We start from the raw sequence: 72,089 nt of genomic DNA on the forward strand, positions 1-72,089 counted from the left end.
AGGGTTTTTCGTCCATTTCAGAAAGAGGTAATTGATGAGTCATTGCTGTTATCCAGGGGCGGGTTGACATTTATTCAATATGTGCCATCCAAGGGTCACAACTGTGGGCTGAAATTCTTTGTCCTCTGCGACTGCAAAACTGGACATTGCTTGATATGATAGTTCATTCGGCAACAGATGTTGATATACCTAGTGACAATCCTCACAGTTTCTCGGCATCAGTCGTGAGAGTGATGATGGAAAGGTATTTCAACAGGCACCAAATTCAGTACACCGATAATTATTTCACTGACCCTCTGTCTACCAAGTACTTGCTTGAACATGGTACTGGGTCCCGTCGAACTGTTCGGGTAAACAGAAAGAATTTCCCTTTATTCCCAGCAAATGCTGAGAAAGGAGCCCTTCATACCTAGAAATGTGGCAACATATTAGCCCTTCTCTGGCATGACAAGAGTCTGATTAACATGTTGTCAACAGTACATAAGGATGTGTTTGAGGAAACGGGAAAAACAAACTACAGGACCAGGGAACTCTTGTTGAAGCCAGATGCTGTCAGTAATTATAATATCAACATGCTGCTTGTTGATAAACCGGACATGCAAATTGGTGAGGTTGATTGCTTATGTAAGTCCTCTAGGTGGTACAAGAAGGCGTTTTAACACGTTCTTGATATTGCCATCCTGAACAGATTCATACTGTTCAAGGAGCTCATCAGGAAACCTCTCTCTCTGCGAGAGGTTTAGAGAGAGCTTGACCACGAACTCCTTGAAGACTATTCAAAAGCACAGGTGCCAGGTGCTAGGCGGGGAACAACGGCTACAGAAGACAGGCTAAGCTGTGGTCGAGTATTTCCGGCAGCACAGGCTGGTAGAGATTGGCTGTACCACAGCAGATCGTCAGGCATACTGGCGGTGCCACGTCTGTAACATGACCAAACGCCATCCCTCAGCACGAAAAGAGACAGCCTATGAATGTGCAGAGCGCAAGGTCCCCCTGTGCCCTAAATGTTTTTTCGAGTATTATTCCGAGCGTGATTACTGAGCAGGTGTGTGGGAATGTGTAAATAGTATACAGGCATGCACAAGTGTGAGTGTGTTTTTTTTTTTAAATAAGTGAAATACTGCATATTGTAAGTGATTTCTAGAAACTGCTATGATATAAGTGTTTTATAATAAGTTCTACAAGTGCAGTGCAATAAGTGTGACTGTTTATTGGTTATTGGTGAAAAAGTTATTGGAAATATCTTGAGTTAGCCTACTTGTTACGTGAGAGAAAATCACTTGTAAGCGGGCCAGAAAGAAAATTACCTCGTTGGCTATAACTAAATTTTTTTCACTCGATGCTCAGGAAAATAGTGCTAAACATGTGAGTATAAGCACATTTGTGATGTGAAGTACAAATAATGTAAGTTGTGTATAACATTTGTAAGATTTTCACAGTGCCCCTGAATAGTACAAATCAGTCTGAATTATGGTACAAGAAATTACCTCGTACTCAACCAAGCTGCAAACAGCCACAACATTTACTTGTCAAAGTGCGGTTACCCATAATCGTGATGTCAAGTACAATTATAAGCATCATAGTAAAGGGAAATTATTATAACTGATGCAAGAAGTGAGTACAGAAAAACAAAGAGTTGTTTTCTTTTCCACACACCAATGGGGCATAGTGGGACTATGAAACGGGCAGAAAACCTTTTGGGGAGCCACATGGACAGGGTGATGACTCATCCTTACGACGGTGAGTATGGAAAAGTCGAGGATCGAATGGAATTTACCACATTCCTTCCAAGGATGCCCGGGCAGTGTTACAATCACCACTCCAGTCAGTGTTGCCAATGCTAGCCAGCAAGTCCAAAGTCTCTGCCAGTGGTGCATGCTCTGAACCAGCCTGCCAAACGTGTAAAACAAGTCATCTTCAACTTAAATTGCTCATCGACAGAACCACCTGGAGACCTCGGGATAGCTTCATTTGGAAGAAAAAGAGTTGGTGAGTCTTATGCATTTTTATTTTTTTCTCTAGCTTCTATAGGCTGGCAGATATCAGGGTTTGAAGTAAGGACATTTTTCCTCAAATCTTGGAAATCCCCCGTAAGGAGGGGTGGGCGGCGGCAGGAAACCCCCGGCTGATAAGGGTTAATGGATAACAGTACTTTTTAAGTCAACCAGACCTAATTCAATGGAACTTCCCTGACAGTCGAGCAATATTCCTTGGGGAAGACCATAGCCGCAACTGCTTGCCTTGACACCACACATGCACTGAAATCTAACTGGAGGGCACTGAAACATGAGTGGAGGAGCTTTATCCTCCCAAATCCTTCGACATTAATTATCAATCACACATTCTAACTGGGGCCACAAAAATTTAACTGAAAGTGTTTCTCCCCTAGATCTCTCCAAAATTTATAGCTCACATCACACCATGCACATCCAGTCATGACTGGAGAAACTGAGTTTGAAATTCAAACCGTTTCAAAGTGTAGCTGGTGACACATTTCCAGTACAGAGGTCAGACTGTTATTCGCTTTCATATTATTTATGTGTATAGTACCAACATTGTTTGTCTCAGTGACTTAAAAAGGAAGAAAACGAAGGGGCATTCAGAGGATGCAACAGCGCCGCGACCACCAGCTGATCTAAGAGGTGAACACAAGACTGTGCCCTGAGTTTGACTTTCGATGGATTACTCTCAGAATCGAATTATTTCATTCTTGTCCAACACCATGGAGGATTCATATAAAAACAGAATGTTTTGAGCTGAATTTGCCTAGTGACCTTGACCTTTGAACTTTCCATGTGACTTTGACCTTTGCCTGATTGTTGATTGTTCTCAAAATCGGATATCTTTATCCTTGTTTTAACCTAAACATATCCTCAAAGGTTGATCAAAATCAGACAAAAACGTTTAAGTTGACTTTGCTATGTAACCTTGGCCTTTGACTTACTGTTCTCAAAAGGCAGTAGACCATCCTCTTGGGCGATGTCCACCGAGTTTGATCCAGAGCACATCAAAACAGTTTTTGTTATTTTGTTAAGTAGCACACATACGGGCTGAACTTTAGCTTTAACCTATGAAATTGACCATTGACTGTCCTCAAAATTGAAGCCTTCCATTCTTGCCTGACCTTTAACATTTCCATGAAATTGGTTCATATTAAATCGAAGTTGTGTGAGTTGACCTTCCCATGTGATATTGGCCTTTAATCTTTTCCTGTGACCTTAACCTTTGACTGATTGTTCTCAAAATTGAAACCTTTTATTTTTGCTTTATTCTCAGCGTTTCTGTAAAGGTTGGTCTGAACCAGATAAGTACTTCAGTTGATCATGCCATGTGACCTTCACCCATAATATATGCTTTGAAAAACAATAAGCTTACTCCTTGTCTGATCCTCAGCCCTTCTGACAATTTTGGTTATAACTGGATCAAAAATAGTTATTTTGTTAGGAAGCACACCCACGGGTGGAACTTTGTCCTTCACCTTTGAATTATTGTTCTCAAAATTGAAACACTACATTCTTGCCTTACCCTCAACCGTTTCTCCAAGTATAGTATATAATGCAATAAAACTGTATAAGTTGATTTTGCTGGATTAACGTTTGCTCTAGCCCTAGGACCTTGACCCTTATCTACTATTTTCATATAATATGTTTCCTTACTGAATTAGCTTCTACCCTTCCTCCAAGTCTGGTTAAAATTGGATTAAGACTGTTTCAGTTATTTTGGTCACATCTACAAACACACACACACACACACACACACACACACACACACACACACAAGGGTGTGCGCAAGCTTTGCTCGAAGCATAACACCCTCTCTTCTTCCACACCCGTGAGCGTGGTAAGAAAAAAAAATGGAAATTGCTTAGGAAGACATGCTTCGAAGTCTCCTGTGAGCCAAGTAGCCACCAATTACATTACTAATGTAATCTCAGAAACCGTTTATCCTGTAAGATTCTTTGATGGATGTGGAATCAGATGCCAGCGTGACGACACGGGACGACCCTCAAAACAGGCATGTTGCCTATTACGGGTGAAAGAGAAAAATAAACACAATTGGATCATACTGAAAGTATGAGTCTCGTATATAGGTAAGAGTTTTTATTTATGGTTAATTCATATCTTCATATTCAAACACAGCCTTGGTATTCCTGTGTATAACAATGAGAGGATGGGAAAATGTCATTTTGCATTCTAACAATTTGCCCACGTTGATGTCTTGTCGAATGCATTGGAACTCGGTTAAATAGATCTAGTCTGGAAGTGCTTTGAAGCGCACCATACAGGAGATTAACGAGTATACTAAGTGGTAAAATCTGGCCACGGGTTGGTGGTGGATGAATCGTTAGAGAGGTGGCTTGCAGTCCTAACAGACCCAAGTCTGAATCCCAGCTGGGGCTGGGAACAGTTTCAGGATCTGAATTTAAAAAAGCAGACGTTACTGATCTACCAGAAGACCCACCGACTTTTTATAAAAATACCCACGCTAATACCAGTGCCGTACACCACCTCTGTATGAAATAGTCCTAGCATGTATTTAATATGGACGGTGGGTGTTAGCCCCGAAGTGGTGACATGTGGATGTGTATGGTATGTAGGAGAACCTTGTATGTAGGGCCGTGGGAACAGGCTCTGAAACCTATGCCCAAAGTCACACACACACACACACACACACACACACACACACACACACACACACACACACACACACACACACACACACACGTTCTCGCTTGCCATCTGGTAGACGGGAGTTCCCGCCTCGCTCAGGTTGCGAAAAGTTTCACTGACGAAGTGGGTGGTTACTGTCCCCCTTGAGCAAGGGAACGGGTGTGTGGGTGTGTGAAGGTCACAGCCTTGCCCTTAGATCGGACTATATGAGCTCTCAGCTCCCTTCCGGGAGGGTAAAAGCTGACGATCACGACTATCAAGTGATCCTGACCGACCCAGTGAATTACATGCTTTAAGAATTACACGTATTGTTCTGCAAAGCTAGCCATTCGTTACACTATTGTTAATTTAATAAGAGGGAGGGGATCCTCGAATGGTACATTATTGACATGTGTCGTCTTGTTGAGGGACTTTCAGTGGTGGACAGTACTTAACTGTTGTGGACCCATTGCCTAATGAAGGCCACTGTTGTCATCCATCACTTCCATTGAGCATAGCATGAAGGAGCTTGGTTCCTGAGGGAGTTCTGCCACAACCTGGTGTTGCCGCATTTCTTTGTAACAGTCAATTAGTGTGAGACAGAAATAAGTACGTCTCTTCCAGGCAAAACAGAGGCCGAGGCATCTGTTTGTACGCATAAAGAGGTTATGTGGAACAGCATGCCTACTGATCAGTTTGGAGTGAGGACCTACAGTAGACTCGCTATGGGAAGTCATCCTGTGGCCTAGTTCGACTGACTTTTCACGAAGCAGATGGCTTGATTAGTCTAACCCAAGTAAGTTTATTTGACTAATGGTTCTTTCACGAAGGAAAGCATGTCTAGACGTAACTGAATGTATTTAAAAATTCTGCTGGGTCTTTTTCTCACAATGTCCTATAGCAGTATGATGCAGCCCTATCGCGTGGTGACAAGTTTTCATGGCAAATGAAATTTTGTAGACTACTGGGAATTACCATTACTCATGCAATACTCATAACCTCTTCACATTTGAGGAATGAACTGGAAAAGTGTGCTCTGTTATGTGAACTACAATACCCTCTGATTTAATACTCGAGGGGTTGAATCTGTGTACAGTTCTTCTAATAAAAACGTCACCCGTGGCTACAATCCAGCATCTCTCCTGCAGTTCTTATGTTCTGGTAACAGTGCAATATTCTGGTACACACGCTTATGAACACGTACTGTACGCTGACGTATCTGACGAATTAAAGTTCGACAAACATCCATGAATTTAAGCAGTCCAATTATATGAGTAATCTCCGTGTATATGCATTACTCAATGGAATATATCATTAATTAGGTAATAGTGTATGTTGCTAGATGATTGGAAGTCAGGTATAATTATTCCCATGTTCAAAGGAAAAGGGGGAAAAGAAGTATGTGGAAATCATAGGGGCATTTGTCTTCTTAGTGTAATAGGAAAAGTATAGGGTAGGATACTTATTGACAGAGTTAGGGAAATAACAGAGGAATTAGTTGGAGAAGAACAGGGAGGTTTTAGGAAGGGAAGAGATTGTGTAGATCAGATATTCATTCTTAGATCTTTAGTGGAAAAGTTTCTAGAGAAGGGAAAGAAGTTATATGAGGCCTTCATGGATTTGGAGAAAGCATATGACAGGGTGGATAGACAAGGATTGTGGAAAGTATTAGGAATATATGAAGTACATGGGAAGTTGCTGAATGCCGTGAAGAGTATGTACGAGGGTGCTGAGGCTGCAGTGGGTGTGGATAGTGAAATGAATGACTTTTTCTTTTTGGAGGTTGGATTGAAACAAGGATGTGTCATGTCTCGTCCATCTGTATATGGATGGGGTTATAAAAGAGATACAAGGTAGGGCAGTGGATGTTGGAGCAGCCCTAATAAGAGAGGGCAGTGTTTAGAAACTCCTGTACTTTTGTTTGCAGATGATACTGTGTTGTTAAGTGAAGACAAAGGGGTTTGTGAATGAGTATGGAAGAGTATGGAAGAAACGGAAACTAAACGTGAGTGTGAGGAAGAGTAAAGTTATGGTCTTCAATAGAGGTGAAGTCAGCGAGTGTACAGTGAAGCTGGATGAGGAGGAAATGGAAAATGTGAGTGCATTTAAATACTTGAGTAGTGTGATGAGTAAAGGGGGTATCACACAGTACCTTCTATCAGGAACGGCTGAGGAAGATTTAAGTGGAACAAAACTTGGACGCTGTCACACACGTTCCTCGTATCCTCGGCATAGGACATGCTTCTCACACTGTTGCCAGAGCCCCGTCTCGTGACTGTGGAAAGTGATTGCTGTCGCTGACTCGGTAGGGCGAATTCAGCTGCCCTAGTCCAGGAAATTTGTGATGAAACCATTTTAGTCTACTGCTTAAGCAGTGAGTTGTTGTTGTTGTGATGTTTTCAGATGGCGACTGGTAGCAGTACGTCTGGCAGCAGTACATCTAGCTGCAGTGGAGTCCTCAGTTGTAAACATGTGATTATTTTATCGACATTACAGTTTCCTTGGTAGAGGAAATATTTAATCTTTATAAGGGTTTCAAAACGATTGATAATTATTCTAGAATATTAATAAGTATTCAGTGTTAGGCCAAATGTTCAGTGCTGTAGTATGATATATTCTCTGTCGAGTCGCCTGGGTTTTGGTCACGCTGTTTTGCCCGTCGTATCCTCGGCAGGAATCCATCCAGATGAATTCGAAATGCCCGTGGTATCGTCGGCAATTTTACCACGTTACCGTTCCGATTTATCATCGCATCCTCGGCAAACCTCGTATTAAGTGCCGTGTGATAGCCCCTTAACCCTAGAATGCTTACGTTATTATCCTCACAGTACTGCTTTCGCCTGGAGAATTTTTTTTTTCTACATTTTCTTTCAGTTTAGTCCATTTTAGTCTCTGTACACTTTAGTCTCTTTGATATAATCATATACTAATTATACACCTGAAAAAAAAAAGAAAAAAAAAATTAAAAAAATGTAACACAAATGCTTTTGTCAAGTAAAGAACACTTAATCCACATTATACCTGTGAAACACCCTTTTTTTTTTTTTTTAATCAATTTAGACTCTTTTAGATTGTTTTCACCCTTTAGTCTCTTTGATTTAATCAGAAACTAATTATACACCTGGAAAAAAAGGAAAACACAAAAATAAAAAAAATGTAACACAAACGCTTTTGTTGGGTAAAAAACACTTTAAACCCAAATATCATGGTGATAAATGCGAGATGAAACCACATCACTACCTATGTAGGTAGGGGGTAGGGTGAATTGAAGGTATAGGGAAGGACAGCTCCAGAGCTCTTATCATAACAAAATAGCAAATAAATAAATCGCCGAACAGGGAAATCAACCCGACGTAAGCATTCTAGGGTTATGGATGGAAGTTTAGAGGGTAAAGTGTTTGAAAGGGTACAGCAAGGAAGAAAGGTTGCTCGTTCCTTGAAAGCAGTGATAAGAAACAGGGAAGTGAGCATGGAAGTGAAAAAGTTACTACATAACAGTATTGTGATACCAACTCTAACGAATGGAAGTGAAGCTTGGACCTTCTTGGAGGGACAGAAGTCAAGAGTGAGAGCTGTGGATGTGAGTTATTTGAAAGGAGGATGTGGTCACATGGAGAGAAAGACTGACAAATGAGGAAGTGAAGGATCATTGTGGTGTGGATGTGGATGTGATAGGAAGCGTTAGGAGAAACACACTGAGGTGGTTTGGCGATGTGGAGAGGATGGAGAGTGAGAGACTAACAAGCAGAGTGTATGTGAGTGAGTTGGAGGGGGGGGAGAGGAGGGATAGGCCAAAGATGAGATGGAGGGATTGAGTGGAGAGGTATATGAGAGAGGGGGATGTGACCTGGAAGCAGGGCAGTGAAATGGCGGGGGACAGGGCGACATGGAGGCGATTTGTTTGTGCCCACCCCTTACGGTATTAACCCAACCCGTCCTGACCGATATTCCACCACTGACCTCCCAATCCCAACCAATTTTGGGAAAAAAAAAAAAAAATTGGCTGAAACCTCTGCTTTTGGTGAGAAACATCGAAAATTAATAGAGAAATGGCTCACCTGAGGTTTAAAATTATCGATACACGTAGAAGTACCCCTTAAATTATTGGATTTTCTATCAGGCTGGCTCCAAAGAAAACGAGTTCTATGGGAGGGTAACTATTCCACACCACTCATAAACGGTATTTATTTAATTATTTGGTACAAATTTATATGCTGTACGAGAGTCTATTGGTTTTCACACAGTAATATAGGCAATATAAGCATTGTTTCACTCACCAAACACATCAACATACCTGACCTTTTTTGGCGACATTACCTGATCATCATTTCTGACTGTTTCTTCCTCTAATGCTACGTTAACTTTGTCCTCCACATGGTCATCGATTGGGGAATCACTCTGGCCCTGAATTTCGTACCATGGCACGACATGTCTTTACTGGCCAGGTCACTGGTAACAGGTGAATTGCCGAGACAATGGCGTGCTTATCCCTGCCTGGCATCTTGTAGAGGAAGGTGTCCCCTGTATACGTACCAAAAATCACATGCAAATATTGAAAATTGTGCAAATTTGGGACCTTGCAATTGATGCATGTTTATATACATCAACGGGACTGACAGTGACAAAACGTGTGGATGTATATATACGTCAATGGGACGTGGCGGGTTACGGCGTCTGGCAATAGATAGATAGATAGTATTTTGCTAGTCTGTTTCTTCCTTCAGGCGCTAGTGCTTTACGTAATCCCATAATGATTCCTTTTTCAGGAGTTGGAGCAAGGAGATGGACGTTCACCATTGGCTTTCCTCTCACTTGTAATAGCTATTTTAACATAATTTGTTTTATTCCTGCCACAGTTGTCAAGGAAACTCATGCTTTTCGTGCTTAATAGTTGCAGTCATTGCGGACATCCTTTACTATACATATATGTTCTTAAACTTCAGTCATTCAATTGAATTTTTATCTCTAGCTGTCTATTACCAGATGTCTTAATCCCATAAAGGGTGGCCACACAAATTGCCTCCACGTCTCCCTATCCTCTGCTATTTTATTGGCTTCCCTCCAACTCACGCACACTCGTCTCTCATGTATCTCTCCACTCCTACTTTCCATATCATCTTTGGTCTCTCTCTTCTCCTCCTCTTCCTCTCCACCTCACTCACCTACACTTCTAGTCAGTCTCTCATTCTCCAACCTCTCCATGGCAAAGACGCTGAGGTCGACCGCACCCTACTCTTCATGTGGGTCACATGTGTGATAAAGAACCAATCAGATATGGAGAATCACCTTAAACATGAGTTTAGCAAACAACAACCAGCACTATTTGACAAGGGTACTGTACAATGCGCAGACACAACAAAAGTCATCTTGCCAAGGTGCTGAAGGCTACAGTAGTCCCAATATCCGCTGATGGTCTTGAGAACCCATAGTATTTGGTGGATGGAGATATTAATTTTGCTGCAAAATGTGACATGGCCTGTGAGCTGGACGTATGGTGATGTATGTGAAAGTTATGTGAATCGCGTTATCAATAACTGTGGCAAAGAATGCACTGTCTGCTTTGATGGCTAAGCAAATCTTACCCTGTCAATCAAGGTAGCTGAACAGAACCAACGCACTCACCTAAATGTCTCTGCAGACACAGTGTTTAATTTTAAGACATCAGTCACGGGCAATCAATGCTCCATTTTAGCAAATTGTAGCAACAGGACCAGTAGGCTGAAGGACCAGCATACATCTGAAGGCGCTGCCCGCTGTCAAAGTCAGGGTGATGCTGACTACTTAATAAGTAGCACAGCATTGGCATTTGCTGGGAATATCGCACGACCTGTTTTACTTGTGGCCATGGAGGTACAATAAGGGAGGAGTCGGCATTAGGTCACGTGACCTGAAGCCAGCGCACTGCAGCCCCCTGCCCCCCTTTGACTCAGACATCACCTGAGAGTGGAACTCTTCATTATTTTTTGTGTAACTACTCAACATGCCTACTTGTTCTGCTTTTGGGTGTACACAGAGGGATCGATGGGACTAGCTCCCTCTGCGTACACTACTAGGTTAAATAAGGTAATGGTTTCTTAGAAATAGGCTTAAAACTGTGTCCCATTGGGTTCTATTCCACGCATATTCTTTGATCATTTATGGTCTAGTGATTCGATACTGATGTTTTTTAAGACTTTAGCAACCTCCAATAATCTACATTCAGTTTAGATACCGGTGCTGATACTAAATATTCTAAATTTTGGGGAGGGGGGGGGGAGTAAAGAACACCGGCAAAGTGCTTCCGTGTTGTGGCCAGTCGGCCAGTAAGTAGGCTAGGCCTAGGATATACTGCTGTCTCAGACACTTAACCTATCCCACATAGTCTATCCCAAGCTGGCCTTTATAACCTAAGCAACCCAGCTTAACCTGACCTAATCACCTAACCCAGCTTAACATAACTTAACCTAACCCACCTAGCCCAGCCTAGCCCAGCTTATCTTAACTAGGCACTAAATTATCACATCTAACTTTACTTACCCCAAGCCAGCTTAACCCAGCTCATCCTAACGTAACCTTACCTAACCCAGCTCACCTAATCTAATCTAATCTTGGCCTAGGCTATTTAACTTCAGCTTATCCACTTGATTTAAAAGATATGTAATGTCTAATAATGACTAACGTTTCCATACTGTAAGAGTTGTTACGTCAGTCGTTGTTGTAATACAAAAATTCCAACAGGTAGCTACAGGTATCATAAACTAGACATACCATGTGTTCCTTTAATATTTATTAAAAGGTATGTAATGTCTAACAACGACCAACTTTTTCATATTATAAGAGTTATTTTATATCAGTCATTGGTTTAATATAGACAAAAAAAAAAAAAAACTAACAAGGGTTTTTGTCTTGGCTACCCTTTATCATTGGTATGCCGGGGGTAAGGAGGATTACAACCTTGAGTGACTTTCATTGAGGTGGAATAGATAAATATATGTAACCTAGGTATCTTGAAATTTAAACTATGGTGAATTTAACTGAACTGGAATCAATAAATTTTCTCTTGCAAATGAATTAGAACTGCTAACTTAATTTCCTTCTGGAATTGGATTTGACTTGGAGCAAAGAAATTTGAATTGACCCCATTTTTGGTACTCTCCTGACGAAAAGCTTATTTGCTTGTATTTTATCTTGTAGGTTCCCAAGAGATGAAATTTTTTGCAGGAAGTGTATAGAGGCAACACGTAGGAAGGACTTTAATCGTCCTAAATCAGCAGTTCTTTGTTCTCAGGATTTTAAGAAAGAAGTTTTTGACAGGACCACACCGAACTATGTTAAGGGAAGGTGTGATACCAAGTGTGTCTGGTGGTTATCCATCATTTTCACAGAAGAAAACTAAATTGCCCAGGAAAAGCCCGGTGTCGTATGCACGGAGTGACTTATGCGTGCATATGACACCGGGCCACTAAGCCCCGCCCACCGGCTTCACTTGCGCGGATAGAGGAAGACCGGCATGCCGCCTCCTCCATATTATACCTCCGTGCTAGTGGCAGAGGATACAGATCTGCTTGTCCTGTTGGTTGGTAAGGCCACAAAAAACAATATCTACATGCAGTATGCATCCAGCAGGCAATGCATCCACAAACCTGACAACACAATTTGAAAGCAAAAGCTCTCACCGGATGTGACACAGTCTCTGCCTTATATGATATTAGCAAAAAGAAGGCCATGATAGTCTTGGAGTGCGAGTATTAGAGGACGTTGGATGTGTTTAAGAAGAGCGATGCCAGCCATGAAGAAGTAGCCAGAGTGGGGGAAATATTCTTACTGCATTTATATAATGTCAATCCGACATATACAACACATAATAAGCTGAGATTTGTGCAGTACATGCACAGGATAAGATAAGCATCCAGCAGCTTCCAGCTTCAGAGCCTCCCATATCCTCATCTGCGAAGTACCACTCATATCGAGCCTACTTCTCAGTTTATTGGGCAATGTTGAGGATCTAAATCCTACTGACTGGGGTAAGGAGCTTCAAGGAGGAATGCTCAATCCCATTTTGACTGACAGATCAGTAGCAAGAGAGCATGTTCTTCTCATTGTTTCATATGGGTGTAAACAAATGTAATGTGTGGCAAGAGATGTAGATGTCGGAAAGCAGGACTCTATTGTACACCTATGTGTTCCTCATGTATTGGCCAATCTTGTGGTAATTCATGCACACATAATGGAGAAGATACTGAGTCCTCATACTATAGTTGTGACCATAACTAGTTATGATACTAAAAAAATGTTTTATTTTGAAGTAGTTCAGTAACTGCTGCTGGCAAAAGTTTGAAGTAGTTCAGCAACTGCTGCTGGCAAAAATTTTAAGTAGTTCAGTAACTGCTTCTGGCAAAAGTTAGTGCTGGTTGTTGACTTTAAATGTGTTGAATTTACCATTTAGTTTAAAATAGTACATTACCTTGATCATATCTTGAACATACGTCAATAACACATTGAAACAGTGGTAAAAATGGTTTTCTTGTGCCCAAGGTCCCTTAAAAAGAGATATTACATGACCAGCTGTGACTTCTGGTTCCAAAGCTATATAAGCGTCCCATGCCATCGGGCCATCTAGGATTATTGTCCCACACGGCTAGCTCACGTGGAATTTTTAGAATATTTGTGGATTTCGACTTAGCATGCTTCCAAGTAGTTTTCCTTAAAAAGAAAAAAAAAATGCTTTCTCGAATTTTTTTCCAGGTTCCCCTCGAATTTGTGCTAACGCTCCTGGCCTAATATCCGACAGTGGCGTGTATTTCACGACAATGATGTGTTAAAATAATGTGTGAGACAGAGACGTGCATATATTTTTCGACAGTGACGTGTGTATATAGTAACTGTAGATAGCTATCTTGAGAAAAAAAGGCTTAGATATAAGCGCCTTCGTTTCGTTGTAAAATAATTGCTCGTACATACGTTATTTTCATAGAGTATGAAATAAGCGAGTTATAGAAAATAAGTTTAGCACAGTAACTGATAAGCACATTCAGTTATAATGCTGAAATAAAGTGAAAAATTGATTTGGAAAAGGTGTGATTCTCATTCAAGGATTGTTTATTTATATGTAAGCTTTATTATCCCCTGCGCACCGTAGTGCAGTATCACTCTGGAATGACTGGAAAACGGGCGGGCGAGCATCACACGTAGCCTACAGGTTGATGAAAGCTCTTCACGGGTAAGGCAGTGGGAGGGGGGAGGGGGGGGCAGGGAGGCTGAGCAAGTGCTGAGTGCGGGCCATCCTAGCACGCAAGCTGTTACCACTATGTGCACCTTAACCAAGCCTCTCCGTCCGCTCAAAATTACCTCCATTTGCCACCTCTGTGCTCCACAATAATTCCCCCTAGCGGCTTGAGGGTGCTTGCCTTGGAAAGATGGAAGATTGGCGAGTATTTCATAGTTTACGGAATGTCGTAGGGTGGTGTAGTTGCTGGGATATGTGTTTTGAGGAGAGATGGCAAGATTATTAAACCAACTAAATGTGTTCTCTCCATCTGCTCATTTTTTCTCCCTTCTCCACCAGCAGTCTGCAATTTTTATCTTTCTCTCCCCTATTGCTTCCCTTATCACCCTGTCATACTTTCTTAACTTCCTTCCCAAAGTTTCTTACATTCCATCCACTTGCGCTCAGATTTTTTTCCAAACTCCACATCCACTTTTTTTTTTACTTTCACTTAATAGTCTCTTCATCTCTCTCCTCTTCTCTGCATGTAACTCTCTTTTCAATCTCTCGGCATCCTCCATTTCTGTACTTCCCGTCCAATCACTGTATGTTTTCTACTCTGCCACAGCTAGTTTCTCCTCCTCATTCCACCATGCTATTCCTTGCATTCCCATACATCTCTTCACCTACACACACTACTTTACGTACTGCAGATTTCTTCTGTGAGTGTCTTACACATGCTTTCCACTTCCCTCAGCTCCAAATCATATCTACCTGGTCACTACCCCATTAATTTTCTCTCTGATGTTTTGCTTTTCTTTTTAATTCTATTACAGTCTTTCTACTCTCTGCAGCAGAGGTATCAAACTGGTGGCCCTCGAAGAGGAAAAGAGTGGCCCATGATGACTTAGAAAGTGAGAAATAACAAGCGATAAATCCCATAAAACTTGTCATATGATCAAGTGAACAAATATTACAGCGCTGCTAGGAAATATTTATTGATAATTTGACTGATAAAAATACCATTTGAATAATGTATTGGTGAACAAATGTTTGACGAAAGTCTTATCAATTGCTTGAAGCAGAAGCCAATGCCACCGCAAGGGTTAGAAGGCGTACTGAACTTCTCCGAACGTTTGAATAGGCTGCGGTTTTACTGAATTGAAATATTTATTGTTGTAAAAGGTACAGAGTGCTAATACAACAAAAGAAGGTGGTGGGTCTTGCCACACACCTTCTTCAGCCAATACATTTACATACAGTTAGTAATTGAACATGTTTTTTGGGTGTAGCCACATACCCTTTGATAAATAAAAAAAAGTTACACTCTATGGTATGAAATACAAAGACATTTGTATGATTATTACATACAGGAGATATATATACTGTACTAGTATTATTTTCATTCAACAAGTTTTCAATTTTATATTGCAAATTTAAATTTTCTATGCACTTAAAAGTACTAACGTATGCTGCAGTTTGCAAATATAGTTCACTAATATGATGGAAATCTGGAAACAGTATTTCCTAGTTTGATAAATTCAGCCTAAGTGCAAAACGTAAACGCGCTGGGGTAGTCTCCCAGGGACACACATAGCACAATTTTGGGTGAGTTGATGCTTGCCTAACCGGCACTATCCTATTGTTTCTACATTTATTTGAGGTAAATGGTTATTGTAGCATATAGTGAATGGGAATAAAAGTTGTTAGAGAGAGTAGCCACCAGCTGAAATTGATAATAAAGGATGTTGACAGTCTGTCACAAAATTGCATGTAATAAAACCGTTAGGAATACTTGGCCCTCAGACGATCAATAGAACTGAAGTGTGGCCCTTGGGAAGGATTGAGTTTAACACTGCTCCACAAGAACTGCCTGTTTTCCTCTACCTCTGTTCACCCATCACCTTTGCGCCTATACCTTGGATACTGCTTTGTATCAGTCAAGTAGTTCTCTGCCCCAGCCTCTATACACTCTCATACCCAACACAGATTTTCTTATTCGCTCATCTTCACACACACACACACACACACACACACACACACACACACACACACACACACACACACACACACACACACACACACACACACACACACACACACACACACACACATCATCATCATCATCATCATCATCATCATCATCATCATTGCCTTCCTTTCATCCAACACACCACCCATCCTTAACACTCGCCATGTATACCAGTGCATCATTTTGTGCCGAAAGATGTTACTGGCTATTGCTAAGCCGTTCATCACATACACGTCCACCAGATCACTATCATTCCCATCCATTTGAATGAGTACACCTCACTCACCAACCACCTCACCTGCCTTGACATTCCCCACTTTTCCATTCATATCTCATTTCAAAGACACTCGCACTCTTCTCAAACTTTTCTCTACACGTTTCCACATTCGCCAAAAATTCATTTCTTACTAGGAACGGGTGGGAGGAAAAAACAGGAAAGAGCGTTACTTTTTTATTTCTCTAAACGTTTCAGACTATGCAGAGTCCATCCTCAAAGAGTGAGTGAGTGAGTGAAATCCAAGTGCCAGATTGCAAAGATTATATGGCACTATGTTATGATCTGAATGTATAGTACGAAATAGGGAGATAATTAGAAACTAAAGGGGAGACTTTAGATTAGGTGAAGGATATGGTACGTCAATGGAAGTAAGCTATTCATGCCATGAAACCATATCTCTAACCTGATAGGTGTAGATGATAAATAAAGGCCGGAAGAAACACAGAGATATCAAGAAGAGAGGTAGAACAATGTAGACGAGGACAGTAAGGAGAGAAAGATGGGAGACAAGAAGGGATACAAGGGAAGTATTCTTCCCCCCCCCCCCTCTGCAGGGGATCATCCTCAGGGAGACTGTACAGTGAGGCAAGCAGATATATTTATACACAAGGGTAAAGATCATCAGGGGTAAAGATTAGCCTACAAAGAAAGGATGAAGGTGAGAGTAAAGCCAATGAGAACAGTGCTATTTATAGCATACTTTTAACGGTTTCATAAAAGTATATATGGGTGAGACCAGGAGAGGTTTTGCCAAAAGACTAAGAACATAGGCAGTTATACGTAGGCCTAACATTTCAGCTTTCCTAGTCCTGCACATAGATCAGTTCCGACATCTACCAGATGGAAAATTTTACGATTTTAAGGAAGTGGTTAGACTAAAAGATGAGAAAAACCTTAGAGGGAGCACATATATGTAGAAAAGAAGTCACTAATCATAGAGATGGCTGCATGTGCTGGTCAACCACTGCAGCAGGTGTAGTTCTGACCTCACCAAATGGGAGCAATGAGGCATAGGGAGGGGCGGGGTCAGGTCATGGTAAGACCACCAGGTCAGGTCAACACAATAGAGGAGGGCAGTCGATCAGCAACAGACACAGCAACGGTCCCAGATACGTCCAGTGTACAAATACCCCCGATATTCTCACTTTGTACAGCCTCGCTGAGGATGGACTCTGTGTAGTCCAATACGATGGAGAAATAAAGACCTTAAGCTCTTTCCTGTCTTTCTCTCCCAACTATTCCTGTCCACTTGTCAGTATGAACTAAGCATATCATCTTTCGCAGTAATTGCTCGGTCCTCCATTGGGGCATAAACACAAGCATCCACCCAAGCTTATAATTCCACTTTCATTCTTACCCATACAATCCAAGATCGAACTAATCCGTACTCTCTTCATATCTCCTTACATCTCTTTCATACAGCAATACTTACATCCACTTTTGCCCTCTCATTATCAACTCCAGTATATAATCCCATTCTCACACACTCGTCTTTTCATTTGGTCTTGGCCAGCCTGCACCCTCAAGGACCCTAAACAATCTCATTCTTTCACCTCACCATTTGCACCTTATTCCATGTCGTCATCCTTATCGTGTCCCTTATCTAGTCATTGGTCATCAACTATAGGTCCTCTCAGGTCCAAGGTTTCTTTGTTGTTTTTTAGTTTGCCGTTTTACAGGGCTGGACATTGGCCCTCCGCCAACCCACTTTGTCAAAACACAAGGAAATCATGTGTAGTGTAAAGTCACCAAAAGGGTAGTCCTACCTCGAGTGAGTGGTTGATGGGCCATTCAAGCGACCACAACTTTACTGAAATACTTTACTAAGGTACTTTAATCATGCACTTTACTGAAATACTTTACTAAGGTACTTTAATCATGCAATATATGAAAATGATGCTGAAATACATATATATATATATATATATATATATATATATATATATATATATATATATATATATATATATATATATATATATTCATTCATTGCCAGACGCCATGTATCCCAAATGGGGTGGCCAAGGGCTTAGAGTTAACTGTTTTACAGGGAGGGGCACTAATCCTCCACCAACCCCACTTGTCACGTAGGGATGCCAACAGCATCTGGTGTTCCCAGGCGGTCACCCATCCAAGTACTAACCAGACTCAACGTTGCTTAACTTCACGATCATGATCGGACGGGAAGCGGTGTACTCAACGTGGTATGGCCGTTGGCATGCGAGGATTCGAGAGAGAGAGAGAGAGAGAGAGAGAGAGAGAGAGAGAGCCTGAGATGAATCCTGAAACTCTTCTTTATATGTAAAAAAGATATCAGGCCTGTGACCCTGAAGAATTGCGTGTCTTCTGTAATAGTGTATGGCAGTGCCTCTTGCCCTGTATAAGTGGGCAAGATTATCTCCCTGCATCTCTTAACATGAGAAGGTGAACATGGGTTATCCCCAGCCATGCACAATTGTTGATGGACAAGGGAGTCTCTTTACATCTCCTGATGCACGAATATCTTTAGCTGTTGCCTAAAGTCTTTGTGAACGACACTTGTTGACCTGTCTCTTCATAAAGGGATAGTATTCTCATGGTACCTGCAGCCCAATGTAAGCTGCAACGACGATGAACAAGGCTATATCTGTGCACATCATAATGTAGAAGTGCTTTCCACTGGTACCTCAAGTCCTCCCTGTGGGCTATAAAAAAAAAAAAAAAAAAAAAAAAAGCCCTGCCATGCCACGTGCCTAATGCCCACTCCACCAATGTGCCGGTGGTCAGGTAACGACCAGATCGGGCATGTTTCAAGACCATCCAAGCTGTACATGTCAAAGCTATGTTTGTGAAGGATGCGCCTGTTCATATCCTGAATTCCTTTCTTGTGTGTGAGAATGCAGTGCCCTCGGCATGTGTAAGAAGTCGTTAGTGATGGTAACTATATGATTAGTAGTAGTACTAGTAGTATAGTTGACGTAGTAGTAGTAGACGTATTAGACGTAGACGTAGACGTAGACGTAGTAGTAGTAGTTATTGTTGTTGCTGGTGCTGGTGTTGCTTCAGATTCATTTGAAACGTAAACTTGGTAGACTGGAGCCTTAAATTGCCCCCCTCCTGCAATCCACCATACTTTTTTTCGGAATACTGGGAGGAAGTTAAGGGACACTTGTATAACTTGACCGTAAAGCCGCCTAGTTATATCATTGTCACTGCACGAGAGCATCCCTCTCTTTTCCCAAGAAGTCATTATATCTCGGGAAACATTGACTAATGTAGTTCATTCCAGGAAACCTAACAGTTTTCCTTTTTGAATCTGTGCAAAGAACAAGCATCACTAAAAAATTTTCATTGAAATGACAGTAGCAAGCCATGACAAAAAAAGAGTACTTCCCACTGGGGGTTCTGACATGTTGGGATGGTTTTGACCCTCCCTAGGTTAAGATGGTTTGCTGGAAAGGACGTAATATTAGCCAGGTAGGAGACCTCTGGTTTTACCAATACTCTCTTAAATGGTATCAGTCTTGCACTGTATGTGAGAGGTGGTCGCATAATTGCCTGTTTGGTTCGAGGTGAGTGGAAGCATAAATCATTGCAGCGCCTAGAATGTCTGGCCACTTTCCAGATTAAGGCCTGCTAAAACAGACCATAAACCACTGCTCACTGGGCCTCTGATAATATCAAAGAGAAAGAGATTAAAACAAAATACTTCATGCACTGACTTGCCTGGTGGCAAATGCTGCAATCACTTTGAGCACGAAGCCACTAAAGAAGATCTAAGCCAAGACATTCGTCATGCTTGATTGCCTCGTATGCAAAATATATACATGATTCCATGTAGGAGCCATGGTATTCATCTTAGGAAAATGCTAAAACTCTGCGGCATTCTGGGTCAGTGATCACGCACTTCATTACAATGATTGTCTAATGTTATGAGGCTTGTATGTCTTGTCCAGTATCACGAGTCGTTTTTTTTTTTTTTTTTTTTTTTTTTAATGTGTAAGGTCCCAGAAGAATTGACTGTCCTCGTAGGGCCAGAAGGAATGGGCATGGATGCTTCACTTTTGCAGTTTCAATCACCATAATTCATAATTAAGTTTACAATATACTGAGTTCACCTGCGTATGTGTTGATTAAATAACTGCACTCTGTGCAAAACATACTGTGTGACCTTTGAACAGTTTCCTTCAACATGGTGTCTACATGTGCCCTCTGTATGAGAGGTATTCTTGTCAGCTCAGAAGACTTTCTAGCGCCTCTTCCTTAACGATTTGCTTTGCAAATGAACCTTACAATTTTCTTTCATGTTTTCCTTAGCTGTTTCCCACTCCAAAGCATGCGCAAAGGCGCTCCTTTATTTAGATGGAAGGAATAGGAGGATAGAGGAGATATCAAGAGAAAGCACTGCTTACTATAGTCTCCTATTTTATAAAGGCAGTTTGGGTGGGGCGATCTGGGACCTCATACTGTTAGCTCTGTTGCCACATCGCCGCCGACACACGTATAATTATTTGTGCTCACATCTCTCTCTGTCTCACTCTCCTATTTTAAGCTAGTAACTACTTATAAATGAATTTTAAACACTCTGTATAGATGTAATTCAATAAAAAAGCTATAGTATAGTATAAATCTCATAAGACTTGTCAGAGGTGCTTTTGCGACATTGTCAGGTGGTGACACGAGGGATAGCCCTGCGTGAGCGGCTCATACTCGGTCAGTCTCCCGCCATGGAAGCTATATAAAAAAACCGCACCTATAGACTTTTACCTCAGGAATGGTGTGGAAAAAAGTCGAAAACAAGAGAGAAAATAAAGAAAATAAAATCAGTAGTAGTTAATATAAATATGAGAGAGAGAGAGAGAGAGAGAGAGAGAGAGAACGTGTGTGGCGACGATGTGGCAACAGAGCTAACAGAGTGAGGTCCCAGACCGCCCTACCCAAACTGCCTTCATAAAATTGAACGACTATAATAGGGTCTCCCATCATGGAAAACGGTTTTAGGGCTAACATGGTATTGTTATGGAAATCCTTTTACTATTATTTGCGTTTCGTGTGATCCTCTGAGTTTCACCGAGTCATGTGCTTTGGACTGGGGCTGCAGTTTTGCTGCGCTTGCTCTTGTTGTCATGGAACTGCGCAGATAACATAAACATACCAACATACAGTGGCAAATATACACTGATAAGGAACATGTGGCAGGGAGGATCCTAGTACAGACTCATGTGTTTGTGTGTGTGGGGCAGGTGTGGGCGTGAAGGAGGAGGCGGGCGAGGACGAGTGGTGTCGATTGGCCCAGGAGCTGAAGAACTCCCTTGCTGGGGTAGGCTTTGCCTACCTTACTAACCACGGCATCCCTACCCAACAGGTATTTAGACTTCTGAACAAAAATACTGATACATTTCATTGCAATAAATTAAGAGAACAATAACGACTTTCAAAACCTCATGTTGCGATCTTTGGAGCCAAATAATGTTTTCACGATATTATGAAAGTTTTATAATTGGTTGACTAAAAATCTGTAACGATATTAATGTAATCAGTTGTACATGTCTTAGGTCACAGGACCTTTCTTCATACCATCCAGACTTACTATATCTTGCATTTATTAATACAACTTTTACTTATTCTGATTAACAGATCAGTGATGCTTTCTCGAGTTCTGCCAAATTCTTCAGTTTGGACATGGGTACAAAGATGAAGTACAGACAACAACAAACAAATTCGCGTGGATACCTGTCTCCACGACAAGAAAAGTAAGTGTAGGGAAAAGTCTGAAAACATATCCTTCAAATGAAAGGTACTTTGCTGATGCTAAACGAACTAGAATGTACCGACAAGAAAAGCTGGTAACTGAAAGTGCCCAAGTGTTGTCGTAAAACTGAGTTGTTGGTGCTCTTATTCAGTAATTTTGTTCTGCTTCATACCCTCATGTAACGCCTTGAATCCAGCGATATCTTCTGTGGTTTATTTTTGCTATTATCATAAGATTTTAGTTTGTTAAGTGGATCTCTTTCTGGGAAAGGGTAAATGAAGAGTATATCTTCCCCTCTAGTTGAAAGAGTCATTTCTAAGTTGAATAATGTTATCTGGAAAATGAATGAAGTAAAAAGTACATCCTCTAATTAAGGAGTTTTAAAGTGTTCTCGGATGATATAGAAACTCTTATGGTTTCTATTTACACAATGCACGTACGAGTAACAGCATTTATGTACTGAACACCACTCCTGCCATCCCCATCCTTTAACAGCATTTTTAATACTGAACGTCACCCCTGCCATTCCCATCTTGCAACAGCACTTGACATAATGAACATCGCCCCTGCTATCCCCATCCTTTCTCTAATTTACCCATTTTCACATCTCTTAAAGAATAGTCTGCTCAGTATTTGTGCCGTGTGCTCATGTGTTTGTTAACTACTTTGCGTACTTAAAAAAAAAAAAGTAGAAGGAGGAAGCCAAGATTAACAGTCGTCAACTACACAGTGGTCTTTAAGACAATTAATTTCTGACCAAGTAAACAGGGATGAGGAAGAAATAAATTTTGTTCGAGGGTCTGACCAGCCCGACAACTGAACTTGGTTCTTTCAGTGACAACCTGGGCACGCTATGACTTTTACGTCCGGCTTCCCTTTGAATACATCTTACACCTTTTGATCAAAGATGCTGTAATGTAATAGTAAAAGTAGCGGCAGACACCATGAGGCACTTAACCTCAGTGCTACTTTCTGTAACTTGACTTTGCAGCCTGTGGCGGACACAGTATCCTGGGATACAAGCCATTCCATCATTCATATTACCACAGTTTCCCCCCCTTGATGCAACTCTAGGTACTTATTTTACCCACCAACCCATAAAGGGTGGATAGACACTTGAGTCGAGTGACGGCAGCTGCCCGCACCAGAATTCAAACCCTGGAACTAACGGGCAGGCAGTGTTGCAGTCAGTGATGCTAACCACTCAGTCACCACAGTAGGAAGATGCTATACTGGTTTGGTGTGTTTACAGTGGATAATTAAATGTTACTGTAATCTTCAAGGAGACATGGGACCACCTTATTTTGTAGCTTTTAGTTTTTTTTTTTTTGTTTCATTATCAAAGCTCTTCATGTGATTCTTTGAATATTTTCTGAGTACGTTTTAAGGATTCGATGTTTTTTATTTCTTTTATACGTGACACATATCTTTTAACCCTTATCTGCTGGGGGTTTCCCATCATCGCCCACTCCTTATAGGGAATTTATGAGATTTTGGAAAAAATTTTCTTACTTCAAACCCTAATATCTACCAAACTCTAACAGCTAGAGAAAAAGATAAAGGTACATAAGACTCATCAACTCTTCCTCTTTCAAATGAAAGTATCCTGAAGCCTCCAGGTGGTTCCGTTGGTGAGTGAGGATATGTTGAGGACGACTGGTTTTATGTGCTTAGCTGGGCTGATTCTGAGTGCGGGCCACTGGCAGTGACCTTGGACTCACTGGCTGGCGTTGGCAGCACTGACCGGAGTGGTGATTGTAACACTGCCCGGGCGTCCTTGGAAGGAATGTGGAAAATTCCACTCGATCCTCAACTTTTCCTTACTCACCACCATAAGGATGAGTCATCGGCCTGTTCATGTGGCTCCCCAAAGGGTTTTCTGCCCGTTTCATGGTGCCACAATGCCCCGTAGGTTTGTGGGAAAGAATAGATCATTTATCTTCTGTACTCACTTCTTGCATCAGTTTCAATAATTTCCATCTACTACAATACCTAAAATTGCACTTGACATCACGACTATGGGTAATTGCACTTTGACAGATAAATGTTGTGGCTGTTTCACACAGTATGGTTGAATATTAGGTAATTGCCTGTACTATAATTCAAACTGATTTGTACTAATCAGGGGCATTGTGAAATTGTTACAAATGTTATACACAACTTACATTTTGTACTTCACATCACAAATACGCTTATGCTCACATATGCACCACTGTTTCCTGAGTATCGAGAGAAAAGTTTTGTTACAGCCAATGAGTTAATTTTCCTTCTGGCTCGCCCACAAGTGGTTTTCTTTCATGTAACAGGTAGGCTAACTCAAGGTATTTCCAATAATTTTTTCACCAATAACCAATAAACAGTGACATTTTTGCACTGCACTTGCAGAACATATCATAAAACACATATATCATTGCACTTACTGGAAATCACTCAAAATATCTAACATTTCACTTATGTATTAAAAGAAAAACACTTGTGCATACCGGTATACTATTTACATTTTCCCACACACCTGCTCAGTAATCACGCTCGGAGTGATACTCGCAAAAACATTTAGGGCACAGGGGGACCTTGCACTCAGCACAGTGGTAGGCTGTCTCTTTTTGTGCTTGGGGACGGTATTTGGTCGTGTTACAGGCGTGGCACCGCCTGTATGCCTGACGACCTGCTGTGGTATTGTACAGCCAATCTCTACCAGCCTGTGCTGCCAGAAGTAGTCTGGACAGCTTAGCCTGTCCACTGTAGGCGCTGTCTGCGTCCCCCGCCTAGCACCTGGCACCTGTGCAATTGAATACTCTTCAAGGAGTTCGCGTGCAAGCTCTCTCTCAAACTCTCATAGAGAGAGACATTTCCTGACGAGCTCCTTGAACAGTTTGAAACTGTTCAGGACCATGATATTAAGAATGTGTAAAAACGCCTTCTTGTATCATCTGCAGGACTTATGTAGGCAATGAACCTAACCAATTTGCATGTCCGATTCATCAAGAAGCCACACGTTGATATTATAAGCATTGACAGCATCTGGCTTCAACACGGGTTACCTGGTCCTGTAGTCTGTTTTTCCCGTTTCCTCAACCACACCCTTATGTACTGTTGATAACATGTTAAGCTGTCTCTTGTCATGCCAAAAAAGGGCTAACATGTTGCCACATATCTTGGTAAGAAGAACTCCTTTTTCAGTATCTGTTGGGAATACAGGGAAATTCTTTCTGTTTGCCCAAACAGTTCCACAGGACCCAGTATCTTGTTGAAGTAAATACTTGGTCAACACTGGGGCTGTGTAATAATTATCGGTGTACAGAATATGGTGCTTGTTGAAATACCTGTCCATCAGCGCTTTCACGACTTATGCTGAGAAACCATGAGGATCATCGCTAGGTAGGCTATATCAACATCCATAGCCGAATAAACTATCTCATCGAGCACATACCCAGTTTTGCAGTCGCAAAGGACAAAGAATTTCAGCCCAATGAGGTGATGCTTGGATGACACATACTGTATAAATGCCAACCTCCCCTGGAATAACACCAGCAATTCGTTAGTTACCGCTTTCTGAAACAGACAAAAAACCCTGGGAAATGACTCCTTGAGCATTATTAGTGGGTCTAATTTTCTACACCCTGTCGTTCTGTGCATGCCCATAATTTCCATTGAAATGGAGAAACCTTAGGATAGTCAGGTACCTATCATGGGCCATATACTTACCGAAGACAGGTGTGACCACGAGTTCATCTACCGACCAACAGTCATGGACCACATGTTTTCTTATGTGCACCATCAGTATGGTAAAGGCTAGCCACACAAACAACTCCCCCACCTCCACAGGTTGCCAGTCCCTCATGTGCATGCTTTCACTGACAGTCACATCCAGCCACTGCACACTCATTGCCTGGTGGAAATTATTTTTTTATCCACCAGGTACTGCATGATGGTGGTTGTGAATATTGCTCTAAAAATGTTGCTAATAGTCCTGGGCCCTGGGGGAAGCTTGTCTTCTTGTACACCTGCTCCTTCCTCATCAGACACTGGCACAGACGGCTCAAATCCTGCTCCTTCCTCATCAGACACTGGCACAGAGGGCTCAAATCCTGCTCCTTCCTCTCAGACAAACTTATCCACTCTACCCACACCTGGTAAAGTGGGCTGTTTGCCATGATCAGCACATTCTTTCTGCGTGCTTGCACGCCCACGTGCACGCCTATGGGGAGGGGGTGAGGGGGATGGAGAGGGAGAGATGTGTGAGGTGGGGGAGTAAGGGGGTAATGACTCACCTGACATGGGCTTCCCTGGGGAGACGCTTCCTGCTAAGTAAGACCACGTGGGGCCTATGTGGAAAATTCCACTGCTGAAGGACCCGGTTGTGGTGATTCTGCCCTTGAAGTACTGTACTCGGCTGAGGTGAAGGTGGACGTTCTAGGGTGAGACAGCAGTGAGAGTGGTGGTGAGACGGCTTGTCGGTGTTTACTTCGCAGATGACCGCCAACTCTATGCTCACGTGCACAGTGTGCTGGGTCATCTACGTCCTCTTCTTCAGTGAACTCGTCACTGTTGAAGGCCCTGCCCTCCTCCTGTAGGACTTTAAGAGCCTTTTCAGGCATCTGAGAGGGGGAAGGGGTCGGAGGGCGAGAGGTCACTCTCCACATGATAACTTCTTGGAAGAAGTACTCCCACTAAGTGTCCATGAGGACACGGTGTCGTCCAAGGCACGACTGATGGCACTGTCACTGAGTCCTTTCCCCAGCACTAAGGGTAGAAATTCGCGGGGGTTGATGATACAATCGGCCCTGTGCGCAGTGGGACGGAATTTGGACGAGGACAATGATGAAGACATGGCTCTTCACACTACCAGTGCTGTGTACAGACTGAGCCGTGCATCAGTGGGGTACCTGGGGGGCCTACCTACTCTATGGGTATCATAGAAAATGGTTACAAGTTCAAAGGGTGGTGGGAAGATACTTGCAGCTAATCCCGTCAATTGGCTGTGCCCTGCACCCTGAATCGTGATGGCTATACACATCAGCTGGCACATAGGTCTTAAAAAGTGGTATTTGTTTACAATCTGAACAGAGCTGAAGACTGATGGATGCCATTTGTGCACCAGAGACATACGGACTCTATTTTAGAGCACCATTTTTGGCACGAAATTACCCTTATCACTGCTGATTTACCCAAACCTATTGTAAATTATCGTAACTTAACTCAGTCTAGTTTATACTAACCTATCCTAACCTATTTTATGTTAACCTAACCAAACGTATCCTAACATTACATAAGCTATTCCTTATACTGTCTAATCGTATTTTCCTTGTTTATTAACGATCCTCTTAGTACTGGAAAACACACTTCTGTACACCTGTACAAAGTCACTGAATCAGTTTAAAGGTACTGTAGGTAAAAATTTGTGTCAACATTTAAAAGTTTGCCTGATGTCTGTATATATCCTTTTCTGTATCCTCCTACTTTCTCTATACTCATTTTAAAGCCAAAGGTGGCTGTTGTGTATATATACACAGCAACTTATCTTGCTCTCGTGTTCCTGAACTTGATTCTTCTGAAGTCTTCACTCTCTGACTTCGACTTTCCTGTCATTCTTTGCCTAAATATATCTGCGCTGTTTACTTATCTCCTAATTCTACTGACTATCAAAAAACTCTTCGACTATCTTACTTCTGCGATGGAACATATTCTATCCATTTCTTCTTTCTGTGAAATCTCCATTCAAGGAGATTTCAATGTTCAGCACCACCATTGGCTCTCCTCTTCTTTCACTGATCCTCCTGGTGAACAAGCCTGGACCTTTCTATCCATAATGACCTAAAGCAGCTTGTACAGCATCCTACCCGTATCCCTGACCACCTGGGAGAGAGCTCCAACATACCTGATCTCTTCCTTGCAACTAGTCCTTCTGCTTACACTGTTAATCTTTTCTCTCCGTTGGGCTCCTCCAATCACAACCTTATCATCTTAACCTGTCATATTGCTCTGGTACGGCCTGTGGACCCTCCAAAGAAACGTCGTCTGTGGCACTTTGGAGCTGCGGATTGGGAGGTCCTCAGGCAGTACTACTTTGATTTTCCTTGGAATTATTATTGCTTGCCTGGTCAGGAGCCATCTGAGTGTGCCTTGCACAGTACGGAGGTTATTCTCTCCGGCATGGAAGCATAGACTACATTCCTTTCTCATATCCTTTGACTAATGCAAGAAAGCCTTGGTTTAATCACGCTTGTTCTAATGCTACCCACAACAAGGAAAGGGCCTATAAAAGGTACCGGAGCCAATCCACCCCTGAATCACATCTTTTATACGTTTCCTCCCGGAATCATACTAAGTCAGTTCTTCGCTCTGCTAAAAATAATTTCATCTGTTCTCCAACTCGAATTCTTCTCGCTTCTTCTGGCACCTTGCCAAAAACCTTTCAAATAACTTTACTTCATCATCCTTCCCTCCTCTTTTCTGCTTTGATGGCTCTGTAGCTATTTCTTCTACTGATAAAGCAGATCTCTTCACTCAGACTTTCTCCTCCAATTCCACCTTAGACGATTCCGGTGCTGTTTCTCCATCACTTCCCCCCTCTGACTTCCTCATGACTGACATTAAAATTTCTTCAGCTGATGTATTTTCTGTCATCACAGGCCTCAATACTAACAAGGCATATGGGCCTGATGGAGTCCCTCCTGTTGTTCTCGAGAACTGTGCTTCTGTGCTTACACACTGCCTTGGCAAACTCTTTCGTCTTTGTCAATCAACTTGTACCTTTTCTTCTTACTGGAAGTTTGCTCTCATTCAGCAAGTCCCAAAGAAGGGTGACCATTCCCAACCCTCTAACTATCGTCCAATTGCTTTAACATCCTGTATCTCAAAAGTTTTCAAGTCAGTTCTTAATAAAAAAAAAATTAAAGCATCTTTCCTATCACAATCTTCTTTCCGATCGTCAGTATGGGTTCCATCAGGGACGCTCCACTGGCGATCTTCTCACCTTCCTTTCAGACTCCTGGTCATCGTCTTTTCGGGACTTTGGCGAAAGCTTTGCCATTGTACTTGACATCTCAAAGGCTTTCTATCGACGGATCGAGTCTGGCATAAATCTTTAATTTCCTAACTACCCTCTTACGGTTTCTTTCCTTCTATCTTTGCCTTCATTTCTAGCTTCCTTTCTGGTCGTTCTATAGCCGTTGTTGTAGATGGCCATCGTTCTTCTCCTAGATCTATCAACAGTGGTGTTCCTCAGAGCTCTGTCCTATCACCAACTCTCTTTCTTTTATTCATCAATGACCTTCTAAGCTGTACATCTTAACCCTATCCACTCATACGCTGATGACTCCACCCTTCACCTTTCCATTTGGTTCCCGCAACGCCCATCTCAGAAGTTACTCCAACAAACAAGGGATGAGGCTATGGCACAGCTAATGTCTGACTTGGCTCGTATCTCTGACTGGGGTAAAAATAATCTTGTTGTTTTTAATGCATCAAAGACTCAGTTCTTGCACCTATCAACCCGACAGAATCCTCCACAGGTGTACCCACTAATGTTTAATGATATTCAGCTTAATCCTCCATGATCCTTGAACATGCTTGGGGTTTCATTTACTTGGAACTTATCTTGGAAAGATCATATTACATCTCTTGTAAAATCTGCTTCATGAGATTAGGTGTGCTAAGCCGACTCCGTTCATTCTTTACCCCCACACAATTGTTGATTCAATACAGAGGTTTTATCCGCCCCTGTGTGGCGTACAACTCTCATGTGTGGGGAGGTTCCCCACATACAATTCTTCTCAATAGGGTGGAGTCAAAGGCTTTTCATCTCATTAACTCCTCTTCTTACTGACTCCCTACGATCTCTGTCTCTTCGCCGCACTGTTGTATCTTTATCTCTTTTCTATCGCTGCTTCAATGGTCACTGCTCCTCTGAACTCTCTGCATGCATTCCTCCACCTCTTCGACGGGTGTGTAACACCCATCTAGCAACAAACTCTCATCCCTTTTCTGTCCAACTCTCTTATGCAAGAGTTGACCGTTACTCCTTGTCCTTCATTTGTGCAGTGGGTCAACTCTGGGGTTGTCTCCCTCTGTCTGTATTTCCTGCTTCCTATGATCACCAGTCTTTCAAACACAGTTTGTCTGGGGATCTTGAAGTGAACGGATCTTGAATTTGGCTCTCTCTTGTATTTTGTTTTTCTTTTGGAAGGAACAGTTTTTGCGGGCTCGTGGCCTTTGGTTTCTTCTTCGCATAAAATATATATATATATATATATATATATATATATATATATATATATATATATATATATATATATATAGTAAGACCCCACTATAACGGACTAATTGGGGCCCCAGCCATTCCAAAAAATGCGAAATTCTGATAAAAGTGACATCCGGACTTCCCCCTGCTAACCCGGACTCTTTCCGATATATCGGACATTAGTCCGGATTGCATGAACAATTTTTAAACACTTTTGACTACCATTTCTGTACTGAACTGTGTTATAACTTCACTACATTAATCAAATGGTATAATACTGTATATATGATAATACTGTACTATAGACTGATAAACATGTCTTTTATTTACCTTACTGTGGTGAGCATAGCTGAAGTGGTCAGGCAGTCCTGACTGCTTCTTGCTTTATCGGACTTATTCCGATATTTAGGAAATTAGTCCAGTAGCTCCTCGATTCAAATAAAAGTGAATTCAAGTCTACTGAAGTCCGTTATATCGAGGTTTTACTGTATATCCATGGACAGGATCCCACTGCTACCTTGCATGTCCCCAGGTGGTGGATAAGGGAAGGCCTTACAGATATAGGAGGTATCATCTTAGATGGCGCAGACCATGGGATCACCTATCACAGAGTGCGGTAGCACTCCATAAGTAGGAACGACGCAGGTTGAAAATGGCATCTTGTACTATAGGGTATAGGAACATTTCCGAGAAAACGGTCACAACGCCCAGTTCTAGGCTTATAAAGTAAAAGACCTTCGCTATTCAAGGGTAAAATACTCGCAGCGTTTTGCTAACCATCGTAGGAGTCACAAAATCGAACCGCGAAAATGTCGATTTTGTTCTTCTTGCTCTCTTTCTTTCTTCATCATCAGTCATAACTTCAAAACAAAATGGCGTATGGAAGAATGCTTTATACCAAAACGCTGCCTCGCAAGTGTAGATATTTTGTTTCGTGTTGAAAAAGGATTCAGGCTACAGTTCGCGAGTTACAGTCTAAAAACTGCATCGCGGTCACTCAAACGTACACCATTTTCCTCAATATTGGTTAGCTACAGCTCGCCTACAGTTAAAGAACGTACCAAAACACTTCTTTTCATCTCCGTTTCAGTCTTTCAGTATGCCATGCATGTAACAATCCAAATTTAACACTTGCTTTATGCATAATTATACTTCCACAAAAAGATAAACTAGAAGGCAATTTTTTTTTCTAAAATGATTGTTAAGAAATAAGAATGGCAAAGATGCATAGACAAGAGATGAAAAAAGCACAGAAACAAGAAAGCATTCAGGATGGGAGATTTGGAGGCCCATAGCCATTACTACATTCCACATATAGGCCACAAACTTGTAGCTGGTGGAATGCAGTGATGAGTATAAGTCTCCAAATCTCCTCTCATCCTGAATGCTCTCTTGTTTCTGTGCTTTTTTCATCTCTTATCTGTGCGCTTTTGTCATTCCTACTTCTCAACAATAATTTTAAAAGAAAATCTTTGTTTTCCAGTGGATATATGAGGCTCCACCGAATATACTGAATATGGTGGCACAAAACTTACATCTCACTAGAAACTATGAGGCAAGGAGGTGAGATTATTTGCCACAATCACCCAAACCAAACATGGCTTCTACTGTTAATGATTTCACGGGTGTTCCTGTTGGATCATCATCTGCTAAAGGTCCAGCCGCATTGCCACATGTGCTTATGAGCAGTGTTCCACTGAAAGTGAGTAGGCACTTTCTCGGCAAATGAGAAGCTGGGACATTAAACAAACTGAAGTCCATGAAGATGTAAACGTACAATGTAAGAAGCCTCGAAGAAGATTACAAACTTGATACCATAATTGAATGAGAGAACATGGTAGGTACTGCATTTGGCTTGAGCTTTCTTCAGCCATCAACCCTGTGACTTTCATCATCTTGAGAGTGGTCCTGGAATATGCAAAGTATGTTCATAAAGTTCCTAATATTGTAAAACGGTTATAACTGGTGGTGTTAATAAGGCTACGTGGTAATTGGTGGTGACCATCATCTACTCTCTTGATGTACTGCTTCCTACTTCTTCCGCCACCGTTATCTTTGTTTTTCTGTGTCTGTCCTCCTCTCTTCCTATTTCTTCCATCTTTCCTGTCACTTTGTATTACTCTTCTTTCCTTTTCGAATGGCATTACATTACGTGACAAGCCTAATGGTTTCCTGTAAGGCAGGAAGCTATTTACAACGCTGGGTAGTATCCCTATAACCAACCCATACGTGTTCCCTACTGGTCAGCAAGTGAGTTGAAAGAGGGTTAGTGTCCCTTCCCGTAAAACAAATAACTCAAAGACAAACGGCCACCGCTTACGGGATTATGGCTTCTGGCTATAGATAAATAGATAGACAGGAAACATTAGTTGGGATACTGTAGGTCTGAGTGAGATGCACAGAAAAGAAGAAAAATTAATTCAGCCCCAAGACAGCAACTACCTACTTTACTACTGCGGAAAGCAATATGAAAGAGAGTTAATGGTGTAGGATTTCTAATTAACAGAGATCTTGAAGAGAACATTGTTAAATTCGGCAGTGTATATGACAGAGTAGCATGTACTGTAATTAGACTAGGCGAAAGATATCCCCTGCAAGTAACCCAAGTATATGCACTGATCTCTGAAAGCTCAGATGAAGAAACAAACATTCCCTGATGACATCTACCAGAATATGGAAGAAGAAAAGACCAGATATACTATACTCATGGGAGACTTAAGTGGAAAAGTCGGCAAATCGAAAAATGGAGAAGCATGTATGGGAAAATTCAGAGTGGGAAAAAGGAACGTCAGAGGTGAAATGGTGGTAAATTTTGCTGAAATTTATAACATGAGACTCATGAACACATTCTGTCACAAAAGAACAGGGAGAAAATGGACCAGGAGAAGTCCACATGGAGAAACAAACAATGAAATCGACTTCATCATAGCAGATAAAAAATAACACGATCATAAATGTCACAGTCATCAACAAAGTAAATATAGGAAGTGACCACAGAACTGAGGCTTGCACAGCAGGAGCCAGTTTCAGACGTGAAAGAAAGGTGACTAAAAATAAAATGATATGGCCAATACAAGTAAGCGAATACAAAACAGTCTCTCAGTTTGAAACAACTAACATATTTCAGGCTCTAAGTTATGCTGAGTGTGACACTGATGAGTTGAATGATAGACTAACAAAAGTGCTGAGAGAATCAGCGGAGACATTAAGGAAAGCTAATGTAACCAAAACCAACAAGCATTCAAAAATGACCATCGAGTTCATAAAAAGATGAAAGGAGATAAAAACTTAAACAAAGAAAGATGAAATGGAGCGAGTGGAAATAAATTAGCTTATCAACAAGAGACGGAGAGAAGAAAAAAGAAAGCGAAACATGGATCAGCTCAAATACTCGATTAAAAGAAGTCTGTAACAGGTCCGAAGTAAAATAGCAGTAGGAAAGCAAAAAATTTTATCACTGATTGACTAAAACTGTTAAGATGAAGGATTGTACAAGGAGCTGTATGCATCAAAGACATTAGTACCATTAACAAACTTTTCAGGTGACACAACTGAAATACCAGAATAAAACCAGACGAAGTAAACCTTTCTCTTAAAAATATGAAAAGAGGAAAGGTCCAAGGAGAAAATGAAATAGTAGCAGATTTACTGTTTGATGCAGGAGTACAAGTACAAAACAGTCTCGCCCACTTATTTACTCAGTGAATAAGGGAGAAAATTCGAAAAAAACCATGGTGTAAAGCATTAGTTATTTTGCTTTACATGAATGGCGTCTCAAAAGATCTTGGTAACTATCGACTCATTAGCTTATTACCAGTTATTTACAAACTCTTCAATACAGTCCTTACGAGCCTAATAACAAGTCCGGAAGAAAAACAATCTTGTGAGTAAGCAGGATTCCGAATCGGGTATTCTACACTTGATCATCTACAAACAGTGAATCAGCTAACTGAGAACACTGCGGAATATAATAAACCACTGTGCTTAGGTTTTTTTTTATTACGAAAAGGCTTTCGACTCAGTGAAGCAAATAGGAATTATAAAAATATTGCGGCAACAAGGAGTAAATGAGAACATTGTAAAACTGTTCGAAAACATATATAAAGAGAGAATTCTTACACTTAAATTACATAAAGACTCGGAGAAAAAAAAAATGAGGCTGAGAAGGGCGTGCGTCAGGGAGACATATTTTCACCAAAATGATTTACAGCAAGCCTACAAAGTATTTTAAGAAGGCTAGACTGGAAGAACAAAGGAGTAAATAGATGGAGAAGACCTAAACCATTTAAGAATTGCAGAGGACATTGTCCTAATCACAGAAACTGCACAGACATTGCAAGAAATGTTAAATGACCTAAACAGAAAAAAATCTTAGAGCTAAAGATGGCCTGGAGTAAAACTAATGTTTAATCCAAAATATACCAAGAGCGTCAACAGAATAAACGAAGAAATTTTTGAAAATCGAGGAGTACAAATACTTGAGGCAAATACTAAAATTCCCGAAAGACCGTGATAGCGAAATTTAAAGATGCATTACAATTGGACGGAAAGCTTTCGGTAAACAGACATAAAGAAAAGTAGCTTGCCAGTATGTATCAAACGAAAAGTATATAACGAATGTCTAATCCCAGTTATGACTTACGGTTGTGAGACCTGCAAAATGACAAAATCGATGGAAAATCAACTAATCCGTTCGCAGAGAGCAGTGGAAAGGTCAGTGTTGGGAATATCTTTAAGAAACAGGAAAAGATCAACTTGGGTGAGAGAGCAGACTAAAGTCAAAGACAATATAGAAGTTATAAAAGAACAGAAATGGAGGTGGGCAGGTCATGTAGCCAGAATAAGGGATAACCGATGCAGCAAGAGGCTGACTGACTGGACTCCTAGAGACTGCAAGCATAGCAGAAAAAGGGCAAGAAGGAGGTGGAGAGAGTGGAGAGATGAAATAGAGAAGTTTGCAGGCAAAGCGTGACACAGGCTCAATTAAGGAATTCGTGGAGAAGCCTGGGGAGACCTTTTTTCAACAGTGGATTGGCCAGGCTGATGATGATTATATATCATCATCATCACCATCAACAGCCGTTTGAGTATCCACTGCAGGACCGGCCTATCCCAACCGAAGTCGGGACGATACAGCCAATGTATCTCTACCAAGTAGCTTAGGCTGTATGGTAGAGACTGTATACAGGGTGAGAGGTGCTTGTAATGTACTTGTAGTGTTGGAGTGGCTTTGGATGTGTGTGTAATCTGTGAACCCAGTGCAATCGGCCCGCGCAAGCCGACTGGATGCAAGCATACTTTATAGTAAGTGATACTGGTTCAACCACAGCACCCCTTGTGTCCGCCAATGCAGTACGTGGCCGGGTGAACACTCCCAAAGGTTATTACCCTGGCGGGGCGCGAACCCTGCTTCACCCGTGTACGAAACGCACACTCTACCACTGTACCACAGAGGCTCAGATGATGATTATATATATATATATATATATATATATATATATATATATATATATATATATATATATATATATATATATATATTACTTTAAAAGTCCGATCGCCAGCTCAGTGACGCACATTAACAAGGTCGTCCTGGCGGTGTCAGTCGTGAAAACTGAAATTACTTGCTGATCATTCTTCCCAGAACCAAACTGTAAGAACAGCTAACCAGACCCAAGTGTACGTTGTTGTTCTGGAATTGAGAAGCCAAATAGGCACAGGAAGTACATTATTTTGGACATACTGCCAATATATTACGGCTGAGGTTAGTGGCAGATGGCATTTTGGCCAATAATATAATGAAGCTGCGGCACACACATCTTGTAATCGTGCTGGTTCCTGAGAAGATAAGGTAGTTGCCTTCACGTAGGAATTGTTTCGAAATTATCTTAGGAAGATTGCCGTTGTGGTTATGTTCTCCAGTTGAAGAAATAATGCTCATATCATGATCAACAAGCTTTTGGACACGGGCCCCGCATGTACTTATCTCAACCAACGAATATTTCTTAAAGCCATCATCATTTCATGAATAACATTCGTAGTTATAACCATAACGTATATCCTAACACCTCGCATAGGCTTCAGATAAAAAAAAAGTGGCATTGTAAAGACCATCACTATGATTTAACAAACCCTGAACCAAGGACTCTACAAGGAAGATCAGAAGGCATTCATTGGTTACACATGAGAGAAAAAAAAAAATCTTACCCTCCCAGGCTGCCCGACGTATTATAATATCTCACTTCCAGTACCGCATCGTTTCACTCGACTGGCACTACTCAGCAACTCAACAGGAGGAATACGGTACAACTTCAGAAACTTTTATCTATCTATATATATTGCCAGACGCCATAATCCCGTAAGGGGTGGCCATTTGACTTTGAGTTATTTGTTTTACGGAGAGGGGTGGCAGTGGCTCAATCGGTAGAGAGATGGTCTGCAGTCCTACCGGACCCAGGTTCAAATCCCCGCTGGGGCAGGGAACAGTATAAGGATTTGAATTTCATAAAAGCAGACTTTACCTATCTACCAGAAGACCCGCCGACATGTCGAAAAAATACCCCCGTTAATACCAATACATCATTCCTATATAAGAAAGTCCTAGCCTGTACGCAATATGGACGGTGGGTGTTAACGCCGAAGTGGTGACATGTAGAGTTGTATGGTATGTAGGAGGACTACTGGGCCTTGAGTGCAGGCTGTGAAGCCTATGCCCAGGGTCGGACACATAAAAAAAAAAAAAAAAAAAAACACCAACCCACTTGTTGACACGTAGGGAGCACCTATGGTTTGGTTATATGGTTACCACCCAGTGTTGTAAATGGTTTCTTGGCTTAAAGGAAACCATTTGGCTCGACATGCAATGTAAAGCACCTGTCAAGGAAAGAAAAGTAATAAGAAGTGACAGGAAAGATGGGAGAAATACTATATACATAAATAGATATAAATATATACATTGATATGAATAAAATAATATATATATATATATATATATATATATATATATATATATATATATATATATATATATATATAGGGAGAGAGAGAGAGAGAGAGAGAGTACACAGATACTGTGGAGTGTATATATATATATATATATATATATATATATATATATATATATAGACCCTCAGTATCCTTACTTGTCGTACGAGGCGACTAAAAGGGTTGGTGGTGGGTTAGTGCCCCACCCCGTAAAAAGAACTAACTAAACAAGCAAATAAAGCGCCTCGGACCAGGACGGATCATACGTTGACAACTAAGGAACGGACAGAGGACATTCTGAGGGTGGGGACATGGAATGTGAGAGGAGTGAATGATGAAGTGAAAGAGAGAGAGATTGTTAAGGTGCTTGAGGATGCAAGAGTGGATATATGTGGATTGACTGAAACTAAATGGCAAGGTGAAAGGGTGAGAGAATGGGAATACGGTTTAGGTATATGTGCGGGAGTTAAAGAGAATGAGAGGGCAAGAGAGGGAGTATGTCTGATGATAAGCAAGAAGTGGAAGGAGAATATAAGAGAGTATGGAACAGTGGGTGCAAGGATTGTATGGGTGAGGATGAAAGTAGGTATACAAGCGTGGGCGATTGTATGTGCGTATGCGCCGACAGAGGACCTAGTGGCAAGAGTGAAAGATGAGTTTTGGGCGAGTGTAGAAGCATGTATGGACAAGTTTGAGAGGAGCGAGAGAGTGCTTTTGATTGGAGACATGAATGTCAAAGTCGGGAATGTACGAATGGATGGAGTGGTTGGTCAGTAAGGTGTGCCAGCTGACGTAGATGGGAATGGTAGTGCTTTGGTGGACATCTGTGCTGGTAAGGGTTTGACAGTAGCTAACACTTACTTTCCGCATAAGATGATCCACAGGTATACGTGGAGAGTAATGAGGAGGATGGATGGTAAACTTGTTGAACGAAAGGCAATGATAGACTATATGTGTGTGGATGAGCAAATGAGAAGACAAGTGTTGGATGCAAGAGTGTGGAGAGGGTGGGGGAATGGAGTCTCGGACCATAACTTAGTGATGGCCAAGGTAAAGCTGCAAAGAAAATGGTTGAAGAGACGAAGGGGAAGACAGGAGGAAACAGCTCCTGTGAGAAGAATGGAGAAGCTGCAAAATAGTGAGAAAATGGCAGATTATAAGAGCATAGTGGAAGAAAGATTGGGAAGATATGAACTAGAGCAAATAGAAGGGGTGCAAGACGTATGTAAGATATTCACGGAAAAGATAGGCGCAGCGTGTGAGGAGGTTTGTGGAGTGAGGAGGAAATGCAAGAGTGTGCAAGAGACAGCATGGTGGAATGATGAGGTGAAACGAGCTGTGGAACAAAAGAAGAAGGCATATAGTGAATGGCTCGTGAGTAGAGGTAGGGGAGAAGATGAAAGAGAGAGAGAGAAAAGAGGTATATGTGAGCAGGAGAGGGGAGGTGAAGAGATTGGTGAAGGAGAGTAAGAAGAAAGTGGATGAAGAGTTTGGGAGGGATCTGAGTGTGAAATGGATGGAGAGTAAGAAATTATTTTGGAAGGAGGTAAAGAAAGTAAGGCAGTGTGAAAGGGGTAATAGTAGGGGAGTGAAAGATAGTAATAATAGATTTGTTGGTTGAGAAGAGAGAGAAATTGAGGAGATGGTAGGAGCACTTTGAGGATTTGTTGAATGTAGAGAGTAAGAGCAATGCGAGTATAAGTGGTTGGGGAATGGCTGGGAGAAGAAGAGATGACTGAAGGGAGGAAGAGATCAGTAGGGCGGAAGTGGTGGAAGCAATGAAGATGAAGATGGGAAAGGCCCCAGGAATTGATCGAGTGTGTGGTGAAATGCTGAGGTATGGGGGTGACATTGTTGTGGAGTGGATATGGAAGTTGTGTAGATTGGCTTGGGAAAGGGGAAGGGTTCCAGAGGACTGGAAATCAGGTATAATTGTTCCCTTATACAAAGGAAAAGGGGAGAGAGAAATATGTGGTAACCATAGGGGTATTTGCGTTCTTAGTGTGACTGGAAAAATATATGATGGAATACTCATTGATAGGGTTAGTCATATGACAGAGGAGCTAGTTGGAGAAGAACAACGGGGATTTAGGAAGGGAAAAGGGTGTGTAGATCAGATATTTGTTCTAAGATGTTTAGTGGAGAAGTATCTAGAGAAGGGAAAGAAAGTGTATGCTGCCTTCATGGACTTGGAGAAAGCTTATGACAGATTAGATAGGCAAAGTATGTGGAAGGTATTAAGAATATATGGAGTGGAGGGGAAATTGTTGAGTGTTGTGAAGAGTATGTACGAAGGAGCTAGTGCTACGGTGCGAGTGGATGGTGAGCTGAGTTCTTTAATCTCAATGTGGGATTGAAACAGGGTTGTGTGGTATCTCCATGGCTGTTAAATATATACATGGATGGGGTTGTAAATGAGGTGCAAGGTATGGCAGTGGGTGTGGGGGTGGCTCTAATGAATGAGGGTGAGATTTGGAAGATTCCTGTGTTGTTGTTTGCTGATGATACAGTATTGTTGAGTGAAGATGAATGGGAGTTGCAAGGTTTGGTGAATGAATTTGGGACAGTGTGTAGGAAGAGGAATCTGAAAGTTAATGTAAACAAAAGTAAAGTTATGGTGTTTGAGAGGGATGAAGTCACAGAATGTTCAGTGAGGTTGGATGGTGAGGATATGGAGAATGTGAGTGCATTCAAGTACTTGGGTAGTGTGATGAGTAAGGATGGAGCGTTGGGAGATGAAGTGTGTGAAAGGGTACAACAGGGAAGGAAGGTTGTTGGTTCACTGAAAGCAGTGATGAGAAATAGGGAGATGAGTATGGAAGTTAAGAAGTCACTGCATGATAGTATTGTGATCCCTACCCTGACGTATGGAAGCGAGGCATGGACCTTGCACGAGGGGAGCAAGTCAAGAGTGAGAGCAGTGGAAATGAGTTACTTGAGAGGAGCATGTTGAGTGATATGGAGGGACAGGTTGACGAATGATGAAGTGAAGGAACGTTGAGGGGTGGATGTGGATGTGGTTGAGAAGATTAGGAGAAATACACTGATGTGGTTTGGACATGTGGAGAGAACGGAGAATGAAAGACTGACTAAGAGGGTGTATGTAGGTGAGGTGGAAGCAGGAAGAGGGAGGGGTAGACCGAGGTTAAGGTGGAGGGATGGAGTTGAGAGGTATATGAGGGAGGGGGGAGTGAGTTGGGGGAGGGTAGTCAAATGGTGGGTGACAGAGCGACTTGGAGGCGTTTTGTTTGCCGCCACTCTTTGCGGGATTAGGGCGTCGCGCTATATATATATATATATATATATATATATATATATATATATATATATATATATATATATACAATATATATATATATATATATATATATATATATATATATATATATATATATACTTCGTATATATATATATATATATATATATATATATATATATATATATATATATATATATATTGTTACATAGCCTATGATTTCATCATCCTTTGTGTAATTTTAACGCACAGTTGCTGCATGTTTGATCACGAGCGTATTCTGCCTCAGTCACCCCTTCTACCGTTATAGTAGAGTAAGTCGACATCTCTGTTATACTTTGCGGGATTGTCATCTCTTTGTCCCCATGGCTTCATTTGCGCGTCCTCATTACAAGTTGTATCAAGCTCTCCTGGCCCCTATATAATGAGCTCAGTCTCTGCATCATTGCCACTTAGATCTGCTCCTCATTTTGTTCACATCTCTGTCCTCCCCTGTACAGATATTATTATTGTGAGTGCTCAAGAAGTCTCCAACCATCTAGCAGCTGTGTGTAATTTGAGTATAACTGTTGTTGCATTTTTTCTTGTACTGTATAGCATAAGTTTAATTTGTAGGCTTAGTGAAGTTTTTGTAATTCATGTATGGATCTTTATGTCAGTCATTTTTGATAATAGTTTGTATCTGTAATTATTTATCTGGCATTCACTGAGTATTATCTGGTATCTCATTTCATCAGGGCTGACTTAGATAAATTTACTCTTGCTAATTTCGTGTTAATAGAGGCTATTGCAGTTAACCATATATTTAACCTGTTTATTTGCCATTACATTATCCTTATGAGTCCTGAATGTTTTGTTGTTAATTTAAGCATTAAACTTTAACTTGTAATTTTACCTAACTCTTTTGTTTTGAACCTGGAACTTTACGGGACAGTAGTGACTCTTCGTATTCTCACTTAAAGTGTACATTATCTTTCTCTGTTCCGTAACATAAATTTGGCGACCTCATATCAGGATATTCAGGATATTATCATAAGGATATTGCTTGATATTTTGTGACTGTTACTTATTCATGATGGCTACTATTACTACACTTGATGAAGCCAAAGATTTTTTGTCAAATGTGCAAACAGTGTGTGATATAGAAAACAGAACAAAGAATGAACTTAAGCTTGTTGCTCAACAATTGGGAATTGCAGTTCACTCTCATCATTCTAAAGATCAAATTGTTGACATGATTAATAAAAGCTTGTTTAATGTAACTCCTCCAAATGAGCAAACGCAGATTGAATTAGCTAAGTTACAGCTAGCCCTGCAGGAGGCTCGTGTGAAGGAAGCTGAATTTCAAGCACGTGCTAAGGAGGCTGATGTTAAGGAGGCTGAGTTTCACGCACAAGTTGAACTTGCTAGGATTCAGGCAGACCATGAGTATCGCATGAAACAAGGTGGAACTGGATCATCTAGCTCTGATGATTTTGATGTGGCTAAAAATGTTAAACTTGTCCCTCCTTTTAATGAATCTGATTTAACAAAGTATTTTCAGTTGTTTGAGAGGGTAGCTACAGGTTTTAATTGGCCTAAGGAGTATTGGCCAGTACTCCTTCAAACTGTTCTCACCGGTAAAGCTCAAGTAACTTATGCATCTTTGCCTCAGGATCAGTCTGATAATTATGATGTAGTTAAGAGCTTGATTCTTAAGGCCTATGAGCTTGTTCCTGAAGCTTATAGAGTAAAATTTAGGACAACTTACAAGCAAGATAAGCAATCCCATGTTGAGTATGCAAGAATCAAAGAAGATTTGTTAGAGCAGTGGTTAAATTCTAAGAATGTGGATTCTGATTTTGGTAAATTTAAGCAGATGATTTTGCTGGAGGATTTCAAAAGGTGTATTAGTAAAGATGTAAGCCTATATCTTGATGAGAAAAGAATAGATAATTTGTCTGATGCTGCAGTTTTAGCTGATGAGTATGTTCTCACTCACAAGAGATATTCTAGAGGAAAAGGGAAAGCTGAGAGTAAGTACGTTGCCTCTACTCAGAGTACAGGTAACAGGAAAGAGAATAAAGATGATGTTTCTCAGGAAGTAAATACCAGCTTCACCTCTAGATTTCAGAAAAGTAAATGTACTTATTGTAGTAAGCTTGGTCATACTACGGAGAGATGTTTCAGGAGACAGCGTGATGTGAACAAAAAGGAGTCTTTAAATATTCAGTCAATTGGTCTAGTGTCCACTCTTGAGAGTTCCCAGAATTCTTTAACTGAGTTAACTGAACCTGCTTTGAGGGGTAACTTAAATTCTCATGATGGAGCTCCTCTTTTGAGCAGTAACGTGGGTGACACTCTCAAGAATTCATGTGCTAATTTCCTGTCTGATGGTTTTGTCAGTCCTCTGGACAGTAATGACAGGAAATCAGTTCAAATATATCGTGATACAGGTGCTTGCCAATCCCTTATGCTGACCAGTGTTCTAGGCTCTAATTTTAATTCCTCTGATGAAACTGTAATCTTACAAGGTGTAGGGAATAATTACTTCTCTGTCCCTCTGTGCAGAGTGAATTTAGAGTCTGGTTTTGTTAATGGTTCCGTTATGGTTGGGTTGGTTGAGACACTCCCAATGTCAGGTGTAACTTTCTTACTTGGAAATGATATTGGTGGAAGTCAAGTGTGTCCAGCTCCTCAGTTGTCTAGCGAGCCAGCGGCTGTGTCCCAGGATTGTGATGTCCCTGATGTGTTCCCTGCATGTGCTGTCACTAGGGCTAAGTCTAAAGTTACTGGTGATTTAGAGGATGATGATGATGTTATCCTAGCTGACACTTTTCTTGCTAATTTGGACCACTCACCAGATGAGGCAGTACCCCGTAGTGTTGATAATTTGTCTCGTCAAGAGTTGGTTGAGTTGCAGGTTGCTGACCCTGAGTTGAAAGGTCTAGCTAACTCTGCTTGCAGTGAGGAAGAGTCAGCTGGTGCTTCTACTTGTTATTATGTAAAGTCAGGAGTACTTATGAGGAAGTGGAGACCCCCAACAGCATCAGCCGACTGTGAATGGGAGGTTGTACATCAAGTTGTCATCCCTCGTGTTTGTAGGCAGGATATCATTAGAGTGGCTCATGATTCCAGTTTGGCAGGACACCTTGGAGTGAGGAAGACTGTGGCACGCATTTTGAAACACTTCTACTGGCCAGGTATCTTCAGGGATGTTTCCTGGTATTGTAAGTCTTGTCACACCTGTCAAGTTGTAGGGAAGTGTAATCAGACTGAAAAGGTTGCACCTCTAGTTACCATTCCTCCTTTTGAGGCGCCTATCACCCGTGTGTTGGTGGATATTGTGGGCCCTCTTCCTAAGACTTCTTCAGGATTTTCTTATGTGTTGACCCTGATTGATATGGCTACTCGTTATCCTGAAGCCATTCCACTTAGAAACATCTCAGCAAAGAACGTGGTTAAGGAAATGCTAGGGTTCTTCACAAAGTTTGGTCTGCCCAAGGAGGTACAGTCAGACCGAGGAAGTAATTTCATGTCAAATGTTTTCAAGCAGTCTCTGAAAGAGTTGGGCATCACCCAGATCACGTCTTCAGCTTACCATCCCCAGACCCAAGGAGCGTTGGAGAGATATCATCAAACACTCAAATCGATGCTCAAGAAATACTGTTTGGAACATCAGAAAGACTGGGATAAAGGTCTTCCATTCGTTGTGTTTGCTGCAAGAGAATCTCCAAATGAATCACTGGGCTTCTCACCTTTTGAACTACTGTTTGGCCATGAAGTAAGAGGACCCCTTAAGCTACTCAAGGAATGCTGGCTGTCGGAGGAAGATGACGTCAACCTGCTGGAGTATGTGATGAAGTTCAAAGAACGGCTGTCCACTGCTTTACAGCTGGCGAGAGAGAATTTAGGAGCTGCTCAGGAGAAGATGAAGACTTGGTATGATAAGAAGTCCAGGTTACGCCACTTTCAGCCAGGAGATCAGGTTTTGATTCTGCTACCAGTTCATGGGCAACCTCTTCAAGCCAAGTTTAGTGGCCCTTATTTCGTGGAGAAGAAACTCAGTGATGTCAGCTATGTCATCGCCACACCAGATCGTAGAAAGAGCAAGCAACTATGTCACATCAACATGCTAAAGTTATATCACAGGCGGGACGAAAATAATCCAGTCTGCACTGTAGCTGTTCCACCTGAGTCTGCAAGTGAAGCTCTCCCATGCAGTATGAGCCTGAGTGATAGTTTGGGGAAGAATCCTGATATCATGAATGATCTCCAGACTAAGCTTTCTCATCTACCACCCAAGGAAAGGCAGGAGTTTTCGGCATTACTGCAGGAGTACCCGCAAGTGTTCCGTGCTACTCCAGGAAGAACCACTGTGTTGATGCATGATGTCGATGTTGAAGACGCAAAGCCAATTAAATTGCCTCCTTACCGTGTGAACCCAGTGAAAGTTCCTCTCATCCAGAAGGAGCTTGGCTACCTGTTGGACCACAAGATGATTGAGCCCTGTCAGAGCGAGTGGAGTTCTCCTGTCACTCTAGTCCCTAAGCCAGGTGGGTCACAGAGGCTTTGCATCGACTACAGACGTGTTAATCAGATAACCAAAACAGACACTTACCCTCTCCCTCGTGTGGAAGATTGCATAGACAAGATCGGAAAGGCTAGGTACATAAGTAAGTTTGATTTGTTAAAGGGATACTGGCAAGTACCTATGACTGAATGTGCTAGGGAGATCTCATGTTCTGTAACATTAGGAAAGACATTTGCATGTTCTGTAATGCCATGTACAGATTGTTTTAGAGTAATAAGAAATTTCCTTTGTAAATTTCTTTTTCTTTGTGGGGAGGTGTTACATAGCCTATGATTTCATCATCCTTTGTGTAATTTTAACGCACAGTTGCTGCATGTTTGATCACGAGCGTGTTCTGCCTCAGTCCCCTCCTTCTACCGTTATAGTAGAGTAAGTCGACATCTCTGTTATACTTTGCGGGATTGTCATCTCTTTGTCCCCATGGCTTCATTTGCGCGTCCTCATTACAAGTTGTATCAAGCTCTCCTGGCCCCTATATAATGAGCTCAGTCTCTGCATCATTGCCACTTAGATCTGCTCCTCATTTTGTTCACATCTCTGTCCTCCCCTGTACAGATATTATTATTGTGAGTGCTCAAGAAATCTCCAACCATCTAGCAGCTGTGTGTAATTTGAGTATACCTGTTGTTGCTTTTTTCTTGTACTGTATAGCATAAGTTTAATTTGTAGGCTTAGTGAAGTTTTTGTAATTCATGTATGGATCTTTATGTCAGTCATTTTTGATAATAGTTTGTATCTGTAATTATTTATCTGGCATTCACTGAGTATTATCTGGTATCTCATTTCATCAGGGCTGACTTAGATAAATTTACTCTTGCTAATTTCGTGTTAATAGAGGCTATTGCAGTTAACCATATATTTAACCTGTTTATTTGCCATTACATTATCCTTATGAGTCCTGAATGTTTTGTTGTTAATTTAAGCATTAAACTTTAACTTGTAATTTTACCTAACTCTTTTGTTTTGAACCTGGAACTTTACGGGACAGTAGTGACTCTTAGTATTCTCACTTAAAGTGTACATTATCTTCCTGTGTTCCGTAACAATATATATATATATATATATATATATATATATATATATATATATATATATATATATATATATATATATATATTATGGCTAGTACTAAGCAAACGAACCCTTGACCCGTAAATAAAGCACCAATTCGTACCATTATATAGTACATTCTCTACTGCACAATTCGTACCAAGCTTCATGTTGTTATTTCAGTGCTGTCATGGTATAGCATTGCTGGAATGTCATGTCAAGTCATGTCATGAGTCAGTTCTGTCATGTCATGGTAGTCCTGTCATGTTAAATACATCATGTCATTTATGTCACGTAAGTACTGTCATGCCATGTAATGTCACTGGTGTCACACTAGTTCTGTCGTGCTGTTTATTGTCAGTGTTTGCATGTCATGATAGTCCTGTCGTGACATGTACGTGCTGTCTAGTCATGTACTTTGCTGTAGTGTCATATCCGTCCTGTCATGTCTGCCATGTAATATTAGTGCTCTTGTGTCATGTTACTAGTGCCATGTCATTTTGGAGTATCAAGTCCTGTCATATCATGTCAACTATGGTTTAATGCCAGTGACGCCATGCCATGTTATTGGTGTCACGTCAAATACGTCAGTCAGTTATCTAAGTACGGTCACGTCATGTCATGTCAATGATGTCCTGTCATGTCGAGTTATGTCACGTCATGGCAGTGCTGTTTTGTCATGTAATAATGTTATAATGTCATGTCAGTGCTGTCATATCTGCCATGTAATGGGAGTGCTGTAGTGTCATGATACTGCTGCCATGTCATTATTTGTGATACCAGCGCTGCCATGCCAAAGTCTCATGTCATTGCTGTCATATCCTGTCATGTCATCTCAGTGCTCTCGTATCGTGTCATGTGTTATCCTGTCATCTCATGTCAATGCTGTCATGGCATGTCATTTTATGCTGCCCATGTAAGTGTTGTCATGCCATTCAGTGCAGTCATGTCAAGTAAATTCATGTTATGCCAGTGCTGTCATATCATGCCAGTGATGTAATGTCATGTCAGTAGGCTACTTGTAATCAATGTCATGCCATATTATGTCATGCCTTGTCATCTCATCTCAATGTTGTCATGTCATCTCATATGTCAGTGGCGTCATGTCATGTTTGTGTGTTCATGGTATATTGGTGCAATCATGTCATGTCATTGCTGTCATGTCAGGTCAGTGCAGTGGTAAGTTGGTCAGCCATGTCAGTCAGACCTCAGCTGATGATGTCAACCCACATATTTTTTTATGAAAGGAAGAAGGAAAAAGAAAAAAAAAAGCTAAAACCCCACAACATTGTTTTCACTAACAAAAACTAAAAGCAGTTTAACGGCCAAATTTGAGATCCGTTCATTACGAGATGCCTGGACACTGCGTTTGGAAGACTGGATGTCATGGGTAATAGGAAAGTCATAGACAGTAGGAAATACTATAAGAGAAAAACTGTTCCAGAGCTGACTTGTTGCATACATGAAGGACCTGGAATAAAGGTTAACTTGTGCATTAGAGTGTTGGACAGAAAGGGGACGGGATTTTGCTGCTATGCGGATGCTACCCTTCAGCCGTTGTGGTAAAAGGATGCAAGCAGACAGTTTAGAGAAGCAGTAACAATTGAAATAACGACAGAAAAGAGATAAATATGCAACAGTGCGGCGAAAAGACAGAGGTTGATGGGAGCCAGTAAGAGAAGGAGAGTTAATGAAATGAAAAGTCTTGGACTCCACCTTGTTGAGAAGAGCTGTATGTAGGGAACCTCCCCATACACGAGAGTTGTACTCTACACAGGGGCGAAGAAAACCCCTGTATAAAGTCAACAACTGTGCAGGGGTAATAATGACACGGAGTCGGCTTAGCATACCTAATCTCTTGCAAGTAGATTTTTCGAGAGGCAATATGATCATTTCAAGGTAAATCCTTAGAGAATGGAACCCTAAGATGCAAGACTGAGTTGGAGTTTATAAAAAAAAAAAAAAAAAAATCGAGGATACCCCTGCGCAATATTATGATGGGCTGAAAGATGTGAGCACTGAGTTTCTGATGCATTAAAAACAAGAGTACTTTTACCTCAATCATAGATATGAGTCAAGTCAGACATTAGGTGTGTCATAGCCTCATCCCTTGTTTGTTGAAATAACCTCTGAGATGGATGCTGCAGGAAGTAAATGAAAAGGTGAAGGGCGGAGTCATCAGCCTGTGAGTGGATAGGGTTAGATGTACAGCTTAAAATGTCATTGATGAATAGAAGGAAGTGATAGGACAGAGCCCTGAGGAACACCACTGCTGACAGCTCTAGGAGAAGAACAGTGACCATCTACAACAGCAGCTATAGAATGATCAGAAGGAAAGCTAGAGATGAAGGCACATTCAAAAGAATATAAACCGTGTGAGAGCAGTTTGGACACTAAAGGTTTATGCCAGACTCAGTCGCAAGCCTTTGAGACGTCAAGTGCAATGGCAAAGCTTTTGCCAAAGTCCCAAAAGATGGATGACTAGGATTCTGAATGGAAGATGAGAATTTCCTCAGTGGAATGCTCCTGACGGAACCCATACTGACGATCAGAATGAAGGTTTGTGATAGGAAAGGTGCTTTTAAATATGTTTGTCAAGAACAGATTCTAAAGTTTAAAAAATACATGATGTTAAAGCAGTTGGGCGATAGTTAGAGGGCTGGGAATGGTCATCCTTCTTTGGGGCAGGCTTAATAAGTGAAAACTTCCTGCAAGTAGGAAAGGCATAAGTTGACAGGCAAAGGCAAAAGAGTTTACTAGGCAGGTTGTAAGTACAAGAGAGCAGTTCTTGAGGACAACAGGAGGGACCCCATCAGGCCCATATGCCTTGTTAGTACATCAATTGAAAATTTTTTATGTCAGCAATGAGGATGTCAGAAGGTGGATGTGATGGAGGAACAGTGCCAGAATCGTCTAAGGTGGAATTGGAGGAGAAAGTCTTGACTGAAAATTTTTCCTTTATCAGTCGAAGAAACAGCTACTGAGTCATCAGGGTGGAAAAGAGGAGGGAAGGAGGATGAGGTAAAGTTATTAGAAAGATTTTTGGCAAGGTGCCAGAAGGAACAGGAAGAATTTGAGCTGGAGTGTTCATAGCATTAAGTAAGACAGATTTTTTTTTTTTTTTCAGAGTGAAGAACAGACTTAGCATGATTCAGACAAAAACATAAGAGATGAGATTCAGTGGTGGGTTACCTCCACTCTCCAGTACCTTTTGTAAGCCTTCTCCATGTTATGGACAGCATTAGAAGAAGCATAATTAAAACAAGTTTTTTTTTTTTTTCACTAGTCACAAGATAATAGAATGGAATATGTGCTTCCATGCCTGAGAGAATAACCTCCGGAATGTGCAAGACACACTCAGATGGCTCTGGCCATGAAGGCAACAATCATTCCGAGGAAAATCAAAGAAGTACTGCCTGAGAGCCTCCCAATCAGCAGCTCCAAAGTGCCACAGTTGCTGATTTTGGGGAGGGCCTTCAGGCCTTCCTGGAGCAATAAGACAGGTTATGGTGATAAGGTTGTGATAGGAGGAGCCCAGTGGAGTGAAAGTATTAATTGCATAAACAGGAGGATTAGTTGTAAGGACGAGGTCAAGTATGTTGGAACTGTCCAAGGCGGTCAGGAATACAGGTAAGGTGCTGTACAAGCAGCTGTAGGTCATTAAGGATATGACAGATGTAGGCATGTTCACCAGGTTGATCAGTGAAAGAAAAGGAGAGCCTAAGGAGGTGATGAACATTGATATCACCTTGAATGGAGATTTATGAGAATGGTGAAATTTATAGGATGTATTCCATCTTAGAAGTAAGACAGTCAATGGATTTTTCATAGTCAGTAGCATTATGAGATAAGTACACAGCACATATAACTTTAGTCAGAGAATGACAGGATAATCGAAACAATAGAGTTGAGAATTCAGAAGATTTAAGTTCAGGAACACTTGAGCAAGGTATGATGTTATGTACACAACAGCCACCTTTGACTTTTAAGTGAGTACAGAGAAAGTAGGAGGTTACAGAGAAGAGTTTGTTAACAGTTGCTTCAGACAGCTGAGTCTCGTTGAGCAAGAGTAGGTCGGGTTTAGAGGAGGACAGGTAGTGAATGACAGATAGAGGGAAGAAAGGCCACGAATGTTGCAGAAATGAATATGGAGTGAGTCAGACAGTGGCTCCATGCATCTCGCTTGGCCATCACCAGAAGCGGGGTGGATGATGGAAGCTTTTATGATCCGTCCCCCCCCCCCCCCCCCGAGATTCCGATGCTGGGTTTTGAGATGCCATTTTTTTTTTTTTTTTCTGAATTTAGAATATAAAGTGTGGTCTGTAATGTGCATGTAGTTTGGTTTTGGCAGGGAAACTTGTACAAGAGAGCATGCTGGCCAACTCTCTGTGTTACTCAAAGACTGTAACAGTTCAACAGAGGGAGATGGTCAGAAGCTAGTCCTGAGGACTTATGGAACGGGAGTTCCAGCTCTCCCTGTCATCAACTTTCCATCCACCTTGAGAGTACCACTCTGTTCGTCTGGTGCTACAGTCAACTCCCTGTTGACCAACGTCTCTGTGTTCTTCCAACTGGTTGGTCAAAGGGCTTCAATCTGATATCAGAAATTTCCCTTATCATATTTCCCACTCTTAAGGCATGGCGTGCCTTACCTAAGGCCGGGAAAATAGATATGGGGAAGCCCTGCAGTAAAGTTATTGCTCATCGCTATTTATCCTTACCAGTAGCCATAAGGCCATCTTTGATTCATCACGTTAGATTGGCCTTATGGTCGCCTTCGACAGAGCTTTGTGCATCTTAGCCATGAAAAGTGTGTATTTCAGAGACTCATCTAGGACTTAATGTTTTACAGCACATAACTAACCTATTTTAAGGATTTTTGTTAACGTACATCAAGCTTAAAATCAGGTCCAGTACGTCAGACTCCACTGCTGTACATAGTAGTGATTCAGAAGTAACCAGAAGTCCCACGGAAATGAGTAACTTCATAAGAACACACATGGACATTCTTTACTGGAGAAATGCAACAGACTAAACTCAAACTTGAACCATTTTCAACTTTTTAAGTTGGAAAACTTTGCCATTATCCTATTAAAGACGAACTTCTACTATGAGTATATTTCCTCTGAACTGTTCAGTGACGGCGACGGCACTGTTTGTCTTTCATTATTCAAAACTTTTCATGTAGCTTTGAATACATTTGCATCCATGCAGGAAATCGGCCTAGTGATGGGCGATACTCGATTTTTTCTGTAATTGATTACTTCGATTACTTCTGTGATCAGTAACCGATTAGTAATCGATTACTTTTACCTTAAATAGATATTATATTGGTAAAGTACAGTATAAGGTAAAATATTATGATTTCATTGTAGTCTCTCTCTCTTTCTCTCTCCAAGCATTAAGTTAAAGAAAAAGATCCGGGAAAAGTAAAAACATTATTAATACCTGAAAATTTTATTAACCAGTAATCAGATCTGCTGAGCCGCCAGCCGCACAGTCACACGACTCAGCCACACAGCTGGCAGCAGTGGAGTGCACATACGCCACAGTCTACCCAGTTCTAAGTAGTACACAGAAACTGCACCAACGAGTTTGTTGTTGCGTTAGATTTGTCTTCTCCAATGTGTAAGGCCCTGGCTTTGTATTCTGCTCGTACATACACGCTATTAATTCTCAGCTGCCTCTTTTTTACATATATCTTTATGAATTAAAGCGTTTATTCTAAAACAGATTAATATGTATTGGGTAAAATCCATTGAAATACACGTGTCTATAATGCATTTTTAATGTGTAATTTATGCTGAGAGTAATCGTTTGGTAATCGATTACTGGGAACTATAATCGATTAATGAAAAATTTTACCTTGTGATCGATTATGCCCACCACTATCCCCAGAGCTTAAAATGTGTTGCTAAAACAATAAAACGGTCCTTACATAGTACAGACACTATCAAGAGTGCCATATCCTCTGTTGTGTTATCCATTCTTCTTACAGGAGATGCAGCAGCGCAGCATAAGCCCAAAACAAGACAGATACTAGCCTACATACCGCCAGGATTTTTAACTTCTGATTATATTTTGCAGACAATGGAGAGTGCTCGCATATAGGTGATTTTTCAAATAAATATTATGTACAAATTTTTCTCATTCATTTAAGGTCAGCCCCATGCCTAATAATGTCGTAAAATACTTTGTTGTTCGAATGTTTTGTGGTAATGGCTATATACGTCAAGGGATGAAGATTTATTAATTTTTCACATGTTTACGAACATTTCTTTATTTATACTTTCATTCAAAAACTCCCAGTGGTCACCAGCAAAAATATTAAAAGAAGAAAAGTTTTTCACCTGATAGTCACTGCCTGCAATACGACATGCTCTACAAAACACACCTAAGTGTTTTCTCGCGGCTCCCACTAACAAGATTTTGCGTTATCTACTTTGCGTTATCTTCCGAACTGCAGTCAGCCATGGCACATTTAAAGTGTTATATTGAATGTTGACAAAGTCTGTTGACAAACGCTCGCACGCCAGGCATCCTGGAGCTCTGGAGCTGCTACCGCATTCAGTATTTTTTTTTTTTTTTTTTACAGCAGATAAATCTGCTAATTTGACTTGACAGCAATATCCATGACTTAACGATGGTGTGAGTTCATATAAAGACGAATCATAATATAGTTCCTTAGTCGTACTGATCATTAATTACTCTATACATAACAAATTCTAGCAACAGTTATAATGGTTGGTATTTGTGAAATATGATCAGTTTTATGCGTATCATCTTATTTTTTTTTTTTTAATAACAGAACGGAGGAAGGAAAAACAAATGAATAGAAAAAAATAATCCATACACCAGATTACTGGTGTCCTGTGTTCATAAAATATCTGTAACAGTTAGACTTGAACAGCTGTGGGTTGAAATTTGGAGGGAAACAGCTCTGAGGAAGCGAGTACCAGAGAGATGCAGTTCGGGGAATGAAAAAATTCTGATAGGCAGAAGTTCTGCAATATGGCTGAGTGACATTCCAGTCATGAGCGCTACCAGATGCCCGTGTAGCATGAGGGAAGGCATGGAGAGGTGGCACCATGGACGCAACTTCGTCTGAGCATTTGCCATAAAAATATCTGTAAAATAATGCAAGGGAGGCAACATTCCTTCTTTCTTGCAGGAGAGGTAGTTTATTTGTAATGGCAGGGTTGTTAATAATTCTAACAGCTTTGTTCCGAATTTTGTCTATTAGTTTTAATGCAACCTCTCCACATCCATTCCACAAAGGTGAGCAATATTCATGCTGAAAGCGCACATGACTCTTATAAATTATAGCTAACTGCTCATCAGCGAAGAAGTTACGGACTCTGTACAATAATCCAAGTTTCTTTGAGGCGGTTTTAGCAAGTGATCTAACATGAGAGGTCCAGCTGAGGGCATTGTTAGTGAGACGCCAAGAATTTCAAAACTTTTGGAGATGGGAATATTAGTAGCACTGAAGGTAATGTACGAATCTGGCAATATCTGTGTATTAGTAAACTGTATATATTTAGTTTTGCTAGCACTGAAAGAGACAAGGTTGCTTTGTCACCATTCACTGATCGTAGATAGGTCTTGATTTATGGAGATGGCTGTAGTGAGTTGAGAGTTAGAGGTATTAGACTTTGTAAATGGATGTCTGAGTGTGAATGAAGTATGTAGTGTTGAGTCATCTGCGTATGAGTGGATGGGATTGTGGGTGACAGATAAGAGATCATTAATATGAACCAGGAATAGGGTTGGCGCCAGAACTGATCCCTGCAGCACGCCGGCGTTAACTGAGTGGAAATTGGAATATACGTCATGTACTTTTACTCTTATTTTCCTGTCACTAAGATATGAAGTCAAAGGAACAAAAGACGTTCCATAGCAAGGGAGTTTGGACAGCAGGGAACGGTGCCATACTCTGTCGAAAGCTTTAGAAATATCAAGAGCTACTGCATGAGTTTCTCCATGTAGATCAATTGATTGATGGATGATATGAGTTAGGAGATTGAGTATGTCAATGGTGGATCTTTCGTGGCAGAAACCATATTGTCTGTCACTAATTAAGTTGTTGGATTCAAGGTGTTTAACAATGTGCTTATTAACTAAAGTTTCAAATACCTTACCAAGAGAAGATGTGACAGCTATTGGTCTGTAATCAGAGGGGTCAGAGGAACTTCCTTTCTTCGGAATTGGGTGGATATTGGCTTCTTTCCATGAATTTGGGAATAAAAAAGTATGCATGCATAGTCTGAATAATTTAGCTAGAACAGAGGCAAGTTCAGGGGAATACTTTTTCAAAACAATTGGCGGAATGTAAATGGTATTAATACTTTAGACATATGTTAACAATTTTTTGCTTCTCAGTGAAAAGTTTCTGCATATATGAGTAGAGAGATGAATCATAGACCTTTGCTAAGTTTGTTCCTTTGCCCCTGTGGTCTCTGTCCTTGGGAACCATAGTCTCTTTGACGAAAAGCTTTATTTTTTTTTTAATACCTTTGCTGGTGACCATTCAGAGTATTTGAATAAAAGTATAAATCAAGAAATATCTGTACATATGTTTAAAACCGAAAAATCTCCATCCCATGACGTATAAAGCCAAAACCAAAGAACATTCGAACATCACAGAGTATTTTATGACCTCATTATTAGAAACGCGGCTCACCTTAAATGAATGAGAACAAATGTGTACATAATACTGTTATGAAAAAACACCCGTATGTGAGCACTCTGCATTGTCCGCAAAATAACATCGGAAATTAAAAATTCTGGCGGTATGTAGTATCTATGCCTTACTTCGAATACTTCTATTGCCTGATCTCGTAACACACATCGGTTTACCCATGGGAATCCTCAAAACCGGATTTGTTATGACGATGGTTGCAAGTTTCATAGCGGAAGAATGACAGCACAAAAACATGTCTATCCTTTTTACTTTGGTAACACAATATATACTGACGGATTTATAACCATGCAATTAACTACGATAATGCATGCATACCCTCGGTTTCACTTACGTATTGAAATTATTTAAAAAATAAAATATATTATCAAACCTCATGTGTGCACTCATCACTTTTTCTCCTTTCGTTTCATTTGACAACATCGCTCCAAGCACACCGTCATCCTCGAGTATACACAAGAGCTATGACTGGAATTGTAGAGAGATGGAACTTTGAACATAGGTCTATGTGTGCTAACCACTGACGTTCAAAACCCACACAGTCATTTTAATGAAGAAACATATTGTACAGTGCGCTATTCATTGCAGTTGCTCATTGACAGTTATATTTCTTTTTGGACGTCAGCTACTTTCATGACTTCTCCATTGCATTCTGTAATTTTTGCATAGCACTAAGGATTAGCTTCCTTGACAAATCTACATTATATATATATATATATATATATATATATATATATATATATATATATATATATATATATATGAGCCTCTGTGGTACTGTGGTAGAATGTGTGTTTCGTACATGGGTAAACCAGGGTTCGCGCCTAGCCAGGGTAATAAACTTTGGGAGTGTTCACCCGGCCACGTACTGCATTGGCGGACACAAGGGGTGCTGTGGTTGAACCAGTGTCGCTTACTATAAAGTATGCTTGCACCCAGTTGGCTTGCGCGGGCTGATTTCACTTGGTTCACAGACTACACAAACATCCAAAGCCACTACAACACTACAGTTATACTTACAAGCACTTCTCACCCTACACACAATATCTGCCAGACATCCTAAGCCACTTGGTAGAGATATATTGGCTGTATCGTCCCGACTTCGGTCGGGATAGGCCGGTCCTGCAGTGGATACTCAAACGGTTGATGATGACGATGATATATATATATACATATATATATATATATATATATATATATATATATATATATATATATATATATATATATATATATATATATATATATAAGTCAGCTTCTTGACGTTTATTGCGGAGAGAGAAGAGGTTAGGTGTTCAGCGAAATAGGAAACATGTTTGTTATGTTATTGTCCATAATAAGAATCAAACTTCAGTAGGGAATAACATCGCATTTGTGATAGCAGTATTCAACAAGCTCTTCATGGCCCTATCGGGCCACTCAGCATTGCTCTGACGAGAGCCTTTTCTGGACCACATTTCACTTTGCTCGAAACCAAAGATTTAAATGTTCACACCTAAGCAAGTGATTCACGGCCACATAGTTTGCACGCCCAAACAATGGGAACAGTTGGAAGGCAAAACACATTAAGAAATTTCAGTTGACACAAAACTTAAATGGGCCCATCTATGGCCCTGTTGCAACCATCCTGCCAAGTTTCATGAAAATCCTTTTTTTCAGTTTCAGCTGCTCTTCACACACACACACACACACACACACACACACACACACACACACACACACACACACACACACACACACACACACACACACACACACAGAATTATAGTATATTAGACAAGTGCAGAGCAGATTGGGCTGCTCAACACTTGCCCAAATGAGGTACGTCTCTGAGCCACTCTTCTCTCTGATCATAACCAATGATTTATGAGTCAAAGTAGAAGCAAGTGCTCCCGCAGAAATACATGAAACTTCTCAGAAAAGTCCCGCTGCATTTGTCGCGTAATATAACACCAGTGGAACAATTATTAGGGACCAAAACATTCCTTAAGAAAATTTCAATCGACATGAAATTGAAACGAGCCCATATGTGACCCAATTCCAACCATCCTCCCTTGTTTCACTGAAATCCTTTTTCCAGTTTCAGCTGCGCTACACACACACACACACACACACACACACACACACACACACACACACACACAATTATAGAAGATTAGATCTATTATTTATAATCCTTTCTTGATTTAATAATAGTGCCTGACAATGACGATATACGAACAACCTATTTCTCTCCCCTTCACCACTCTCCCATACTACCCGCCTCTTCTTTCATACCGCAGGTCTGCCATGCCCTTCTCACCGCTGCCTGCTGCCAGCAAAATTTTAAGTTACTAAATTGATAAGTTCAGGCTTCAGAACTATCAGAATATGAATTGGCAACGCTCAATGTCCTCCTTAGGAGTGGAAGGGGCTGTCCAGCTATTTTCTTCACGCGGATTTTCTGCAAGGTTTACAAATCGATGAAGTTAAATTGGACCGTTCACACTGAGTCTCCACAGCAAATTTCCGCCCAGTAGAGATTCACTGTCTTTGTGCAATGCCGAACCGCAACATCCAGAGCGTTCCACAGTACTACAGAAGGTTATGGAGATTTGACATGGGCGGAATTTTCCTGTGCGGCCACAGCAGTTGTGTTTCATCTGTGGCAGGGTACCGTTGTTGCTGTGTATATTTTCTATCAAGTATGCACTTTTTAAATATTTGTAATATGAAAAGTACTTTTAATATTTAGAAATGCTATATAATTTATTGCACCTTATCATATTATTATTAGTATTAGTGTTAGGATTAGTATTAGTATTAGTGTTATGCAGCGTATTCTGAGTCCCGGCTTCTCAAGCTCAGGTATGGTGCAACATTGGGTTCTTTGTTCTCGACAGGCAAGGAAGGAAAGTCTAAACACGACTAGTCAGAGGCACACTTATATATTAAAAATAGACAACTACACAATCCATGATCAAAACTATGGGACATAAAGTAACAAGACAATCTCAGAAGGCTAGCTTTTACAATAAATATTTCCACCCAGTTCAGGTAGTTTGACCAGTCCACAGTAATCTACCTTTCCTTACATATGGCAATTCCCAAACAGTGATATAAATAGGGTCCACGTAATACACCAGATGTGCCCTGTCCCAGGTATATGGCAGATACAGTCACGTGTATCTCAGTGTACCCAAACGCGTGACATAGACGGCAGTATTTACTCAGGTCCATATATATATACCCAAGCTATCCTTATGCTATGTGCACGTGACACAGGACAGGAGAATATAGCACTTACGATCTATTCACATGACAGGGGCTGGGGAGGGAGGAAAGAAAGAATGCTACGGTAACACAGACTTCCTTACGGGGCTGATTACGGGGAATATACCTTATATGCCACCTTCAGTTTACCTCGACATGGACAGGTCTGGGGGGGGAGGGGGAAGGGGGGATGTGACACTGGTGCTGTCTGTTGGGTATAACACTGGGGGGGGGATAGTCACACTTGGGGGCAATCCGTGGCCTGGTGTCACACACTCCACGCTTGAGTTTCGCTGTGGGGAGTTCACTGTTTCACACGGGGAAGGTAACACTGGGGGGGGAGGGGACACTGGGAGCACTGGTGAAATGGGGGGGGGGACACTGGGAGCACTGGTGAAATGGGGGGGGTCTGGTGCACTGGGGTAGAGGCTAATGGGCACTAGGGGACAAACAACCTCAGGGTCTTTTACTCACAGGGCAGGCAGAGAGGGGAGCTTGGGTCACAGGAGGCAGGAGGCCCTTACGCCGGGAGTGTCCGGGCATCGAGGGCGGGCTGTCCGGAGTGTAGTCCAGGGGTAGGTGACCTGTGGGGTCGCCACGAGTCCTGTAGGAGTTGGCAGGTGGCGTGGTGGGTGGCCCTCTTTCTATGGAGGCCTGGGCGATGTGGGGCTCTCTGGACTAGGGCCGAATAGGGCCAGGAGGCACGCCACATGGCGCTAGCCCTTAGTCGTGGTCGGGGTCCTGGGGAGGCCCGGGCCAAGGGTCAGCTGCGGAGAGGACGGCACCCTGGCTGGGCCGTGGTCTCGTCCGGCAGGGGCGGCCGTCAGGAGAGGATTGAGGCCGCCTGGACTGGGGAAGGTCTGGCAGCTGCTGCAGGTGTCGGGGGTGGCCCGCTGACTCTGGGGGCTGCGGCCTCGCTTGTGGGAGGAGGCCGTCAGGGGTGGACTGCAGCCTCTCATTCTGGTGGAGTCCGACAGCGCCTGGGGATGGGAAAGAATGGGCTGCAGCAACAGGACACCTGGCCTCAGGGACGTCTCACCCGGACTGGTCTCTGGCGTGGTACCTGTGGGGGAGCAGATCCCACCCTCTCGGGGAGAGAGGCGGGAAGAAGGGCGCCTCGCTCTGCCACAGGAGGGGTTGGCTGAGCAAGAGGCACTACCCTCGGTAGGAGCTCCGGGACTCACGGAGGGGGAGCGGCTGGAGACCTGCTCCCCAGCTTGGCAGGCCTGACGAACTCTGCTGAAACTCCGGTCCAGGGTGCAAGCGGGAATCTCGAGGGACACTCCTTCGGCCAGGCAGCCCTGTTGGGCACTGCCTGAGCTCCTACACAGGACAGGGGTGGAGGAGAGGTCTGAGAGGATTCCTCCAGGTGCCACAGAACCTGGCAATGGCGGAAAGAGACCCAGTGGGCACTCTTTGCAACAGCTGCAGCTCCAGTGGAGTCTGCTCTCCCGCTGTCGGGACTGGGGTGCCTGTCCCGGGGATGTCGGGAGGGGGTGGCCCAGTGGGCACTCCTGGACAAAGCTGCAGCTCTAGTGGAGTCTGTCCTCCATCCGTTGGGGTTGGGGCAGCCTTGGGGGATGGCTGGTGGCCTGTTCCCAGTGGTATCTCTGGTGGAGTCTAGCCCTGGGCCCACCTCCCTCCTGGGGAGTACCGGCAAAGGTCGTCCGTTGGACATGCCGACATGTCGACTCCAGAAGGTGGGTGGCAGAGGATGGAGAACTGGTGGTCACTCCACCAACAATTGACCCAGTGGGCACTACTGTGCCGCTGTTCCCTGGGATGCAACAAGTCTTGAGGCTCCTCCTGAGCCCTCTCCTTTCGTAGAGGCCGATATGATGGATACAGCAGCTGAGGGCTAGCTTGGGACCTTGCATCTTCAAGTCCCACCCTGATTCTGGCGAGTGTTTCCCCTGCAGAAGTGTAGTGTACTTTCACTGTACACTGCCTGGTGGTTTGGCTGTGGGGAAGAGGGGCGTCGGGTCACGGGGGAGATATGCTGTTCCTGCTTGGACGGCGCATCGGAGCAAACAGCCTCCCCGTCATCTCCTCGTGGGGTGGGTGTCACCCCCCTGTACTCTCCTGGGGTGGTGTTGTCAGGCTCACCCCACCATGCAAGTATTTCAATTAGTATTATTGTTACTCTTGTTAACAACATGTGTTCCCTACGTGACAACAAGTGACTTGGCAGAGGGTTAGTGCCTTAACTAAAAATACGAATAAGACGTCTCGGACCAGGACTGACCAAAAGGTGACGAATGAGGACGGAACAAAGGACATGTTACGGATAGCTACATGGAATGTAAGGGGTGCAAATGGTGCGGTGAAAGAGAGAGAGATTGTCCAGGTGTTTGAGGGTGCAAAAGTGGATGTATGTGGATTAAGTGAAACTAAATGAAGGGTTAGAGAGTGTGATAATGGGAGTATGGATGCGGATATGAGCGGGAGTAGGTGAGAATGAGAGGGCAAAAGAAGGAGTATGTATTGTTGTGAGTAACAGATGAAAGGAGAATATAGGAGAGTATGGATCAGTTGGCTCAAGGATTGTGTGGGTAAGATTGAAAGTTGGACTACAAATGTGGGTGACTGTGTGCATGCATGCGCCAACGCAAGATCGTGCAAGCAGAGTGAGAGAAGAGTTCTGGACAAATGTGGAAGCATGCATGGGAAAGTTTGAAAGGAATGAGAGTGTTTTTGATTGGAGATATGAATAAAAAAGTAGGGAATGTGAAGGTGGACGGAGTAGTTGGTGACTGGGGTGTGCCTGCAGAGATGGATGAAAATGGCAGTGCTTTGGTGGACATTTGTGCCGGGAGGGTGTTGCTGATACCCAATACACTCTTCAGGCATAATATGATCCATAGGTATACGTGGTGAGTGATGAGTAGGGTGGGAGGTGAACTGAATGAACGGAAGGCAATGACTGATTTTGTTGTGTGAATGAAAGGATGAGAAGGTGTGTAATGGATGCAAGAGTATATAGAGGCTGGGGGAGTGGAAAGTGATGGTCAGAATCACGGTCCGAATGAAATGGAGAAATAGAAGGGAAGGACAGGAGGAAGTAGTACATACAAGGAGAGTGGAAAGGTTACAACAGGATAAGAAAAAGGCAGAATATAACAGGGAAGTGGAGGAGCGATTATGTAAATAGAGATTCGAGCAGATGGGGGACGTGGAAGGTGTATGCAAGATAATCACAGAAGAAATCTGTGCAGCATGTGAGGTGGTTTGTGGGATGAAGAGAAGACGAAAGGGGGTGCAAGGAACAGCATGGTGGAATGAAGAGGTGAGAGAGGCTGTGGCACAAAAGAAGAAAGCATATAATGAGTGGATGAGAAACGGGCGTGGATGAAGTTGAGAGACGGAAGAGAGAGTTATATGTAGAGAGGAAAAGAGAGGTGAAAAGATTAGTAAGAGAAAGTAAGAAGACAGTGGATGAGGAATTTGGAAGGAATTTGAGTGTAAAGTGGAGGGAATGTAAGCCAATGTTCTGGAAAGAGGTAGAGTTAGACAGAGTGGCAATGAAGTTAAGTGGGGAGTGAAAGATAAAAATGGTAGATTATTGGTGGAGAAAGGAGAAAAAGTGAGCAGATGGAGAGAACACTTTAAGGAATTGTTGAACATAGAGAATGAAAGTAATGCGAGTGTAAATGGCCGGGGAATGGCTGAGAGATGGAGGGATGTGAGAAGAGAGGAAGAAATCAGTAGGATGGAAATTGTGGAAACAATGAAGAAAGTTAAAATGGGTAAAAGCCCCTGGAATTGATGGAGTGTGTGGTGAAATGCTGAAGCATGAGGACGAGATAGTTGTAGAATGGATGTGGAAGATGTGCAGAGTCCCGGAGGATGGGAAATCAAGTATAATTTTGTCTTCTTAGTGTCATCTTAGTGTAAGAGGAAACGTATATGGTCGGATACTTATTGATCAATTTAGGGAAATAACAGAGGAATTAGTTGGAGAAGAACAGGGAGGTTTTAGGAATGAAAGAGGTTGTGTAGATCAGATATTCATTCTTTAGTGGAAAAGTTTCTAGAGAAGGTAAGGAAGGTGTATGCGGCCTTCATAAATTTGGAGAATGCATATGACAGGGTGGATAGACTAGGATTGTGGAAAGTATTAAGGATATATGGAGTAGATGGGAGGTTCTGAAAGCTGTGAAGAGTATGTATGAGGATGCTAAGGCTGCAGTGCGTGTGAATAGTGAACTGAGTAAATTTTCTTGTTTGAAGGTTGGATTGAAACAGGGATGTGTCATGTCTCCATGGTTGTTCAATCTGTATATGGATGGGGTTATAAGGTTATAAATGAGATACAAGGTAGGGTAGTGGATGTTGGAGTGGTCCTAGTGAGAGAGGGCAGTGTTTGGAAACTCCCCGTATTGTTGTCTGCAGATGATGCTGTGTTGTTAAGTCAAGACGAACGGGAGGTGCAAGGCCTGGTGGACGAGTCTGGGAGAATGTGTAAGAAATTGAATGTAAAGGTGAATGTAGGGGAGAGTAAAGTTATGGTCTTCCGGAGAAGTGAAGTCAGTGTATGTACAGTGAGGTGAGATGATGAGGGAATGGAAAATGTGAGTGCATTAAAGTACTTGGGTAGTGTGATGAGTAGGGATGGAAGTTTAGAGGGTAAAGTGCTTGAAAGGATACAACAAGGAAGAAAGGTTGCTGGTTCCATGAAAACAGTGATAAGAAACAGGGAAGTGAGCATGGAAGTAAAAAAATTACTACGTGACAGTACTGTGATACCAACTGTAATGTATGGAAGTGAAGCATGGACCGTGCTGGAGGGACACAAGTCAAGAGTGAGAGCAGTGGAAATGAGTCATTTGAGAGGAGCATGTGGGGTCACATGGAGAGACAGACTGACAAATGAGGAAGTGAAGGAGCATTGTGGTGTGGATGTGGATGTGACAGGAAGCGTTAGAAGAAACATAATGAGGTGGTTTGGCCATGTGAACAGGATGGAGGGCTGGAGACTGACGAGGAGAGTGAATGTGAGTGAGGTGGAGGGGGGGGGAGAGAGAGAGGGAGGCCAAGGATGAGATGGAGGGATGGAGTGGAGACATATATGAAAGAGGGATGTGTGAGCTGGGAGCAGGGCATTGATATGGCAGGGGACAGGGCGACATGGAGGCGATTTGTTTGTGGCCACCCCTTACCGAATTAAGGCGTCTGACAAGAGACTGATAGATTGTTACTGTTATAATAATAATAATAATAATAATAATAATAATAATAATAATAATAAAAATAATAATAATAATAATAATAATTATAATAATAATAATAATAAAAAATAATAATAATAATAATAACAATAATAATAATATTATTATTATTATATTATTATTATTATTATTACTATTATTATTATTATTATTATTATTATTATTATTATTATTACAGTTGTTTGTATTACTATCAGTCTATGCGAGCAGTAAAGAATCCGCTGGTGCGGAGACACGTCTTCTTGACAAGCTTCCCCGCGGCTAACTTTCCACGCGGGAAAAAAATAAAATCCGTTCGTGTGAAGCGGACCTTACTGTGTTGTAGGGGTTAAGAAGGGTTTGGGTATAGAAGGAAGAAAGGATAGAAGATAGCAAAGGAATATTTTTAATTCAAACAGCATTTAATATCTTGTGGTGAAAGAATATAAATCATTAGGACTTCACTATTGGGCAGTAGGGTATCACCGCAGGCTTGTGATAAACGTACAAGCCATTCTGTGCTTATTGACGGTAATGGATTACGGAGAAATTTTGCGACAATAAATACACTTCAACCCCTCCCCTCCCTCACCAACTCACCCAATCAGCTACCCACACCATTCATATAAACGCACTTGACTTCATCCACCTGCTGCTTTGCTGCTTTCCTGTCCCCTAAAATATTATAATATTAGTTGTTTATGTAACACCTTCGTTTTTACGGGAATATCCTGACGCCATAAAATATGGTTCCCTTTATGATCGGGTGAGTGACTTGATTATGAGCTTGGGTGTGTTCAGTTCTAACTACTGAAGTAACGTAGTATGTCTTGTATGAAAATGCAACAAACAGCTGGACAACCTCCACTTTTATCCTTCTACGCCGTGGCTTGGAATATGGGAGGTGGGAAAGACATGCAATAGAGAGAGAGAGAGAGAGAGAGAGAGAGAGAGAGAGAGAGAGGGAGGGAGGGGGGAGGGAAGGAGGGGAAGGTAAGAGGATGAGAAAGGAATAGAAGGGAAGTGCGAGGAAAAGGGAGAGGGAGACAAAAGGAAAGGGACAGATAGGAAGACAAAAGAAGAGGGAGACGAATATGGAGAGAGGGAGGTATACTGAGCGAGAGAGAAAAGTAGAGGAGAGAAGCAGAGAGGAAGAAGGAGAGAGTCTGGGCAAGATGGAATTAAGAGAGCAAACGAGAAGAGAGAAATGATAAGAGACAGACAGCGAGAGACAAAGAAAAGTATAGGAGGGAGTGGAAGAGGAAGAGAGAGAGAAAGAGGAAGATGGAACAAGATGGGAATGAATCAAGAGAGGATAAGAGACAGAGAGGAACAAAGATAGTTTAAAAGGGAGGAAGAGGAAGAGAAGTAGATGGTAAGAGGGAGAGAGAGAGAGAGAGAGAGAGAGTCCTATTCGGTGCAATACGATGCATTGCCTCATCCTATTCACCTGCATGGTAATGTTTGTGAAAGTTATGTTAACAGCTAAATGCTCTATTACAGTTACAGTATAATAAGAATTCAAGAATGGTCCACTCGCCAGTGTATTAACTCGAGATGAATGACTCTTTAAATGAAGGTAGTACATATCCGCACTTTGATCCCTATTATTTTATTATCGCATACATAATTGCTTAGATGATTCTATGTAACGATTTTATATACAAGAGGTATGTTCACAATGTATTAATGTAACAGAGAGAGAGAGAGAGAGAGAGAGAGAGAGAGAGAGAGAGAGAGAGAGAGAGAGTTCAGAACCAGTATTACTTTTTTTGTCTTCTCTTGCATAAGTTAGCTGAGGTAGCTCGAACTCATCCGTCTTTTCAGTAATATTAGAGCAAAGTAATCAGTATGTTTTATTTCATAATCTGTTCCTTTTAGGAGTAAATGCACATGTTATTATTCAGGATGAGTTTGGGAGAGTGTAAAAGAAACGGAATCTAAAGGTGAATGCAGGGAAGAGTAAAATGATGGTCATTGAGAGAGGTGAAGTCAGTGAATGTACCGTGAGGTTGGATGGTGAGGAAATGGAAAATGTGAGTACGTTTAAGTACTTGGGTAGTGTGATGAGTAAGGATGGAAGTTTGGAGGATGAAGTGCTTGAAAGGGTACAACAAGGAAGAAAGGTTGCTGGTTCCTTGAAAGCTGTGATAAGAAACACGGAAGTGAGCATGGAAGTATTGTGATACCAATTGTAACGTATGGAAGTGAAGCTTGGACGTTGGTCGAAGGACACAAGTCAAGAGTGAGAGCAGTGGAAATGAGTTATTTAAGAAGAGCCTGTGGAGTCACATGGAGAGACAGGCTGACAAATGAGGATATAAAGGAGCGTTGTGGTGTGAATGTGACAGGAAGTGTTAGGAGGAACACACTGAGGTGGTTTGGCCATGTGGAGAGGATGGAGGGTGAAAGACTGACGACGAGATAGTATGTGAGTGAGGTGGAGGGGGGAGAGGGAGGAGGTAGGCCGAGGATGAGATGGAGGGATGGAGTGGAGAGGTATTTGAGGGAGGGGGGGTGTGAGTTGGGAGCAGGGCAGTGAAATGGCGGGGGACAGGGGGACGTGGAGGCAATTTGTTTGTGGCCACCCCGTACGGGATTGGGACGTCTGGCAATAGATAGATAGATAGATTATTCAGTTTATTTATGTTCTTGTTTATTTACATTATTCTGAACGTGGAAGAAAATGATGTGTTATTACAATTAATATAGCTCTCGTGGAGTCAGTTAATACTCTGTCTTGAGGAGGAGAACGAACGATTTTACACTAAATCTATTTTCTTCATGAGCTTTACGACACCTTATCAAGCCGTGAAAATGTTGTAATGTCACATTTAGACAAATTCATCTGATGTCACGTTACCATGAACAGAAACAAAGAACTCAAATTGTCGTCCTTCGCGACACTGGCCTTGCTCTGTGGGCCTTTTCTTAAAGACCATGTCTTAGCAAACTGACCTTGATCACACCCCAGTATAGTGATCAAGTGGATAAGGAGACATGCTGAAACTGAAAATATGATTGATCTGGATATACCAGTATTTTCACAAAATCATAACTATTTTTACACTTTGCTACATGTATATACAACAAACAAACTGTAAAGCACTGCCAACATGCATCCATCTTGCCTCGCGGCCAGCACGTAGTCCGTCAAACAAAAATTGTAACACTAGGTCAACATGCATCCTTCTTGCGTCCTGGCAAGCACGTAGACAGTCAGTTTAATCACCACGATTTTTGTGCCCTGTTCTGTAATACAAAAAAAATCCTATATTCTCAGTCCTCCACATGCTAAGACGATCATCTCTGTAACGCATCATTAAGCTGTCTTTCTCCAGTCTTAAAAAAAAAAAAAATCGCTGAAGGAATCTTGATATTGATACATCTTCATTTCGGTCATTCATTTGTTAATTTTCTCGGAAAGATAAATACTTTGTTTCCTTTTCTGTGATAGTAATGATAGCAGTAAAAGAAAAACTCTCACTTACTTCATTACTCACGCACGCACAGTCTTTCTCTTACTCCTTTACTGTCATCTAAAGTCTCTCTCTCTCTCTCTCTCACACACACACATACACACACACAACTATGTTGTTCCATTCAAAATTTCCATAACACATGTTATGATCTACCTCTTCCAATATTACCTTTCATTTCAGTAAAAAAAAAAAAAAAAAAAAAAAAAAGACCAATGTCAATTATTCCTCTTTTCATACCGACCCAATGCATTCTTGCTGATCCAATGAATAACTGCACATCTCAATTGTAATGCCTTCTTTCCCTCCTGAAATACATAAATTGCTCAGTTATTTTACATCAACTACACTGGTTATGTCTCAGCTTGTACTGAAAAAGGTCACCTCCGTAGCCTGTAACCTAAAAGTTCTGTCACTCACTGTCCAAGTTTCATTCCCGTACGAGAATGTGAATAGCAAAACGCAAAGTCCAAATATAGACTTTGGTAAAACCCATGGTGTAAAGAAGAGGTGGTGTTTTTACTCGCGGGCGAAAATGGTTTCCGCCGCGCACATGACGTCAGTAGGTCCCCACTCCCAGATCCCTGGACCGTCCTCAGTTCAAGGTTGGCTTTCAGTCAGGCTGTCATACCAACTTTCTATCATTTAATTCTCTGTTTTACCTGAAATATGCCTAATAGTTGTGCTGCCTTTGGGTGCTCATCACACTCGCAAAAAGACGAAATTTCACTTTATCACTTTCTCAGACATGAGGAACTCCGGCAGAAAAAGATTCATCTATATGAAAGAAAAGACAACATTAGTGCTGAAAATGCGCGGATATGCAATATGCATTTTGAACCAAGGGCCTCTGCAGGGAATCTTAAGCATAAATTATTCGATCTGCCAATACTGCAATGGCAGAAAATGTTTAAAGACAATAATTCGCCTCTGACTTTTTATGCAGGAAATGTTTAAAGATAATAATTCACCTCTGACTGTTTATGCCTGTATCACAGAGGAATTTCCTTATTTTTCGGTTTCTCATATGTTATGAACTGTATTATGCTTTTCTCTGGAAAATAATGTAAATTATGTACATATACAGACACATAGATGTATGTTGTATTTGTATGTATTAGATTTATACTCGTATGTCTTGATGGCTTGTGGTAGTTACGTTGCTATGATATGTGTTTACTCGTACAAGGTATATGTTATTATGGTGTTTAGTAAGAGATATACACTGTGATGGTATGTCAGAAAAGCTGTTTGTTGTGATGGCTTATTGGCCGTTGCTGAGAATTTTCTTGGATGAGTGAGACTATTTGTGATGGTGTGTGAAGTGAATTACATACACTCTATTAAAACAAGAATAGACTGATTGTGGAGGTGTGACCTGAGTTATATATTTTGATGGTGAGAGCCTGAGTTTTATATTGCTATGGTGTATGGTATAAGTTATAGTCTGTAATGATTTATTCAATAATACTGTGCTGATGTACTGTGGTGTGATGATGTGTGGGAAGAGTTTATGTTCTTGCGTCCCCACCTCACACTGCCACAGGCTCCAACAGCAGTAGTTCAGTATAGGAAGGACATTGCCCAGTGAGTTGTTCTTCCTATGGTCAGCCTTTAGGTGTACAGTACACAAGGTCAGCCGAGGCGTTGTAAATAAACACTGGTTTCTAGAAGTTCACTCTCTTTTTTTTCCAAATAATTCCACTTAATATTTTCCAACTTCACTGTTCTCACAAGTTCTGGAGCTATACAAACTTTACTAACTGCTATTACACTTATTGCTTGACAAAACTTCCATGTTCTTACACTTAATGCTTGTCAACACTTCACTGTTATTACACTTAATGCTTGACAACACTTCACCGTTTTCACAAGTACCGAAAATATACAGTCTTCACTGACACTGCGCTGACACTGCACTATACTCAAACTGAACCAAAAACTGACTAAACTTGAAATAGTCTCTATCCCATCCTTATATAAGCTTGCATTACTCAAGAAATTTCTGCTTTCTACCAAAACAACAGTTGCCAACTCGGAGATATCAAAACATGCCAGAGTTTTCTTACATTACATAACGTTCTAAATTATTTACCATACGAACTTAAATTACATAATTTAACAAGCAATCACATAATAAAACACTGTAAAGAAAATGAGCAGAAAAATTAATACATAAGTTACGAAATAACTACGCTCACAAGCAGCAGGCAAACTGGCAACTCTGACTCGTACCGAAACCTATGGTAAACGTCGAGAAACATCGAGATGCTCCTCGACTACCTAACTGGCAAATCTTGCTTCTTAACATTACCCCCTCCCTAGTTTTATGTCATCCCGACAAAACTACACAATATATACAAACATAAACCTTACTCCTAATGAAACATCTAACTATACACAAAATCCTTTAACTTATCAGGACTTCTTCTATGCCGCTTCCAACGACGTCCTTGTTCCTCCACACAGTTCACTCCTCCTGGATGGTCTTGGTCCTCTTCGTGATCCACATCCTCTCTTGGTAGACTGTCACCATCCTTTTGCACTTCAGCTCCTTAGTCCTCTTCAACATCCTCTGCTGCAGGAGAACACGATTCCTCGGAGATGTCCCAGCTGTACTGTCCTGGCTCATGGTATTGCCACAGATGGTCCACACGTACCAACTTTGGGCGAGACTTCCTGCCACCCGAAATCGATTAAGTTATGTCTGATAGGCGGTCCAACACAGTGTAAGGCCCGTCCCATGGGCTCTGCAGCTTCGGTGACTGTCCCTTCTTTCACTGAGGATTGTATAACCAAACTTGATCACCACTCTTGAAGCTCACCTTACTTGCCTTGGCATCATACTTGCACATCATCACCCCACCTGAAAACTTGAGGACTTCTCACACTTGGTGATGTACCTCAGCCAGCCTTTTCTGTAGTTGCTTTGCATAGCTGGAGGTGTCTGTAGGCAGCTCTTCACCAGGTGGTCTTCCCATTAACAAGTCAAGGGGTAAGTGTAACTCGTGGCCCAACATCAGTTTTGAAGGGGTGTAGCTGGTAGACTCATGGCATGCAGACCGATATGCGATCAGCAATGCAGGTAACTTCTGGTCCCATTCTGTTTGTCCATCTACCCAGAACTTGGCCAGTTCTTATTCCAGGGTCCAGTTGAATTCCTCCACCATCCCATCTGACTGTGGCCTTAGTGGGGTCGTCCTGGTCTTCTTGATCCCCAATAACTTGCAGCACTCATGGAACACAGCAGACTCAAAGTTTCTACCCTGGTCTAAATGTAGTTCTTGTGGCATCCCAAAATGACAGAAAAACTGGTCAACCAACACTTGAGCAACAGTAACAGCCTCTTGATCAGGGATAGCATAGGTTTTTGGCCACTGTGAAGTAGTCCATGACAACACATATATACCAGTTTCCTCTTATAATGAGTGGCAGACGTCCAGCAATGTTCACCGCAACTCCTTCCATCAGTGCATCCACTTGGTACAGCTGGAGAGGGGCGCAACCACATTATTGGGGTCCCTTCTTGGCACAGCATACATCACAGGCCCGACACCACTTTTCAACATCCTGACGTGTGCCAATCCAGTAGAACCTGTGTCGCAGCCAGCTTAGAATTGTCTTCACTCTCAGGTGCCCACTAATGATCATGTTACTGGACTCATTCAAGATCTTATACCTCATTTTCTTCGGAACCACCAGTTGCCAATACTTGATGAGGCCACTGGGTGTCTTCCACTGACTCTCCAGTAGCCCATTGTTCAAACGAAGAAGGTCCCACTGACTCCAGTAGCTCTTGGTCACAGGGCTAAACCTGGAAACTTCTTCCCAAGATGGTCGTACTGTACTCAGCTGCAGCCACTCTAGCACTGGTTGTGAATCTGCATCCTCTCCTCTACTGACATCTGGGCCAGAATTTCCATTGCAGCACCCTTGGGGCTAGGAGCAAACTGCACTGGCATCTTATACTTCTGCTCCTCAAGCTTGGCATCTACTTCCTTCTTAAGCTGTTGCTGTTCTTCCTTCATTTCCCTCATGAAAGCATCTAGCTGTCCTTGTATCCTCAGTTGTAATTCCCTCTTTTGCTCCTCTGATGCCTCTTGAAGTTGTTCATAATGTTCTTTTTGTTCTTTACGTTGTGCCTCTAGTTGTTCACTCTGTGGCTTTAATTGTACACTTTGTGCCTGTAATTGTTCTTTGAGTTCTTTAGTTTGTTTTTTGAGGTCTTTAGTTTGTTCTTTGAGTTCTTTAGTTTGTGCCTGTATTAGCTTCACAATTGTCGCCAGGGAAATTTCCTCCTCCTGTCCAGCTCGAGACCTTGTCTGCACACCTGCTTCCATGTCAAAGGTTAGACTCACTGCAGCCCTAAATAATCCCACACTCCTGACACCAGTGTTGCGTACCCACCCCACACTGCCACAGGCTCCAACAGCAGTAGTTCAGTATAGGAAGCACGTTGCCCAGTGAGTTGTTCTTCCTATGGTCAGCCTTTAGGTGTACAGTACACAAGATCAGCTGAGGCGTTGTAAATAAACACCGGCTTCTAAAAGTTCACTCTCTTTATTATCCAAATAATTTCACTTAATGCTTTCCAACTTCACTGTTCTCACAAGTACTGGAGCTATACAAACTTTACTAACTGCTGTTACACTTAATGCTTGACAAAACTTCCATGTTCTTACACTTAATGCTTGTCAACACTTCACTGTTATTACACTTAATGCTTGACAACACCACTGTTGTTACAGTTAATGCTTGACAACACTTCACTGTTTTCACAAGTACTGAAAATATACAATCTTCACTGACACTGCACTGACACTGCACTATACTCAAACTGAATCAAAAACTGACTAAACTTGAAATAGTCTCTATCCCATCCTTATATAAACTTCCATTACTCGAGAAACTTCTGCATTCTACAAGAACAACAGTTGCCAACTCGGAGATATCAAAACATGCCAGAGTTATCTTACATTACATAACACTCTAAATCGTTTACCATAAGAGTTTAAATTACATAATTTAACAAGCAATCACTTAAATAAAACATTAGAAAGAAAAAGAACAGAAAAATTAATGCATAACTTACGAAATAACTATGCTCACAAACAGCAGGCAAATTGGCAACTCTGACTCGTACCGAAACTTACGGAAAACGTCGAAAACATTTGAGATGCTCCTCGACTACGGTACCTAACTGGCAAATCTCGCTTCTTAACAATATTGTGACGGTTGATGTATACTTGATATTTCATGTATTTATATGCACACCTGCAGCAGGGAGGGGCACAAAGAGTTTTTCAAGTGCTTTCTTGGATAGCAAGGACTAAAATCTGGAAAAAATATAGTCCAAGTGCTATCAACAGATATAGTCAGGCATGTAGATTTGCCACTTGAAGTAATAACATTGTTCGCTGCCGCATGCCCTTTAGAATGCGTATCTTAAAAACCAAAGTGGAATCATCAAGA

At 41.7% G+C, this 72,089-nt stretch overlaps 1 pseudogene; it reads right to left on the minus strand.

The window, feature by feature from the left end:
• Window positions 1-18,236: 18,236 nt before the first annotated feature.
• Window positions 18,237-18,360, minus strand: LOC145391512 (5S ribosomal RNA; annotated as a pseudogene).
• Window positions 18,361-72,089: the final 53,729 nt, after the last annotated feature.

Source organism: Coenobita brevimanus, chromosome 18 (genome assembly GCF_032717465.1).
Source record: "Coenobita brevimanus isolate Jiangsu-jjx chromosome 18, ASM3271746v2, whole genome shotgun sequence".
Lineage (NCBI taxonomy): Eukaryota > Metazoa > Arthropoda > Malacostraca > Decapoda > Coenobitidae > Coenobita > Coenobita brevimanus.